At 44.6% G+C, this 71862-nt stretch overlaps 3 protein-coding genes across 4 annotated transcripts in view; 2 read left to right on the top strand and 1 right to left on the bottom strand.

The window, feature by feature from the left end:
• Positions 1-92, bottom strand: part of LOC102405134 (serpin B11) — a 10318-nt gene extending 10226 nt beyond the window's left edge. The window contains 1 exon segment of the mRNA XM_006080868.4: positions 1-92. This exon segment is cut by the window's left edge and continues 76 nt beyond it. Within this exon segment, the coding sequence (XP_006080930.2) occupies positions 1-92 (92 nt within the window).
• A 26100-nt stretch (positions 93-26192) lies between these two features.
• On the top strand, positions 26193-50129 carry LOC102405462 (serpin B3). Of its 2 annotated transcripts, none has more exons than XM_045164008.1 (8): positions 26193-26297; positions 27388-27577; positions 28165-28221; positions 29600-29728; positions 30044-30161; positions 48265-48407; positions 48701-48856; positions 49527-50129. In XM_045164008.1, exons 2-8 carry the CDS (start codon positions 27413-27415, stop codon positions 49929-49931), a joined length of 1173 nt encoding a protein of 390 aa, XP_045019943.1. In that variant the 5' UTR covers positions 26193-26297; positions 27388-27412; the 3' UTR covers positions 49932-50129. The 2 variants fall into 2 exon arrangements, with proteins under 2 accessions (XP_045019943.1, XP_025128925.3); XM_025273140.3 differs by lacking the exons at positions 26193-26297; positions 27388-27577; positions 28165-28221; positions 29600-29728; positions 30044-30161 and adding exons at positions 42119-42272; positions 44420-44609; positions 45195-45251; positions 46529-46657; positions 46977-47094.
• A 15733-nt stretch (positions 50130-65862) lies between these two features.
• Positions 65863-71862, top strand: part of LOC112581362 (serpin B3) — a gene marked incomplete at its 3' end in the record, with an annotated part of 6291 nt that continues 291 nt past the window's right edge. The window contains 8 exon segments of the mRNA XM_025273134.3: positions 65863-65928; positions 66088-66176; positions 66944-67133; positions 67719-67775; positions 69063-69191; positions 69505-69622; positions 70798-70940; positions 71233-71388. Coding sequence (XP_025128919.2) covers positions 66969-67133; positions 67719-67775; positions 69063-69191; positions 69505-69622; positions 70798-70940; positions 71233-71388 — 768 coding nt within the window.

Genomic DNA, 71862 nt, shown 5'->3' on the forward strand with positions numbered 1-71862 from the left:
GAGAAGAAGACGTTGTCTCCTGCGTGGTTATAGTTCAGCTCCTTGAACACATCCAGACAAAATTCAACGTTTGCTGTGCTGAGGGAATCCATTTTCAGCAAAGCCCTACCTGAGAATGAAAGGGAAAAAAAATATCTCAGACTTACCTGGAGGCAAAGATAATATCGAGCATTCAGTTGTGACCTTCCGTGAACGGAAGCGTCTGAGCCCACTGCTTCATGAGGAGTTACAGCCTGCTGTCACACTCTCTGAGGAGCTAATAAACGCTAGGGTGGGGGAGGGCCTTCACAGTAGTTCTTTATTCTCCTGAAGAGAAGATTTACTGTTCTCTTCAACCAGTACTTCAAAGCTCTCTCGCTATCGTCTGTGTACATTTAAAAGTGACGGCTAATTTTTCTGGAGCAAAAGCACAGAAGAAACTGGATCCCTTGGCTCTTATTTTCCACACTTTAGGGACTCTCCTCATCTGGAATTTGTACAAAGTCCTTGAGCTACACAGCCCAGCCAAAAGAGATCCTTAGATCCTTCCCAGCCAGCTCCCGTCTTCACAGTCTCCATCCTGTCACCCTGCACAAGCAAGCTGAGAGACAGTGGGGCAAACTCGGATGATGTTCTCTGCACAGTTCATCTCCTTGGTGAACCTTATTTCTTGTCTCCTCCACAAAAGTAAGGGGATCCTAGCAAATAGGTCATGCCATCTGAAGGTGGCCAAAGCCCTCAGCCCCGCATGACATCAGGAAAAATGGAGGAAAGGAGGAGGAAAAATTGAGAGGAAGGAAAAGATGCTGGAAATGAGTGTTCTCTAAGGACAGTGGCACATCAGGAAGGAAGAATGTATTTACTGGACCTACAAACATCTGCTGAACACCTCCAGGTGCAGAAACAATCGAGCATCATTCCTGCCCTCAGGAACGTCTCACTTTCTAGGGCCCTCCACTGCCAGCAAACACTTCCTTCCTTTAACTTCCTGGCCATCCTTCTCTCTTGCCCCATCACCAGCTCCTCCAGCCACGCCCTTGAGGCCACCTCAGTCTCTTTTTAAGGATTTTTCTCACATTCTCAACCTCTGGACACAGTAACACATCGGGATGCAAATCTTTGCCTTCCATATTGCTCTAGTTTAGTTGCTCAGTCACATCTGACTTTTTGCAACTCCATGAACTGCAGCCCGCCAGGCTCTTCTGTCCATGGGGTTCTCCAGGCAGCAATACTGGAGTGGGTTGCCATTTTCTTCTCCAGGGGATCTTCCCAAACCAAGGATCTAACCAGCATGTCCTGCATTGCAGGCAGATTCTTTACCACTGAGTCACCAGGGAAGCACTCCCGTCTCAGCCTTGTATTGCATGTTTTAATATATTTACCACATATATTATAAATGTGTGTGTTTTATGCATTATATATACATGACTTTATGTAAATATAAGCAATGTTTATGTTTGTTTATATAAATAAAACACATATATGTACTATATATATATATATATATCTATTGCCTGACCTTCTCGCTAGAGTACAATCTCCATTAAAGCAAGGAGTTTGCTTTTTATGCTTTATTCCAGCACCAGTCCTGACAAATTCACTAAATATCTATGATACACAGATGTACACAGAATACTGAGGAAGCTCAAGGGGGACAGAACTAACCCAAGAGTCACAGGAAGACTTCCTGGAGGACATGATGTCCTACTCCCCCTTGAAGAATGAAACAAGTCACCCAGGTATACATATAAAGGAAGATCATTACTGACAGAAGGCAAAATACGAGCAGGGACTCAAAATCCTGAAAGAGAAATTTGCAACAAAGGAAGCCAAAGGTGGTGGCTGGTAGGGCCGGAGAACAGCAGGAATGGCCCGGAGGCCTTGCACACTCCACTGAGGAGAGATCGGAGGGAGCCCGAGGGCTCACGGAGTCAGGGCTCCAGGCTGCCTGCTCGGAGCTCACGTCGGCTTTGGAAGCTCTTGCTCTCGGTCTCCTGACTTCGATTCTCTTCTCAGGGGTCTCCTGCCCTCCCTTTTCCAAGCTGCTCTAACAGCCACCAATGAAACTCTCACCCACAATCACTCCAGCAAGCATGTCTCCCCTCTTTTGGACACCTTCAAATTCTCCCCACATAGCACATTTTTAAAAAATGTTAATTGCCTGCTGTTCGATCCTTCCCTTCTGTTCCCCTATTCTGTGCTGAGAGATGGATTTCAAGGTGCAGTTTTCATGTAGAATGTCCTTCAGAAAAGGCTTCCCACTTCTCAAGAATAAGCTGTGATTGGTTTAAGCCAACTGAGGCTTCTGTATCCCACATCAGTGAAAAAAAAACCTGAAGGTGTAAGTCGCTCAGTCGTGTCCGACTCTTTGCAACCCCAAGGACTAGCTCCTCCATCCACGGGATTCTCCAGGCAACAATACTGGAGTGAGTTGCCATTTTCTTCTCCAGGGCATCTTCCCTATCCAGGGATCAAACCCACATCTCCTGTATTGCAGGCAGATTCTTTACCATCTGAGCCACCAGGGAATCCCTAACTGGTAAAAACTTTTGCTTCTAAGAATAAGATCTAATGTACAGCATGGTGGGAATGGTGGATAGCATTGTACTGTGGCTCAAAAGTTACTGAGAATAGACCTTAAGCTTGTTCATCATACACCAAAGAAAGGTTTAACTCTGTGAGGTGCAAGCATGCATGCGTGTGTGCTAAGTCACTTCAGTCGTGCCTGACTCTGCAGTGCTATGGACTGTAGCCCACCAGGCTCCTCTGTCCATGGATTCTCCAGGCAAGAATACCGAGTAGGTTGCCATTCCCTTCTCCAGGGCATCTTCCTGACCCAGGGATCGAACTCACATCTCCTGCCTCTCCTGCACTGGCAGGCAGGTTCTTTACCGCTAGCACCACCGGGGAAGACCCATCACTATATGTTAAATATATAGTTATTCTTGTCAATCATCCCTCAATAGAGTTGGGGGGGGCAGAAATAAATGAATAAAATCTTAAAAATCGGAAGGTGTGGCAAACCTTGCCAGTAAAACAGCAGACTTTGCTGCAAGACTTCTGGAAAATTCCTTCTGATAAAAGAGATTCTCAGAAGGAAACCAATCCTCTTCTTCGTTTCAGGGCTGTTTTGCCTTCATGTGGCCGCTGATGCTGCAGCTATTTTGTAACCAGGCCAGGGTGTAGAGAACGTGACGGAAAGAATCCGAGTCTCTGATGATTCACCTTTGAGCAGATGCACTAACCCACCTGGATCTGCCCTACCTTGGGACTTTTTTTGTCCTGTAAGACGATAACTTTGTTCAAGCCATCTTAGTTGAGTCTTCTGTTTCTTGCAGCTAGAGGCATCTCAACTCTCTTTAGGAATTGCTTTACACGCCCTTGTCCACCTGGACCAGTTAGACCACTGGCCTCACGTGCATGCTTTTCTGCAGCTTTTCTCATTAGCCCCACAGGGAGCTGGAGCGATATCATTCTCCTTTGTCTCATCTTCTAGATCAGTGGTTCCCAACCTTTTTGGCAGCTGGCATTCTGACTAATGCCAGGGACTGATTTCATGGAGGACAATTTTTCCACAGACCAGGGTGGGGGGCGGTTTCAGGATGATTCAAGCACATTTATTGTGCACTTTATTTTGATTATTATTACATCAGCTCCACCTCAGATCACCAGGCATTAGGTGTGGAGGTTGGGAACCCCTATTCTAGATTATAGCTGTCCCCTCTTTTAGAATCCTAGTCTAGGCTTATATTCTCTAGGCTATTGAGACAGGTGACCGAGCTGCATCTGCACCTGTGTGTATTTATTTTAGTTACTAACTTACCTTATTTCCCACCCATACCCACCTGAGCTGAGCTCTCTGGAAGCGCATTCTCTGGTTGCTGATTTAGGCGTCGTATAGAGCTTCTCACTAACACAGCACTTCACGCACTGGGAGCCAAACAGAGCCAAGGGCCAAAGCCTCAGAACTGGGACAGGGAGGAGAGTGCATGGCTTAGCATTAATCAGGCAGAGAGAAGCTGAAGGCAAGTGTGTCACTCGTGGACTTTCAAAATAATGGCCCATGACATTTATGTGGTTAAAAAGATGACCACACATCCCTGTCATCGAAACTCATTGTCCTAAAATAATCACTAAGGAATAGAAGCTGCGTGTTCCAATCATCAGACCACCCAGCTTGGTTTCATGGAGTCTGGCAGTTATGTTACACCGAGCCTGGACCGTACCCTTCTCTGCTCTTCCCAGTTTTTTAAAGCTGTAACTCAAAGGTTTGGCTGATTTTACCTAATGAAAATACTGGTACGTGCCTTTAACAAGATGCTGTTCCACAAGTTAATTTCAGTACAGCTCTCTGTAACATGCCTGATAATAACAGTATCTCTGGAAGCTCTTTGCTTAGTTACTTTAATAGCATTTCAATAACGAAAGCACATTCCATAATGAAGCATGTCCAAGCCAGACACGCTTCATAAGGCATTCTGGCTAACGCCAGGTTCTGGGATGCAATTTTTGATTTATCAGCAAATATGAGTTTATGCTTCTTAAATCTTTGTCTTATTTTCATTAGTAAACAAGCTGCCTGCATAGCATAGTTGCTGTAGCCAGCAGTTGCTGGGACGCCTAGGAAGAGCTTGGATACACTATCAGTACTCACTGCGGTGCTTTTGCTGTTGTTCGGTTGCTAAGTTGTGTCCGACCGTTTGTAACTCCGTGGACTGCAGCCCACCAGGCTCCTCCCTCCGTGGGGCTTCCCAGGCAAGAATACTGGAGTGGGTTACCATTTTCTGCTCCAGGGAACTTTCCTAGACCAGGGGTTGGACCCGCGCCTCCTACATTGGTAGGCCATTTCTTTACCACTGAGCCCCCAGGGAAGCCCTTATCGTGTACAGGCACCTTCCTTTCATTAAACGCTTTGTGTGTTTGTGTCTGCTTTTTTATTCATAAGCATAAAAAATTGAGGTAATCACATCTCTCCGTCCTTAGTATGAGCCATCATTGGACTACAGAAGTCATCCTCTCCTTGGCTTATTACCTTCAACCCAACAGATCCCCTTTCTCCTCCATTCCTATAGAAGACAAAGTTTGTTTAAAAGCATGTTCTTCTATTTACGCATTCATGTATAATATTGATTTCTTTATATATGCATTTTTTTATTTTCATAAATGAGCTTATGTTGATTTTTTACTCAGTGTTATGTTTTTTTAGATTCATCTGTGGGGATTTCCTTGGTATTCTAGTGGCTAAGACTCCAAGCTCCCAGTGCAGTCAGCAGGCAAGTTTGAAATATGGTCAGGGAACTAGACCCCTTATGCCTCAACTAAGAGCTTGCCTGTAGCAAATGAAAGATCCCACGTGCTGGAACTAAGACCTGTGCAGCCAGATAAATGAATATTTTTTAAAAAGATTCATCCATGTTACTCTGAAAATATAATCTGTTACTTCTGGGTAACTGTGCTTTTATGTTTTCACCGCATTTGGTGTATCCACTCCTCAGAGACAGACACCCAATGGCCTCCTAGTCTACACCATCACAAACACTGCTGGGGGCATCGCCTCCTGCACACTCCCTTACCCACCTGGGTGGGAACTTCTTTGTAAAGGAAACAGCTGCATCACAGGGCTCAGGTATGTGTCAATGACCACAGACACATTACTCAGACACTGTCTTGCAGAATGGGTCATGTTACCCTGGTGTTGCAGATGAGACAGTAAGGACTTGGGAATTCACATACTACCACCATGTAAATATGGGTCCACCTCTTCTGAAGCCTACACTTTTCCCACATGCTGTCATATACTATTCATATTTCTCTGTGTGTGTGTGTGCGCGCGCACATGCATGCTAGGTCGCTTCAGTTGTGTCTGACTCTTTGCGACCCCATGGACTGTAGTCCGCCAGGTTCCTCTGTCCATGAGGATTCTCCAGGCAAGAATACTGGAGTGGGTTGCCATGCCCTCCTCCAGGGGATCTTCCTGACCCAGGAATCGAACCTGCGTCTCTTACGTATCCTGCATTAGCAGGCGGGTTCCTTACCACTATAGCCATCTGGGAGGCCCCCATTCGAACTTTTACTTGAGATGAGATGATCTTAAATTTATTGCACTATGATTATTATAAAATAGGATGATTATTATCCCTATTTTATAATGATAGCATTCTACCAGAAAAATTATGAAATTTGTCCAAGATGTAAAGCATTAATAGGCTTAATCTGATAGTTAATGAAACAGTATTATTTATCTTACTTCCCAGTTAGATTTTATCGTTTTTCAAACATTAAGAGCACAGAACCAAGAAGGAAAACTTCAGGCTCAAGTTTTGCTTCTTGGTTCTGTGCTCTAAAAATTATTAGGAATATTTAATTAAAATTAATTAATGAGCCATGGTATTTGTTTATTTGCAAGACTGAGTTTTAACTATTGTTAACCCAGCACTTGAGAATTCTACTTCCTCCATTTATTTTCCAAAATTCCGCCTTTCTAGCTGTTCGAAGAGTTCTTTCACAACAGAGTCCCTGTGTTAATCTTACATTCAGCCGATTCTATGCGGCTCCCTCAGCGGAACAATCCCCACACCTGGTGACGGTGCGCACGCAGCATCGTAGACGAGCCTGCAGGTTCCTGTTCATTGCACAGGCTAGTCTGCATCACTACACCTAACATTTATTGAGAGCAGGGAAAATTTACCTGGAAATTATCAGTGTCTTGCACAGTCACCCAGGAATCAATATGTATTAGCAACAGGGACACTCCATACATTTTACAATTTCTGGTCTCATTAATATTATCCAGTCAGTTTCAGGATAGAGGAACCCATGAACACAGAAGCTCCAAGGCACACGGATCCCACCAAAGATATAAGCTACAGTCCATGGAGTCACAAAGAGTCATACACAACTGAGACACACACACACAGACACACACACACACAGGGAAGATGCCACCCAGGCAGCGAGGGCAAGTTGGAAGTGTCCTTAGTGGTAGAAGGATTTCAAATTAAACCTCAAAGACAAAGAATTGCAGACATTTTCTTTTAGTGCACCTCTCTATCTGCTTTTAGGATAAAAAAAAAAAAAAATCCCTCCCAAGCAGTAGAGATATGTCATCTGGAAGCTGTCATGGAGAAAAAGAAAAGACAGAAAAATAAAAGTATGTGCAAGGCTGCAGCCCTTCTAGGTTGAGAAAGGGAGGCTTTTGTTCAGGAAACAGGAGGAGAGAACGTGCCTTAAAAGGGGAGCATTACTGCTGTTGAGTCGCCAACTCATGTCCGACTCTGTGACCTCATGACTGTGGCCCACCAGGCTCCTCTGTCCACAGGATTCTCCCAAACAAGAACACTGGAGTGGGCTGCCGTTTCCTCCTCCAGGGGATCTTCCAGACCCAGGGATGGAACCTGCGTTTCCTGCATTGGCAGACGGATTATTTACCACTGAGCCACCAGGGAAGCCCCTTAGAAGGGGATATTGACAACTAAGAGACTGTGAGAAGACTCAGGGTCGGGGTTTGTCCCTCTGGGGGACACACATCTCCCAGGGTGGCTAAGATAGCAAGTGCTTCAAACCTGGCGCAGAGCCCGGCTAAATTCTTAACCGTTTCACACAACAGCTTTTCTTGTGCCTCCTCTCCTTCCCTAAATCAGGGCTAATCTTTGCCTCTCAGGCTCTGTCCTTCAAACTTTGTAAATTTCACAATGTGCTTGTTGATCCTAGAAGTAGTAGGAACTTTAGAATGGCCACCCCATCAAACATAAACCATGAGATTTTACAATTGTTTACAGAATGCACTGTTACCTTAAGAGACTAATGTTAAAGCCCTAAGAAGAAATTTAGACCCAGAAAACTAAAAGAATTCTTCCCCACACAGAAAGTTTTTACTAAGGCATTTCCCATGAAGCTAAGACCCTCTGAGGAACTAAGAAGTGCTTCATTACATGGAGCTGACAGCCACGTGTGACCAGCTGTGCTCTGAATAAAAGTTATTAGGGAGTTTATAAAAAATATCCACGGAGTTCTGTTTCGTTAAACAAATCGGAAATCTGAAATCAGTTTCGCCTGCCTCAGAGACTTAAAAATGCACACCATCAGTGACATTCAGACCGGTTAAGGTATGCATGAACAAAAAAACCACCCTCACTAAGAGTAAGTTCCCCCTCATTTTGGTTCACGGCAACTCTGTTCAAATGCCATCGTTTATTGCCTTTATCTGTTCCCCTTTGACAAGAAGCACAGCTGAAATGATAAAGCACAAAGCTACTTCTCTTTACTTTCGTTGTTTTTCGGTGGTGAAGTGGACAGTCCGGCCGGAGATACGCAAGCTGCGTCTCTGAAGAGGAAATACAAGCCTTTACGTTCTGCCCCTCCCTTTCCCTGGGTGCTCTTAGCGATTCAACTCCGAGACCGGCAGGGCGGAAAGGACGGCTCTAAGGGGGAAATCCTTCTGAAAGACCCCAGAGCCCTCAGGATGGCCACCAGCCCGAGGTGTGGCCCCCGAAGCTGGAGAGACACGCATGTCAACCTCCCTCCGCTTTGCTAATGGGGAAGCATTGTCGAGCCTAACTTCTGTTCAAGAAGATAAGCTGTCTTTCTCAAAAGAATAACTTGAACCCATTCAAGCCCATGGCGCCATATTCAGCATGCGAAGGGTAGTTGGAGTCACGAGCATGCACAGAGCTCCTCCAGGGAAGGCTCTCCAGCCGTGAACAAAGCTGCCTGACCTGAGGCACGTTCATCCTGAGATCTCCTGAGCTCTCTTGAAGAAGCAATCTGCTGGCAGGTAATTCCTGTCCCATAAAAAGAATACAAGAATAGCTCGAGCAAAGAGTTATTCTGTGGTTTTCATTTAAAAGCTTGCTAGCAGCTGCAAGCCACCCCACCTAAGGTGAGTTAGGAGGTGTGATCCAGTGCCGTGTGAGAGAGACTAGAGATGACGGATGAAAACTGGAGACAAAAAAACAATGTTTGGGACGCACAGTCACCAGGGTCACTTCCCCCAGGCTCCCGGGCGGGTGACTTCCAGGTTGGCACTGACGCCACTGCCCGGAGTGGAGCAGGAGAGCTGAGCTCCACCGCGTGCCACGCCCGAACGCTCTTCCTGCAGCTTTTCCCTTCATCCTCGGTGCGCAACACGCCCTCTCTCAGCCAAAATTACACCCTCTACAGACACAGAACCAGAAAAGTTAGGCTTGAAATTATGCCCCTACTCTCCACTGTCCCCATGAGATCCTCTGAAAAATACTTGTACACAACCATCTGCACAGAATTAAACAGTCCCAAACCTGCCCCATCCTTCTCTGCTCAGAGAAAGTGCTTCCTGATGGGAGCCCCTTCCAGTGCGGAGTTTCTGTCATTTGGAATCGTCATATCCAACGTTAAGGCTGATTCTCCACCTTTTCATCTTGCTCTATTTTTCTTGTTGTTGAAATTTAGTTGATTTACTATGTTGTGGTAGTTTGAGGGCTACAGTGAAGTGACTCAGGTTTTATACATGTACATATATATATTCTTTCTTCAGATTCTTTTTCATTATAGGTTATTATGAGAAGGAAATGGCAACTCACTCCAGTATTCTTGCCTGAAAAATTCCACTGAGAGAGGAGCCTGGCGGGTTACAGGCCACAGGGTCGCAAAGAGTCAGACATGACTGAATACACACAATGATAGGTTATTATAAAATACTGAATAAAGTTCCCTGTGCCTATCACCTGAACTTTTTACATAGCTCAAGGAAGAACCTGGAGGCAACCAGAAAGGCCCAAGTGATCTTAGCGAAGTTGCTTGAACAGTGTTCTAAGTGCGGAATCTAGGATGCAACATGTGGCAGAGAATATCAGAGAAGAGCCCTCGTTTCGGGCGGAGTTGTGATGTAAGACAATGCTGGAGGAAGCAGAGCTGACGAGGTCTTATGTCTGCAACTGCAGCCTATTCAGATGGGGGAAAGACAGGGAGTGGTGTGTATCACAACCTTCCTCCCTGCCTCCCTTGCCAGAGGAAGGAGGTCAGGAGAGCAGCTACATGGGCCGGGACCCCTCCTGTGGCTTCGGCGGGACAATTGGGGAAGGGTGAGTGTGGGCACAGAACCGAGAAGCCGAAGAGCTGCCGTCGAGCTGAGAGCCTCTGGAGGGACGAAACCACACCAGGAAGGGAAATGGGCAAACGGGAGCCAGTTTAGACTGAGTTAGCTGCTCTTAGCCCCCAGCAGGCACCTCGGGGAGCGGGGCCCAGCCACCTCCACAGGGCCCTGTTTGCCTCCCTGACCCACAATCACAGACGAATAAAATGGTTCTTTTAAGGCACTCAATTCTGTCATCATCTGCTGTGTGTGTGTTAGTCGCTCAGTCGTGTCCGACTCGTTGCAGCCCCATGGACTGTGCCCGCCAGGCTCTTCTGTCCATGGAATTCTCCAAGCAAGAATAGGGTTGCTAAGAGTGGGTTGCCATTTCCTCCTCCAGGGGATCTTCCTGATCCAGGGATAGAAGGTACATCTTCTGCGTCTCCTGCATCAGCAAGCAGGTTCTTTACTACTGAGCCACTGGGGAAGCCCTGCATCATTTGCTACTTGGCAACAGAGAAGTAAAAGGACCAAACAAATCAAAAGCTACCAGAGGAAAGCGGATGCTCTCTCCTGCTTCTCTTCCGCACTGCGCTGGCTCGTGCAGCTGGCGGACGTTATATAATCGATTCATGAAACACCAGACCCTGTGAGGGCAGGCGATCTCAGGTTCTGGCCGTTCTGGCCTTTCTGCCAGGATCTCGGCTGCAGTCCTCAGGGGAGATGCACCCAGTTCGATTATCGCCATAAAACCCTTTCACCTGTAGCTTTATGAGCAAGTCCAGGATTAGCTGGTTTCCTTCTGTGAAATGAACATGTTCAACTGGCAACATATACAACAAAGGAGGAGGAGAGATGTGGCTCCCAGCCTTCCTTTCTAACTCTTCTTCCTTAGAAATTTGTCAAAAACCTTACTTGACTATTCAACTAATATTTATGGGATCCTATGGACAGAGGAGCCTGGTGGGCAACAGTCCACGGGGTCACACGAGAGTTGGACACAACTTAGTGATGCGACAGCAACGGCTGGGCACCAGCACTGTTCTGGGAGGCTGAGGGGAGGAACCCCTCTCCCCCCAGATCCCCTGCATTTTCAGGGATCTTTTCTGGACCACGTTGATCTTCTTGAGACTTCCAGGTTTTGCTTCTGTCCCTCTGCCCTTGTTCCAGGTAGGTCCTGACGTTCTTGTTACAAAAATAAATAAACAGTAACAGAGGCACCCTTACTGCTTATTAACTATCAGAAATTCTGGGTTTGCAACTGTACTTCAAATTTTCAATGCACCCTCTTCCTCAACTGTAGAGATGAGGGGTTTCCCCCCACTTGCCTAATCTCTGCTACGAGTTATCCTTTGTCCTAAAGAACAACTCTCTTTCCACGTACAGGCCCCACAGCTTCTGTTTGGATCTGTGTCTTTCAATCAGTTGTCTCTCACTGGAGTAGAACACTGCGTCTGAAATGAGATGGAACATCTGCGTGTGTAGTCAGTCAGTCATGTCCGACTCTTTGGGACCCCATGGGCTGTAGCCCACCAGGCTCCTCTGTCCTTGGGATTTCCGAGGCAAGAATACTGGAGCAGGTTGCATTTCCTCCTCCAGGGGATCTTCCCAACCCAGGTATTGAACCCATGTCTCCTAGGTCTCCTGCATTGCAGGCAGATGCTTTACCGCTGAGCCATCAGGGAAGCCCAGAGATGGGAAGGGACCAGAGGAACAGAGGAAAGAAACACAGACACTGCAGGCTGGCGGGGAGGGAGTGGGAGGGGTTGCAGAAGAAGAGACCATGGCCCTCGTGGCCCGCTGACTGAGGTCATGCAACTAGTTCCATTTCCTGGGCCATCTTAGAAAATGTTCTTGGCCTCATCTTCCCGGGTGTTAAGTCAGGCAGGTGGAGCAGTTTTCTGGAGTTCCTTCTCTGTGCTGACCTCGCCCGTCTCTGAGGCCTGAAGCTGGCTCCGTGCGGAGGCTCTAACACAGCAGCCCTACTGAAAACTTGGACTGCTGTTCATTTTGCTGAATGTTTAATCTGCTTGTAGATTTTTAGCCCTTTAAGTATAGTCTGTAATTTATTGTATGCTTCTATGATTACTTGCTTCACTGAGATTTTGGTACCAGCTATTATTAATGCTGTGAACCAGGCAAGAAGGTCTATATAGTGTTGAGCCCCAAGATTCCATAACCATTCTAGGCAGGAATGTCGGAAGACTGCTCTGTTGCCTACCTGGTTGCTCCTCAGAGAAGAGGAAAACTAGGGTTTCTTCTTCCAGTTACACAGCACAATGAACAGTGACAAGGCGGCCACGCTTGTTCATGTTTGCGCAACTTATTAGAGAACAAAAGCTTGCAGAATCACTGGAGCTTGTTCATGGGAACCAAACAGTGCAGAGCGCTAAGGCTCTGAGACTTACTGTGCTTAAACAATGCTCCCAGACTCCCTAGATGGCCTCACAGAAAATCAGTGACACCCTCTGGAATGTTAAGTCTAACCACAGGCTATGTCTTCGTCCCGAAAGTTACTTATTCACATCATTGAATGTGTGCTTATTGGAAGAAATTTCCAAATAAGTGGTTGAGTAACATGGGTGGGAGAATCTGTCTCTCCTTTTTACATTTTATCTTGTACGGGACCTCAGACAAAACTGGTACTGAGGGAGCATACAGAACATACTTGTTTAATTAGTGATGCTGAGTCAAATGAACCAATAAATAATTAATATACAAATGATTGAGGTTTGCTTGTGATGCCAGCAGAGATACCAGAACGGCTCTTTATGTCCAGTCATCCCTGAATCCAACTGCCTCAACAGTTGGGAGAAATTTGTGGAGGAAACTTGGCATCATTCTAATTTAACGAAGTGTGAATAGGATGGATTTCAGCTTGTACATATGAGCGTTGGACGACACCTCAAAGTTCACTGAGGACAAACTGCTCCTCTTACACAAGACAAACCAGGGAAGCTTAGATCTTGTGTGTTTGGTTAAGGTCTCACTAGATCCGGCTTGTGGTCAGTCTCCACCTGGACCCTTAGAACTCTTTACCTTGTTGATATCTGAATCGTCCTTTCTTTTAGCTGTTGCCTGTGCCAAGCAAGTAAGTCCTGTACGAAATCCTGGGGGATGTTCTTCTGCCTTTCTCAATGAACTATATCAACATATTCCAAAACTTACAGCCTCTCCTTCTGGGGAAGAACCACCAAAGGCATACTCTAAAAGTTGCCCAGACAACTTCCCTGGGGGTCCAGTGGCTAAGGCTCCGCTCTCCCAGTGCAGGGGGCCGGGGTTCAACGTGTGGTCAGGGAACTGGATCCCGCATGCCACAGCTAACGGTTCATATTCCACAACTAAGACCCAGTGCAGCCAAATAAAAAAATAATTTTAAAAGAGATACTGCCTAACCAGGCAGCATCAGCAAGGAGGATCCACCGTAACATGGGACCAGTCCTGTGAAGTAACCTCCATCCCCGTCGGTCAGAGACGCTTCAGAAATTTCTTTCTTCCATCTAGTGGAACCAAGAGACCCTGCCTCAGAAAACTCCCCTCACCCTCTGCAGCGGCACCAGTCATGACGAGTCACGACCGGCGGGATCCACAGCTTTATCAAGCATCACACAGACCAAAACAGCACAGCAAACGCTCTGACAATGAAACTTTCATTGGAGCCACAACCCACAAACATCTGATGCTATTATAAATGGATATGTTTTCGTAATCTCCTTTTCAGATTTTTCTCCTTTAGGGCATGCAAATACAAACCATTTTTGTGTGTTGATTTCATATTGCAGAAACGTCCTGCAATTATTAAATTATTTGTTGGAGCTAAAAGATTTTTTGTGGCCTCCTTAGGGTTTTCTACATATAAGATCATGCCATTTGTGTATAGAGACTATTTTATTAATACTTCTTTCTTTCCAATCTGAATGCCTTTTATATCTTTTTCTTCCCTGACTACCCTAGCTAGAACTTCGAAAACTATGTGAGTAGAAGAGGGAAAAGAAAGTGCCTGTTCTTAAGGTAGCCGCTTTAAGTTTTCACTCTGCAGTGTGAAGCAAGCTGTGGGTATTTCATAAATATCTTTTATCATGTTGAGGAAATATCCTTCTATTTCAAATGTGCTAAATGCTTTTATCAAGAAAATGTATTGAATTTGTCTGATGATTTTCTACGTAAATTGAGATGATCACATAGTGGTTTTTCCTCTTCATTCTTTGCTTCTGTGCTGTTGGTGGTGGTAGTTTAGTTGCTAAGTCATGTCTGACTCTTTGTGACCCCATGGACTGAAGCCCACCAGGTTCCTCTGTCCATGGGATTTCCCAGGCGAGAACCCTGAAGTGGGTTGCCATTTTCTCCTCCAGGGGATTTTCCTGACCCAGTGATCGAACCTGGGTCTCCTGATTGACAGGCTGATTTTTTACTACTGAGCCACCTGGGAAGCCCTAATGTGCTATAGAAGCTGATTATTTCAATGTGTTGATGTATCCTTGCATTCTAGAAATAAATCATACTTGGTTATGATACATAGTTCTTTTAATATGCTGCTGAATTCAGTTTGCTATTATTTTATAAGGACTTTTGTATTAGTATTTATGGGAGATACTGGTATGCAGCTTTCTTTTTTAGTGTCTATTTAGCTTTAGTATCAGGGTAATGCTGCCTCTCTGGGATAAGTTAGGAAGTACTGTCTCCTCTTTGATTTGTTTGAAGTGTTTGAGAAGGATTGGTGCTGTTTTCAAATATCTGGTAGAATTCACCAGTGAAAGCCATTTAGCACGGGACTTTTCTTTTGGGGGAGAAACAATGAATTTTAGTGAACACAGAAGACTATATCCTTTACATGATCAGATGAAGTATAATCCATCCACCATCCTGTCAGTTAAAACATCATTCTCTCTCCCTGGATTCTCACTCTCCTAATAACTTTAAGTAGCCCAGGGTGATCCCAAGTTGAGATATACAGGAGGATCATCAACCTTACACTTGCTTTAAAGAGAAAATACCAGAAGTCTGTGTTGTCCCAGGAAGTCTTGTACTGCCGAGTTGCTGTTGCGGTCACTGCCACACGGTGTCGCTAGTGGTCTGGCCAGAAAGAGACCGCACTTGGAAACACACAGCAACACGGTGGCCCGAACCTGGCCCCTGCAACGGGGACGTCCAAACCTTTTGTTCAAGAACAGCTCAGGACTGCTGCTCCAACTCTCCTGTAGTCTTTAGTTGCCATCTAAAATCTGCCCGTACTGTAAGTAGTTATAAAGGATAATTTGTGACCTACTCTATTTTGTAGTGTTGCTATTTTATAATAGAACTATCACATTTTAAAATGCATCCAGAGTCGGACACGACTGAGCGACTTCACTTTCACTTTTCACTTTCATGCATTGGAGAAGGAAATGGCAGCGCACTCCAGTGTTCTTGCCTGGAGAATCCCAGGGACGGGGGAGCCTGGTGGGCTGCCGTCTCTGGGGTCGCACAGAGTCGGACGCGACTGAAGCGACTTAGCAGCAGCAGCCGCGGCAGTGGAATCAACCCTAAGATGCTCACTATCATCCATTTTCAAAATACATGACAAGCCCCGTAGCTTTCTAATGTGTTACAGTGTTCCTCCTTACAAGGAGACTGTATTTCCTACTCCACTTTCTCCAAAAAATTTTACCCTAATTTTATACTTTAAAGTCTTTTATTGATAACTTTGTCATCTTTGCTTTCAAATGAAAATATTTATAAATTTAAAATATGAAACATTCTAATTTTCTATGATCATATTTCTCTAAATTTCATAGGTCTCTTTTGGACTGAATTATCACTACACTTACCATTACCATACAACTGAAAAAAGAATACATTAAAAATTTGATAAATGATTACTAAAACAAAAGCTAATTTTTTATTGGAACAGCATTCTCGTTCTTAATGAGAGACAGAGCAAAATTATCCATATTTTAACTTAAGGTAAAAATGTCAACTACTAATTGACATTGTTAGTCAATTATTAATTATTTAGTCAACAATTAATTCATTGGTTCTGCATCTCGCATAACAACCAGCCAGTGGAGCCTTTAACACTTAGAGATAAAGTGGAATGAGAAGTCCTTTCACAGGAGAAATAGTCATGATGAGATCTGATGAGTTAGATTTTATATATTGATTGAATGATGCACACCATATCTGAAAAAACATTTCATACATTTTATCCAAGGAGACTTAAAAGTATATCATCCAGTAGAGCATTCCAGTTGGTTTGGCATTTTATTGTCACTGACACTAAGTATCAGGAACAGCAGGAAAGAATTTTCTACACATAAACTCACTGGTAGAAAAATCGTATTTAATTTCGGTAGATACCCTCTGCTCTGGTCTCCAGAGGAGCTCAATCTTGACCATAGTCAAAGCCTCGAAGAGGCTAATATTATTGAACATATATCATTACTCCCACCATTCCCCATCTTAATTTACGTATATTCTTAATTCAGAACAAGTCAATATAAACTAAAATACCCACCCATCCTCCCCCCTTTTGGCCATTCCACATGACCTATGAAAACTTAGTTCCTTGACCAGAGATTGAACCTTTGTGCTCTGCAGAGGAAGTGCTGAGTCTTAATAATCACTAGACAGGCAGGAAAATCCCCAAATACTGCCTTTCTAACCCCCCATACTTCACATGTTACAGGAAGCTGTATGAAAAGGAGGAAGGCAAAAGCCCATGAGTGGGCCTGCATGTCTTGATTAATCAGCAGAAGAGTTTAGTCTTTGTTGCTCCCAGGCGTTTCTCATCAGGAAGATCTGAGCGAGGTGACAAGGTCACTGTTCTTTTGTGAAATGTTGGCAGGTTAGGAAACCTGCCCCTGTGAACATAGGAGATTCTCAGGTAGCTAAGTTTGGAGACAGAACACAGGCCCTTGAGATGTTTAAAAGCTAGAACAACAGAACCATCCCTGTAGGCACCTCGAGACTTACTCAAATGGAAAGACCACTGTTTTAGAAGATGTGTGGGCAAGGGGAAGGGCCCCACCATCAAATTCCTGTCTCATAGTTATGGGAAATAGACGGGTGGTTTCCCCTCAAACTGTTAAAGTGATTCATCTTGACTAATGAGATCGTTATTTGTAGTGGGTTGAATCAATTCAGTTCAGTTCAGTTGCTCAGTCGGTGTCTGACTCTTTGTGACCCCATGAGTCACAGCATGCCAGGCCTCCCTGTCCATCACCAACTCTCAGAGTTCACTCAAACTCATGTCCATCGAGTCGGTGATGCCATCCAACCATCTCATCCTCTGTCATCCCCTTCTCCTCCTGTCCCCAATCCCTCCCAGCATCAGAGTCTTTTCAAATGAGTCAACTCTTCGCATGAGGCGGCCAAAGTATTGGAGCTTCAGCTTTAGCATCAGTCCTTCCAATGACCACCCAGGACTGATCTCCTTCAGAATGGACTGGTTGGATTTCCTTGCAGTCCAAGGGACTCTCAAGAATCTTCTCCAGCACCACAGTTCAAAAGCATCAATTTCTCAGCATTAAGCTTTCTTCACAGTCCAACATTCACAACCATACATGACCGCTGGAAAAACCATAGCATTGACTAGACAGACCTTTGTTGGCAAAGTAATATCTCTGCTTTTCAATTTGCTATCTAGATTGGTCATAACTTTCCTTCCAAGGAGTAAGCATCTTTTAATTTCATGGCTGCAATCACCATCTGCTGTGATTTTGGAGCCCCCAAAAATAAAGTCTAACACTGTTTCCACTGTTTCCCCATCTATCTGCCATGAAGTGATGGGACTGGACGCCATGATCTTCATTTTCTGAATGTTGAGCTTTAAGCCAACTTTTTCACTCTCCTCTTTCACTTTTATCAAGAGGCTCTTTAGTTCCTCTTCACTTTCTGCCATAAGGGTGGTGTCATCTGCATATCTGAGGTTATTGATATTTCTCCCGGCAATCTTGATTCCAGCTTGTGCTTCTTCCAGCCCAGCGTTTCTCATGATGTACTCTGCATATAAGTTAAATAAGCAGGGTGACGATATACAGCCTTGACATACTCTTTTGCCTATTTGGAACCAGTCTGTTGTTCCATATAGGTTGAATAGTATCCCTCAAAAATGTATGTCCTTGGAGAAGTGCAGAGTGTAAACTTATTTAGAAATAGGTGATTTATTAACTGGGCTTCCAGGGGGCACTAGTGTGAAAGAATCTGCCTGCCGAGGAGGAGACACAATAGATGTGGGCTCAATTCCTGGGCTGAGAAGATCCCATGAAGAAGGAAATGGCAACCCACTACGGTACTCTTGCCTGGGAAATCCCATGGACAGAGGAGCCTGGTGGGCTACAGTTCATGGGGTCGCAAGAGTGAGACACGACTGAGCACAGCTGCAGCAGCATGGGTGGAGCTAGTTAAAAGATGGTCAAATGAGCTCAGGGTGGGTCTTAATCCAATGACTGGGGTCCTTATAAGAGGAGACACACAGAAAAGAAGGTCATGGAAAGACAGGCACAAGCCCAGGAACTCCAGGAACCACCAGAAGCTGAAAGAGGCCAAGAAGCATTCTCCCCTAGAGCCTTCAGAGGAATATGGTCCTGAGAACACGTTGACTTTAGACTTCAAGCCTTCAGAAGCGGGAGAGAATGAACAGTGGGAGGCGCTCCATCGTGTCTGCCTCTCGGCCACCCCATGGACTGAATGCCTGTCATTTTTAGCCTCAGTTTGGGGTCCATCACAATAGCAATTCTAGGAATCGAACACACTGCTTGAGAGCAGAGGAAGCGTGCCCTCTCACCCTCTCAGCCTGCATTGCTAAATGACCTTAATTTACTGGAGCAAAACTCAAGGATTTTAGCTGTTAAAACAATACTTCCAGAGGAGGATGTTCATATCATTGGAAAAATACTGTAAATCAAAACAAATATAGACCAAATAAATAATTGAATGTACTGAGTTTCAGGGAAAATTCTTTTACATAGAGTTATGTCATCATGTACTTTGTCAAGAGATCCTTGTACTTAGGGAGATGCCTCTGGGATCACTTCAAGGTCAGAAGCTTCTTGTGCAGTAATAGACAATTACTGGTACCTTGAGGAATGGACGCTCTCATGCTTGGGCAACTGGGAAGCTGAAGGACGTGATAATAACTATTCCTGACAGTGCTGGGAGATGACTCCCAGAATCACTCCCAGAAATGCAGAGGCTAGTTTCAGAGACAGTGAGATGGGAAGTGCATGCTGATGGAGTGGAGTCTGGCTCAGGAGATGAGGTTTAGCAAGTCACTTGTACCCCAAAGTAAAGGATCCTTGGCAAACCTCTCTTGTGAATAAGTCCCTGCTTCTAACATGGATGGACCTAGAGATGATCACAGTAAGTGAAGTCAGACTTGGGAGGGAGGAAGGGAAGCTCAAGGGGGAGGGACGATATATATAGTTATGGGCGCTCTGCATGGCTGGACGGCAGAGGCCAGCACAACGTTCAAAAGCAATTATCCTCCAATGTAAAAAAGTGAGGTCAGACAGAGAAAGGCACATGACACCACATGGTGTCACTCATATGTAGGATCCAATTTTAAAAGATGATACAAATGGACTTACTTACAAAACAGAAAAAGGCTCACAGATATTGAAAATAAACTTAAGGTCACCAAAGGGGAGACATGGGGGAGAGGGATAAAATATGAGCTACTCATCCTTTTCCAATGGGTGTTTCTCCACTGGATATTATGTCTGAGGATCTGTCCTATCTGATACATGAATATCCGGCTCATTTATATTCACTGCTGGAGGACATTCCATTATATAAACCTAGAGTATTTATTTCCTTTATTAGCCTATTAATAAATGTCTAAATTGTTTCTACGTCTTGCTACTGTTGACAGTACTGCAATTAACCCACAACATGTGGCGCTTTGAGCGCAGCGTGTGAGAAAACAGAAGGTATACGGTTAGACAGAGAACTGCTGAATTTCAACCACATGCCACCAAGTATTACCAAGTTACTTATATTAGCGAACATTTTCATCAGCAATTTATCAGTCATTCTCTTCTTCCACATCACACCAATCCTTAATTTTTAAGAACTGATAAAAATTAAAAACAAAAATAAAATATGAAAGCAACAAGGGAAACATGACAAATAACATACAAGGAAACTCCAATCAGATTATCAGCTGACTTCTCAACAGAAACCCTAGAAGTCAGAACGGAACGACAGGATGCACATAAGCGATGAAAGGGAAGAAACTACAACCAGGAATACTCTACCCAGCAAGATTCTCATTCAGATTTAATGGTGAAATCAAAAGCTTTCCAGACAAGCAGGAAATGCTAAAGGAACTTCTCTGGGCAGGGAACACAAGACAAGGAAAAGACCTACAGAAAACAAACCCAAAACAATTAAGAAAATGGTACTGGGATCATATATATCTATATATACCTTAAATGATAAAGGATTAAATGCACCAACTAAAAGGCAGGCTGGCTGAGCTGATGAAAGCATGTGCACGCAACACTTGCGCTTAAACGCCCCACTCTGCTGGACGCCCCCCAGGCCATTTCATATTGTTAGGTTAACCATGTTCCCACTAAGACTTGTGATTATAATTATCTTTTATTTTTTGCCTGGCTATTGATCGTGAAAACTGATAAACATCTTTTACTATTGTGATTACGTAACTGTTACTCATTAATACCATTATATCATGATTGAGCAACAGAAAAATAATAAAATTATAAAGCACCAAAACTACCATTTAATATAAAAACTTGTAATCACTTTTTAAATCCAGATGCATATTGGAATTATCTTGGAATTTTTTGAAAAATACAAATGCCTGGTAATGCTTTTTTTCTCCAAAGCTCCTGATGTGTTTCTAATGAGCAGCCATGTTTAAAAACTACTGGACTACATGATCGTCTTTTACTTTTATCTGGCATGTTTCATTTTTTCTATTTCATGTTCAGGGCTCCCATTTCATTTAGTTTATGTTTTCTAATTTCTCCATCTCTTCTTTTTTTTTAATGTTATTTCTCAAACTTCTATCAAGCATAGTTGAAAAGCTTTTGTATGCATGCATGCATGCTCAGTCGCTTAGTCGTGTCCAACTCTTTGTGACCCCGTGGACTGTAGCCCACCAAGCTCCTCTGTCCATGGGATTCTTCAGGCAAGAATACTGGACTGGGTTGTCATTCCCTTCTCCAGGGGATCTTCCCAACCCAGGGATTGAACCTGCATCTCCTGCATTGCAGGCAGATTCTTTGCCACTGAGCCACTAGGGAAACCCCAAGCTTTTGCATATGTATATATAAATAGTATGTACAAAATGCATATTTTAGAAAATTATGAACTTTTGCCTAACTAAAAGATTTATGACATTTTTGATTCCTTTTGTTTGATTTAGTATGAATAGAAAGCTAGATTTCTAATTTTAAAAAAATCAATATGCAACAGTCAACAAAGGTTTACTGTATAGCACAGGAAACTATAGTTAATATCTTGTAATACCCAATGATGGAAAATAACCTGAAGAATAGCATATGTGTATATGTATAACTGAATCACCTTGCTGTGCCCCTGAAACATCATAAGGCAAATATACGTCAATAAAATATATGTTAATAAAAAAACTGGAGAAGCAAAAGAAAGTCCTGAGCATACCCATATCCCATGTAATCAATTTTTTATCCCTCCAGAAGGTTCCATCTATATTGGTACTCTAGTGACAAGCATTAACAACAATTAATATTGTTTTATTAAAGAAAATATTCAAATAGGTATTAAACATCATGGATCCAATTTTTAAGGGTCAAGAAAAGCTTTTGGAGGAAATTCATTTAGAATAGAGATGTAAAATGAAACAAGAATCAACTCAACTATTGCAACAAAATGAAAATTTTGCAGTTGCCCAGCACTGGAAGGAGCTGGGATGAAGTGGAGCCCAAAGGGCGCGGAGGCCACAGATCACTCAGTGAATATTAAGGAGTAACATACAAGACGGCAGGTAGGCACATCCTGAACTACCCGGAGGGCCAGAAACTTAAAATAGGACACAGGGACAGAGAAAGAACAATGGCAGTAGGAATGAAAGAAAGAGAAGACCATGTTTCCTGGAGTCATGGTGTGAAAAGGTTGGTAAGGAGTTGCCCTTGAGAAAAGATCAAGATCATGGGAAAATTCATACTTCACATAAAGAAAGGAGAAAGAGGGACAGTCATACTAAAAGGGAGTGCCTGCATTGATTTCTCTGGGTGGCAAAACAGGAATGCCAGGGTGAACCAGGAAGGGAATTATAAGAGATCAACAGGGAACAGCTTTGGATTTGATTGAAAGCATAGATTAGGATGACTGTCTAGGGTGGGAATGGAAATGTGGGAATGAGTGGAAGGCTAGCGTCTTTGTCTTACTTGATAAGCCTACATAGGAGACTAATTCCCCAGCTAATATCTTTCTATATCTTACTGCAGTTGGTTCTCCTCTGAGAAAATTAAAGCAAAGCTTATTAACCCTATTATGATGTCATTCAATGTGTGCACATGTGTATCAGTACCTGTAGGGAAATTGCAATTGGCGGGTATCCTACTGACGGATGTTTGAATGGTCTTCCCTCCTAACCAGTTTCCCTACGACAGGCACAACCACATACTTGGTAAGAAGGAGACGTAACATGCTCCCCAGGATGTGCAACTCAGTAACACCGACAAACCTTCACGCCCTTCACAGGGAGGTAAGGTTTAGGGAGACAGAGGAGCTGCTTCTTAACCAACCAACAATGGTATTAGAAAGACAGTTCTTGGAGGTGTGATTGCCTCTTGAGTTTTATTGGGTTCCTTGATTCCCAAAGACATAAATTAGAAATTACAGGCTTGCAAAATCCTCTGAGAATTACTGAGTCTTCTGTAACACTTTTGTAACATCAGGGTGTCATAACCTTGCCTATGAAATGCCAGGAGCACTTTTCAAAGACAGAAGGAGGGGTTTGGGTGGGGAGAATGACACAGTTTCTATTCAAACTAGCCTGAGATCTCTGCAAATTTAGTGAAACTCCTAGTCTTTACCAGTGAGTGCCTTTTCCTCAAAGCCATAAGCTGCATGACAAATCTTGAAAGTTTATTCTCAGATGAGAAAGTTTATTCAACAGTGTGGATGAACCTTGAGAATACTATGCTGAGTGAAAGAAGCCTGATTTTAAAAAGCCACATACTGGGCAATTCCATTTATACAAAATACTCAAAATAAACAAATCCATGGAGACAAGAAGCAGATCAGTGGCTTCCAAGGAGGGGAAGGAAGAATTGTGTAGGGAGCTTCTTGGGGAGTAATGAAATTATTCTGGAACAGATCATGGTCATGGTTACATAACCCTATCTGTGGGCCAAAAGCCAATGACTTTTACAGTTTTAAAAGATGAAATCTACACTGCAGACATTTCCTGAGATCTACAGGGGATTGATTCAAGGATACCTCAAGGATATAGAAATACTCAAATACCTTCTATGAAATGACATATAACCTACATACATTCTCCTTTATACTTTAAATCACCTCTTAATGTCTTATAATACCTAATACAGTGTAAAAGCTATTTGAAGAGTAGTAAATACAGTGGAAAGTAGTTCCTGGTGTGGGGCAAATTCAAGGACTGTTTCTTGGAACTTTTTGGAATTTTTTCCAAATATTTTCAATCTGCTTGATTGAGTCCATAGGTGCAGAACCCTTGGGTTTGGAGGGCTGACTGTATGTGAGTTGTGACTCGGTTGGAAAGTCGGTCCACAGTACAAACACTCCACATCCTTTCAAAGGGGAAATATTGGACCAAATGCCATGGAAATGCAACCCTTCCACAGACAGCCATGCCTCAGGGAACAGTACTCTGGAGAAAAACACATTCTTTTGTCCACCTTTAGTCCCGTCCCACAGTGACTCATTTCTGGTAAATCCCAGCTGGATAGAGCAATCTGGGAGAATGCTGAGTGAGCACGGTTTGACCATTCTCTGAAAGCCACATCTCCAGAGGAAACCACTCCAAGCCCATTCCCCACTCACTGTGCCTGGGGTCTCTGGGTGGAGCCCGGCCTTCCCTCCAAGTGACTGTGGGTCCCACGGACAAGAACATGGAGACGCATTCCCCCCCTTCAGATTTTGTGGGATGACGTGATATCCCTTGAGAGGGCAGAAAAACAGGTTCTTTTCATCTTATCACAAGGAGATAGGTCAGTAAAATCCCAGAGTCTGTCTACACACTTCCCTGTGCGAGTGAGAACACACGCAACCTGCTTGAACCAGCTGCTTGCCTGGAGAAGTCACCTGAGAAACTCGCCACCTTATACACCTGGGCTTCTCTTCTGCTGCTCTGCGCCTTGCTTCTGTCACTTGTGAAATGGGGAACATGGAGGCACCATCCTGAAAAAGGCGCTAAATGGGTCAATACATACTCCCTCAATAAAAATCATATTTCTCCAAAATCACTGCAGACGGTGACTGCAGCCAGGAAATTAAAAGACGCTTGCTTCCTGAAAGAAAGCTATGGCAAACGTAGACAGTGTGTTAAAAAGCAGAGAAACGACTTTGCCAACTAGTGATAAAAGTCCATCTAGTCAAAGCTATGGCTTTTCCAGTAGTCATGTATGGATGTGAGAGTTGGATGTAAAGAAAGCTGAGCGCAGAAGAATTGATGCTTTCAAAATATGGCACTTGAAGAAGACTCTTGAGAGTCCCTTGGACAGCAAGGGACAGTCAATCCTAAAGGAAATCAACCCTGTATATTCACTGGAAGGACTGATGCTGAAGCTGAAGCTCCAATACTTTGGCCACCTGATACGAAGAGCTGACTCACTGGAAAAGACCCAGATGCTAGGAAAGATTGAGGGCAAAAGGAGAAGAGAATGGCAGAGGATGAGATGGTTAGATAGCATCGTCAACTCAATGGACATGAATTTGAGCAAACTCTGGGAGTTAGTGAAGGACAAAGAAGCCTGATGTGCTGCAGTCCATAGGGTCACAAAGAGTCGGACATGGCTGAGCCACTGAACAACACCAACAGTAAAAGTCAGCAGTTTTTAATATTATTCTGTTATGAGAATGGAACACCCTTGAGTAGAATACAGCGCCAGTGACAAGATCGAACCATAGTGTTCAAAGAACAATTTTTATCTTTTTTAAACCGGCATTTGATTCTATTGTCCTGACCATGGATTGGAAGCTGGTTTGCTACAATGCAAGCTGACTGAGAAATGTCGTGATTCTGGAGCTCAATTTATTTTTCTGATACATCTTTGTGTAAAAATCAGAAAACTGCTCCCTAGCTGGCCCCTATTTGTCCATTTTTCTCCTCATTGAGAGCAGGTGACTGCAGGGAGACAAGCTGCCCTCTGACCTTCGAATGCGAGGACCCTCGGGACGGGCTGCCAGGCAGGTGGTGGGGCGGGGGTGGAGATCGAGGCCGTGGCCCTGCCTTTAGGGGAGGGCGGGGGACACCTGTTCTCCTTTTCCCAGGTGGCACTAGAGTGAAGAACCCGCCTGCCAGGGCAGGTAGAAGAATGCTGGGTTCGATCCCTGGGTCAGGAAGGTCCCTGGGAGGACGACATGGCAGCCCACCCCAGTACTCTTGCCTGGAGAATCCCATGGACAGAGGAGCCTGGTGGGCTACAGTCCCTGGCATCGCAGAGAGTCAGACACGACTGAAGTGACTCAGCACGCACCCATTCTCCACCGCCTGCTGCTAAGACACCTCGCCAGCCTCTCTTAAGCTGAGAGTCTGAAACATTTTCCTGGTGATACAGGATAATTGTTAAGGAAATGGTGATCAGGCTGGACAAACTCTTTCCGAATATAGCTTAGAAAATGTAATTTTCTAATTGTACTTTTTTATTAATTACTAGAATTGTACTAGAAGTGGCCTTGAAGACAATTCAACGTGTAAGAGAAGAAAGACTTTTTAAGGGCTCTCATTGGGAACAGTAGCTTAGGGCACATGAAGAAGTTGGAATTTAACTTTATTCTCGCTGGTCTTAGAAAGACACGTACATGCATTTCATATGAGCCAATGATTGCAGGTCACAGTTTCTTCCACAGAAGAAAAGGACATACAGGGAAAGAACAATAACTTTGTCTTTACTCATAGAGACTTCATGCTCATGAAAGTGATGGATAGCCTGGTGAAGAAACCAAACGTTGATTTACTTGAAATACCAGCTTCTGTGAAGAAGGGGAGGAATCGAGAGAGGCATATATTGAGGAGCTGAGCACCCACAGCACAGGCTTACAGGCTGCCTGCCCACCTCTGCTCACTCCAGGAGCACAGGTAAGCGCTTCCAGCAGCTCTGCTGAGCTACATGAACCCTTTCTGAAAGTAACAACGATGTGTTATTTGTCTATACAATTGTACATCATTTATCTGTTTCATTTTGTCTGATTATATTTTATTATTTAGCCAGGGCAAAAGTAAAACAACTTTTCATCTGCTTTAATCTTTAGGTAATTTATTAATTTCCAAAACACAAACGCTTCCTTAGGAGGAAGTGTGATGAGGGGTAGGAGGTGCAGCACCCACAAATCCTTCAAGAAAAATGCAGGGCTTCCCTGGTGGTCCAGGGGATGGGAATCCACCTGCCAATGCAGGGGACCCAGGTTCCATCCCTGCTCCGGGAATATCCCACATGCTGCGGGGCAACTAAGCTCAGGCACCACAGCTAAGGAGCCAGAACTCTGGAGCTGTGCTCCACAACAGGAGACACGCCGCAGGCAGAAGCCGGGCGTCTCACCTAGAGAAGAGCCCCCGTTCTCCAAAAATCAAGAGAAAGCCTGCTCACTGTAACAAAGACCCAGTTAGTTTTTTAAAATGAAAAAATGGCAAGAGAGGTGCCTCATGGTAGTTGGCTGGACGTTATCACATCAATCTTTGCTTTGGTATCTGTTATAAGGTCTTCTCTACCCAGTCTTAGTACAGCAGTTAAGGAAGAAAAGATAAAGATAGTCTATTAGTTTTTAGAAAAGTTTTTTTTGTAGTCTTCTAAGTATTAAGTATATACATTGAAAACAACTTTAAAAGTAAAAGGAAAGAAGCTATAGTTCCAGATGGCGCAGTGGTAAAGAATGCACCTGCCAATGCAAGGGACATGAATTTGGTCCCTGGGTCTGGAAGATCCCCTGGGGAAGGAAATGGCAGCCCACTCCAGTATTCTTGCCTGGAAAACCCCATGTGCAGAGGAGCCTCCCAGGCTCCAGTCCATGGGGTTGCAGAGTGGACACGACTGAGTGACTGAGTATGTACACACACAGCTGGCAGAGTCCCACAACCACATACAAGATGTTTCTTTTAAGAAAATTTTATTGTAGACTAACAAACTTCCCTTCACTTGAGTGATTATAAAATGCATCTGATGCTCTTCCAGGACTTCCAGACCACATCCAGCCACCATGAGTTCCCTCAGTGAAGCAATCATCCACCTTGCAATCGATCTGTTCCACCAGATCAGAAAATCAGAGAAGGAAAACATCTTCCTGTCGCCTTTCAGTATCTCGTCAGCCTTAGCCATGACTTACTTAGGGGCCCGAGAAAACACCGCATCACAAATGCAGAAGGTAGGTGGCAGCTGCCTTTCCCTCACAGGTTTGCATGGGTTGTCTGCTGGCTGGTGTGCGGATGACCACAGGTCTGGCTGTCCCCGGGTTCCACGGCAAGCTCAAGCAGCCCCACGACTGGGTGGGCACAGAGTTATGGGGGCAGGGCTCCCCACCTGCCTCCTGTGCCTGGACTTCCTCTGGGGGCTGGGATGAATCCCCACAACTGCCCAACAACCAGAGGTGAGGCTTTAATGGAAGACTTCAGTAGAAGTGAGGCATTGACTAAAATCCATGTTTTGAGAGTTTTTTAACACATTTCCTCAACAACGGTTACAAGCAGCCAGGACCCCTTGCGGTGGCTCCTTATAAGCTAGTTCTGTGCTTTGCACACACAGTTTGTGTTTCCTAAGGAGCAAATGCTCGTATTGAATGTTTCTTTGATTCTCTTTGGGTTTTCCCTTGTTTTTTTGGTTTTGTTGTTGTTGTTTAGCAATTTGTTTTGCTTGTCTGGATTTGTCCTTTCCTGCCTTCTTTATTTCTTTTTTTATTTACCCTGATGTACATAGGTTTCTAAAGTCTCCTTGTCCCACTCCCGTCTCCTCCAGGTCCTTCACTTCAGTGAAATCGCAGCCAATACAAAAGGAGGAGCCACAAAAGACACCGTGAGTCACACAGCACTGGATCTAGAAGGAGGTCATATATTCAAGAGGGTTGTTGGTTAAACTGGGAATTTCAGATAGACTGGGACAAGTCCATTTTTAGAGCACATCCTAGGCAAAAATGCTCTCCTGTTGGCTCAGCAGGCAAAGAGCCCACCTGCCAGTGAAGGAGACACGAGTTTGGGTCAGGAAGGTCCCCTGGAGAAGGAAATGTCAACCCTCTCCAGTGTACTTGCCTGGGAAGCCCCATGGACAGAGGAGCCTGGTGGGCACAGTCCATGGGGTCGCAAGAGTCAGACACGCCAGAGCACACAGGCACAGGGCACTAGGCAAGACAGATGAGCAGAGTTGTCTCTGATACCATGTCACATGCTGATCTCAGACATCTGTTTTCTGAAGAGAAGCGTGTGTTTCAGAGAAGAGGGTCTAAGGAGCTTCATGTTGAAGGGCTCCTTTCGTGTGCTGACCGAGCCGTCTGCACGATTTTAGTTCCCCAACCAGGGACTGAGACAAGCACTGCTGAAAACCTGGCTCTGTCTCCTTAGAGAAGTCGCTTAGTTCTCTGAACGCTCTTGTTTTCACGTGAACTGAGCTAAAGACTTAGAGATGCTGCTGTACAGCTGCTCGCAGTGTCCCAGGCACACACTCTTCCTACACCGGGAAGTGTGACCACTATGTGTGATCACAGTGAACAGCCACAGAGCACAGTCAACCGGTGTTAGAAGATAATCTCACCAAGGAGTATAACAGGACTTCATGTCATAATCTAGGACAGTATACAAATTGCATGTTCTCACACAGTTGATGACTCTTAGAGATGCAATACAATGCATTAGGCCTCAAGAGGCTCAAGTTTAACTGATCCCTAAACATTCAAGGGATTCAACTGGTGGCTCAGATGGTAAAGAATCTGCCCACAGCGCGAGAGACCTGGGTTCGATCCTGGGTCGGAAAGATCTTCTGGAGAAGGGAATGGCTACCCACTCCAGTATTCTTGCCTGGGAAATCCCATGGACAGAAGAGCTTGGCAAGCTGCAGTCCACGGGGTCACAAAATGTCAGAAGTGACTGGGTGACTAACACGCGCACACACACACACACACACGTTTAAGACAGTGAGGACACACCCAAGAGCGGAACGGTGCTGCACGTGCACTTCAAAGAGGAAAAGTCGCAGTCTACTAGAGAAGGGAGAAAGAATTACCTGGAAGACTGAATGTGAGTTTATGAAGCTTATTTCCAGTAAAATACACCAAATACGAGGAAAGAACAACAGTCATCCACAGAAATACCAAAATCTAGGTACTGATCAAACAGACTTATGTGGGTGCAGTATTTATATTGTTAGAGAATCCAGTGAGCTCACTTTTTGGTGTTTGAAGGTTGAAAAGCCAAGAAATGTTCATCATCACTTCCAAAAGCTTTTGACGGAATTAAAGAAATCCACTGATGCCTATGAGCTGAGTGTTGCCAACAAGCTCTATGGAAGAAAAGATTTTCCGTTTCTCCAGGTGAGTTTCCTGGTCTGTCACACCTTTGGTCTGCATCCCGGGTCCTTGGGCCCCATCTCCTAATGGGGGCGGGGGGTGCAGAGGAGCCTGGGGACCCACACGGGGGCATTTCTCCCAGGGGCACCGGGCTCCCCGACCACAACTGCACCCGATGGAGTGTCCAGAGGCTGATAGCACACCAGTGAGGGGGGGCGAGGGATTGGCTTGTGAACTCTGCTTGATCAGGATTTAACACATTTAATTTAATTTGGGAATACCTACATAGTTACTGATAAATTACTCTTCATTCTTCCTTTCTTCCTGCTCATGTCATAGGAATACATGGATAATGTTCAGAAATACTACCTGGCCAGTGTGGAATCTGCCGATTTTATCAGCGCTGCAGAGGAAAGTCGAAAGATGATTAATTCCTGGGTGGAGAGCCAAACCAATGGTAGGTTATGAGAGACTCACTCATTAAAAGTCACTGCTGAATCCCCGCTGTGTGTGAACACAGTGCTGGACCCTGACTGGGCTGTGAGGAGCAGGGGTGAGACGAGATTGCAGAGGGTGGGGAGGCCCTGCAGGGGGTGGACGGTCCTCGTCAGTGGGGAGAGAAACGGTCGGGGGTGCTCCCAGGACCAGCCCCCTGCAGGCACAGCTGAGCCTGGAAGACAGTGTCTTGTGGATCCCAAGTCTCTGCTCAGACTTCAGGTTGATTCATAAGTTGTTCTTTAAATTAAAGGCTTAACTTCCGGATTATAATCCCTAAGAGAGAATATGAAGAGTCCACTTTTGCTTTCTTAACTGGGAAACACGCCGCTCTCCGTTAAACCATCCTTCTTGCAGAAATGACCACCTGCAGGAGAAGGTTCCGGGCCCACGTCCCCCTCCCACAGGATTGTCACAGTGTCCTCCCCACCCAGGGAGGGGCTGGACAACGTCTCCATCCCATGAACCGTATCCTACCTCCCTTCCGAAACATAGGCTTAACCTACAGCCACTCAATGTGCAGAATGAAGAAGAAGACAGGGAACGGAAACAAGAGACAGAGCTATTGAGGGAACAGGAAGGGAGGAAAGGGAAGGAAGAAAACGGACCAGTAAAGGTCAGCTGAAATCAGTTCTTCAGAATTGATGACCTGTTCATCAGTTCTGATGAACAAGGTATTGTCAGAATTGATGACCCAGAATTCTTGGGTCAGGAAGAGCCCCTGGAGGAGAGCACGGCAACCCACTCCAGTATTCTTGCCTACAAAGTCCGATGGACAGAGGAGCCTGGTGCGCTGCAGTCCGTGGGCTCACAGACTGAAGAGGCTTAGCACAGCATGGCATCTTAAATATCATAGAAATATCATGGCATCTTAAATATCAGAAATCAGTTCATCAGGATTCCTTGTGAAATGACTGATGTCCCCACACACACAGACTCAGGAGCAGGGGCGTCTGCATGAGGGCGACTCCATCAGGCTGGGGCCGTGAGCAAAGCCTCACCTGGTGAACCGCTGGGCATGGAGTCCCTCACGGGCTGACTTGTGTGAATATTTAACCATCACTTGTAACTTTCAAAGCATCTGACAGATAAACCACTCGTGCCATTCATGACAGACCTTTGATTTTCTGTCTTTGCAGAAAGAATCAAGGACCTATTTCCCGAAGACTCTCTCGACAGCTCTACTGTTCTGGTTCTGGTGAATGCCGTCTACTTCAAAGGGCAGTGGAACCAGAAATTTAAGGAAGAACATACTGCAGAGGAAAAATTTTGGCTGAATAAGGTATCGTCTGTAATTTATGTAAATAACAAAGTGTAGCTACACATGCACTGTGAAATTTAAATACATAGTAATTAATACATAACTGCATATAGAAGATAGAATTTGTCAAGGCTTATTTTCTTGTCCTTTTTTTAAACTTTATTTACTTGGGATTCCTTGAAGAAACTCTCATCTCTAAGACACAAATTTCCCAGATCATCTCTTAGGAGGCTGAGTTTGGTATCTCAATATTATCTTTTTTCCTGGACTAATGCTCACTTGGCATTCTTTTGCACATGAATTTATTGCAGGATACAAGCAAACCTGTGCAGATGATGAAACAAACCAATAGTTTCCAGTTCGTGTCACTGGAGGACGTGCAAGCCAAGATCCTGGAAATCCCGTACAAAGGCGAAGAGCTAAGCATGATGGTGCTGCTGCCCAATGAAGTAGACGGTCTGCAGGAGGTAAAACCTGGCGCCTGTGGCGCTTCATGCTGCTGCTCACGTTGCCGGCAACACAGCGCCTGTGCGGGCGGCTCACAGAACGCTGGTGCTGTGCCAGGAGAGCAAGAGACTGCAGTGTGTCCTTTCCTCTCTGTTGAGTCTAATGGAAGATCATGAAGGCGAACTTGCCATCCTGTCACTTTCCAAAAAAATAGACCTTATAGTGTGATATGGAAGAACATGTAGAAAATCTCAACTTCCCAGGCCCCAGTAATACTCTGAGAAAACCAGAATGTCACTTCAAAAAATAATATGCTTGGCTCACATGTTAATATTTTGCAACCATCAAAACTTCACCTATTCCAGTCTATTCATTTGAAGACAGGGAAACTAAGACTCAAATGTAGATGGCTCATGGAAAATATACGAAAATTCACTCATGAACAAAATCAAACAAAGTAAAACAATGCTGAGCTCCATTCTGCAGGCTGAGTCACATGCTTCATAGACAGGAGACAAACCAACCTATCTTGATGCTCACTTTCTATTTAGACGTACTCTCTCAGAGTTATTTGGAGCCTCATTGCTGGGAATTTGAAAAAAAAAGTGAATCTTCCTTTTAGCATGGTTATATTGGTTCAAGATAATTTGTAAAGAAACCAATAACAATATCCGGCATATAAAAGTCATTCCATAACTGGCCATCTGCGATTACTATAATAGCCAATGATGCTGAATTTGCAGTGAACTTGCCACATATAAAATATATATACGGTAGCTTAGGGACTAACACATGATGCCTAAAAATATTAATTAAGTAAACACATACACTGAATCTCTACTTAATGGTGGCATTATGTAACAGTTTAAACTGGATCAGAGAAACATATCTATACAGGAAACGTTTTCAAAGAGGTCAAGCAAGTAAAAGGAATAATAATGGGTTGTACACTATATCATGCAAAAACTATGCACAAAAAGACATTAACAAGACAAGACTATTTGAAATAAAACATGTAGTGATCTGGCAACTTAAGAAGTGAAGATATATAGTTTATCTTTTACAAAATAAATTTATTTAATGCTTCTGCTGTTATGTATGGATATATATACACATATATATACAGAAGGCTCATTTTATCATATAAATATTACAAAATATTCAGCTTATAATACACGAGATTACATGCAATATATAAATATATGTATATAGTATAGTGAGTTTATATGTATAATATAACTGAACCTCCTGTATTCATGTTTACTGTGAAGATAATTGTTTTCCAGACAATTCAATCCAAAGTTAGGTGGGCTCCATGACCGCTGAGAATCCTGACAGTTGTTCCTTTTCCACTGTTACAGCTTGAAGACCAGCTCACTGCTGAGAAGTTAATAGCATGGACGAGCCCACAGAATATGGGGAAGAGACAAGTGGACTTATACCTGCCTCGGTTTAAAGTGGAAGAGAGCTACGACCTCGTGCCCACGCTGCAAGCCCTGGGGATGGTGGATGCCTTCTGTGATGGGGTGGCCGACTTCTCGGGCATGACCAAGGTACCCGGTCTGGTGGTGTCGACGGTCGTCCACAAGTGCTTTGTGGAGGTGACCGAGGAGGGCACGGAGGCCTCAGCTTCTACTGGTGTAGCAATTACTAAAAAAGCAGGAATAAATTCTGAGAGTTTCCGCTGCGATCGCCCTTTCCTGTTCCTCATCAAGCACATCAAGACCAACAGCATCCTCTTCTGCGGCCGAGTCTCTTCCCCTTAGACGTCCTTGGCCAGCGGCCACACTCGGGGACATTCAGAGAGCTGTTCCCGGAGCTTGAATGCTGGTGCACAGGTGCCCTTGGATTCGTTTTCCTTTCCAACCTCACAGTCACCACTGACAATGTATTGGATAAAATATGTTTGTCTGTCTCTCTCTTTCTACAAACGCATGTAACCTACTCTGTTCCCCATGAAAACGCCTCCTTGGACAACGTGTTCACTATAGTTTAAAAAGTTATCTCCATACTCTATCTTCTACTAAGTTTGAAATATCATAGCTCCTATTTCAAAAGTTATTTTTACTTTTCAAACCTAGACATTCATATTTACTTGAGTTCAGGTGGTATGTGGGACCCTTACATGTCTAAATTTTTTAATTTTCTGAAATGCATTATCAATAAAACCATGGCTTGTTCATATCATTTGTTGCTCATCTTTTTTTTTTTCAACAAACTGCAAGTGACCCCCCACACATGGAAAAGATCATATAGAAAGATATTATCCTACATAGAAGTCAAAATAGTGCAGCATGATGAGGTTAAAAAGGCAGACTGCTGTCAGAACATGGAAGGCTCTGTAACCCATGTGTGAGCCTAGATATAAGCATCTAGAACTCAGACTTGGGATGTGAACTGAGTCTCTAAGTAGAAAGACAGATGATACATATGTTAGAGCTACCGAGAGAAATATGGTAATTGTGGCTGAAGGCAGAGATGGGATAAGACTGGGAGAGCATCCAGTGAGAAGCAGGGCTGACATATGACCCTGAAGTCCACCAACCCATAAAGCAAAGAACTGACAAATTTTATTTCCCAAAACATAACTTTTCTCAGGGCAAGAGGAATCATTTGGAGGTGATATGTTTACTACATAGATTAGCATGATGGTTTCACAGATATATACTCACCTCAAAACTCCTGACATCATACATTAAATAGGTACAGCTCTTCATACACCGTTCACCATTCACGCACCATTCACACCCTCATCACAGTGTATTCACACCCTCATCACAGTGTATTCACACCCTCATCACAGTGTATTCATACCCTCATCACATGTTCTCGCTTCTCCGTCGGGACGTGTGTTGGTCAAGAACAGCTGCCACACTGCTGATCTCTAAGGGAGAGGGGAGCTGGGGTCTCCTATGCTGCCACCTGGGTGATGTCTCCAGAAAACCACATATCTCCTTGGCTGACCAATGCACGTCTAGAGAAAGTCTTTCTCAAGTATACAAAGTGGCACATATCAGTACTTTCTTACAGGGTTAAAAGCATGACCAGACTATTATCAGACCAGTAATTCCACATCCTGATTTTACCCAAGAGATATGAATACATCCACCACAAAAGGACTAACACACAAATGTTCACTGGAGCCTTATTCGTAATGGCCAAAAAGCTGGCAAAACCTCAAATGTCTAACAGCTGAACAAAACAGGTAAACGAAAATACAAACCCAAGAAGAGTACTTAGAGATGAAAAGGAAAAAACTACTGAAGCAACATGGATTAAACTCCTACACGCTGTGCTGTACAAACAAGAAACTGAAAAGAATGAGTGCGGGTTATGTAATCCCCCTCAAATGACAATTTTTTACACTATGGATTAATGTAGCTGGGCTTCCCCAGTGGCTCAGTGGTAAAGAACCCTCCTGACAATTCAGGAGACATGGACTTGATCCCTGGGTTGGAAAGGTCCCCTGGAGAGGGGAATGGCTGCCCTCTCCAGTGTTCTTGCCTGGAGAATCCCATGGGCAGAGAAGCCTGGTGGGCTACAGTCAGTCCATGGGGTCGCAAAGAGTCAGACACGACGGAGAGACTAATTGACAACAAATGTAGTTACCTCTCAATACAAGAGACCTTGAAACACTTAGAACAATGCGATCATAGGAAATGATAGTAAAAAATACAAAAAAGTGATAGCCAATTATTAAATATGAAAGCTAGTATTTTATTGAATGAGATGGATTTCCCTGTGCTATTTCACTTAAGATGAAGATGTATACCGCTAAACACTCATTGGTTGTGTGACTAACGTAGAGTCTTCAGCTTTGCTATTGGCAGGGTGAATCACTAAACATTTCCAGAGATGAAATAAATGAGGAATCACCTTCATAAGAGAAGAAGTTTTGATCGGATTAGTAACACAAAGGTGGTATATTAATTAAATACTACACACTGTACTGGCAAGAAATTTTATAAGTTTCATTCATGGGTTTAACCCAACGTATCTTAAAACTATATAACCATTAAACACTCCAGAGTTTTGGTATCTCCTTGTGTTTGAATAAGTATCAGGAATAACATAAAAATGTGTCCAGTGTAAACTCATAGGTAGAAATATCACATTTAGTTTTAGTAGATTGCCAGATGCTCCTCTGGGTGGGTCTCCAAAAGATCCCAATCTGAAAATAGTGAAAGATTTGAGAAGTTATGTTATTAGTGAAAAGTTGTCATTACTCCTTCTATCACCTTGCCTTATCTTATCTTCAGAACAAGTCGTTCTGAGCTGAACTCCTGCCCTTCGGACGCTGCACTCTTCACAGCTTACAGGAATCTCTATGAGCCAGGGAAGCAGAAGCCCTGTGAGTGGGCCTGTGCAGTCTTGATCCATCAGTAAAGGAGTTTTGTCTTTGTTGCTCCCAGGCGTTTCTCATCAGGAAGATCTGAGGGAGGCGACAAGCTCACTGTGCTTTTGTGACATGTTGGCAGGTTGGGAAACCTGCCCCTGTGAACGCAGGAGATTCTCAGGTAGCTAAGTTTGGAGACAGAACACAGGCCCTTGAGATGTTGACGCTTCGTACAGTGATAATGCCTCCATAGGCACCTGGAAGCTTGGTCCAAGGTGTGTGCTGGGGGCAGCCTTCCAGCCTCAAGCACTCAGCTGTCACGGTTCCAGGACCCCCGTCCGCCGCAGGGCTCAGTCTCTCTGCCTCCCTCTGCACCGCCCTCCCTTCCACCTCTCTCTCTCTTTCCCCCTCTTTTCCTCTCCCTGCCTCCCTACACGTTCTCTCCCTCTGTCTCTCTCTCCCCAAACACGCACAGCATCTAAACGAGGGAGCTGGGTCAGCAGGGCTCCACCAGTAAATACACCTCGGCTTTGGAGCTAACCCTCCAGGAAGGCCTCAGGAAAAGCCCCTGCCGGCGCAGCCAGTTTCCGTGCTGCCCTCCCTTCTACACCCTTGAAACGAGGACTTCACCTCCTGGGGCTCTGAACTGCTGCCACGAGAAGTGGCCCTGAAACCGGAACAAGCCCGAGTGCATCTCTCCCTCACCCTTCTGGGTTCTGGGAGGAGAAGCACCGCCGGAGCCACGACAGAGCCGCCCACACCCTCGGGCCGGCCCTGCGGGGCCGCTGAGCCGCCTCCAGCGCCGCCGCCCAGCGCCGCGTCCTCCAGCGCCGCCGCCGGCCCCGCTGCTCCAGGGCCTCGTGTCCTGACCGCTCAGAGTCCGCGCTGCGCGGGCTTGCTCAGGATCGCATGGATACAGATAAATGCCTCGTGGGTATGGAAAAATACTGCCATGGCTTCTCTTCAAACTCTTACGAGTGTTTAGTTTGGCTGCTAGGATCGCTGGTTGTACCGCACTGAAGAGAACTTCCTCTGCCCCCCACTCCACCCCCAATTTATTTCTAATCACAGAGTGTGACCTTATGTGTAAATAGATCATAGACATAGCTAGTTAACATAAGATCGTACTGACTCAATCTGTGTCCTCATCCAATGACTGGACCCATATGAAGAGAAGAGACACAGAGAAGACAGTCATGTCGAGACAGAGGCACAGGCCCGGAAACTCGAGGAACCACCAGGGGGTAGAAAAGGTAAAGAGAATTCTCCCCGAGAGCCTCACCAGGAAGTGTGGTCCTGAGAACACACTGATTTTAGACCTCAAGCCTCCAGAAGTGGGCGAGAATGAATACCGATGGTTTCAAACCTCAGTGTGGGCAGCTCACGACAGAGGTCTAGGAACCTAACACAGTGCCTCGAGAGCAGAGAAGTCCCCTCTCACGCTCCCGTGCCTAAACTGTTAAGTTACAGTAGTTTACTAGAGCAAAAAATCAACCATTTCAGCAATTAAAAATGCATTCAAAGAAGGACATGAACCTCATCAAAACAACATTGTAAATCAACATTCAATGAAATGCCCTGAATTTCAGAAGCAAATCTTTTACTTGAAGTACAGGTAATTAGGATGTTTTGTCAGGTGGTCATCAGATGCAGGGAGGAAATCACTGCAACGAGTTAGAGCCAGGCGTTCCTTGTGCAATAATAGACATTTACTGGAGTCTATGGAGTTGACGTTATCTTGCTTGGATCACTGAGGAACTGAAGGTGCTGATGACCGCTGTCCCTGGCAGTCCTGGTGAGATGTGTGCTAAAGCCAGAGTCACGTGGGGGAACGCAGAGGCTGGTTGCAGAAGTCATGGGGTGGGGAATGGATGTGCTATCATGGTCTCAGAGATTGTCTCAGAGGATGAGGCTTAGGAAGTCAGTGGCCACCAAATGTAAAGGAGCCTTGGCAAACCTCCCTTGTCATTAAGTCCCTGCTTCTAGCACTGTGGTAGAGACCCTTCAGTAAGCTCAGTACTAAGTCAAAGAACATAATTAAGGACTCAATGAATGGAGAGTGAATCATTAGGAAATTATAAAAATAGATAATCAAACACAGTATGTGATCACCCCTACATTCACATGGAATCAAGAAGCCTTCATTCAAATGTAAGAGACCAAGAGGCAGTGATTCCTAGTTCCTGCACAAAGCACAGTCTCTCTCTTCCTGCATTCTACCAAAAAATTAAGAGACCCATAAAAGCGAATCCTGGAGGCAGTGCGATTTTTCTGATATGATAAGAAGTGATAGAATAAAATTTTGACTAAGGACTTCCTCAGTCCTTCCTTAATATATAATATTAATCAATTCAAGGGGCTTCCCGGTTGGCACTGGTGGTAAAGAACCAGTTTGCCAACACGGGAGACATAAGAGACCCAGGTTCAATCCCTGGACTGGGAAGATCCTGGAGGAGGGCATGGCAACCCACTCCAGTATTCTTGCCTGGAGACTCCCCATGGACAGAGGAGCCTGGTGGGCTACAGCCCGTAGGGTCACAAAGAGTGGGAAACGACTGAAGTGACTTAGCAAACACACACGAAATCTATTGCAATGTTAAATGTCAGTCAAAAACTGCTGAAAGGAAGGGTTGTAGAAATGGTTCTAGAGACAGGAGATGTGAGAGAGGGCTGGATGGTGCTAAGCACAGAGTAGGATGACTGTCCCGAGGGAACTGGAGGCATGGGAACGGGAGACGGGTGGTGAGAATGAACTGTCTCAGTCTGCCATGACACACCTACAGACAAGACCATTCCCCAGCTAAAGGACATTAAGGTAAATCTGATTCATCCTGTTCAGATGCTATTCACATTGTACGGATCTGTATCTGTATGGGAATATTCAAAGAGTAATTGATCATATATGAAACGAGTCGGCAGTCCAGGTTCGATGCACGATGCTGGATGCTTGGGGCTGGTGCACTGGGACGACCCAGAGGGATGGTGTGTTCAGGATGGGGAACATATGTATACCTGTGGCAGATTCATTTTGATATATGGCAAAACCAATACAATATTGTAAAGTTAAATAAAATAAAATTTAAAAAAAATAAAATGGTAATTGGCAGATATCCTGTTATTGAAAGCTTGAAGGGTTTTCTCAAGTAACCAATTTACCTGCAGATGGGTATGACCATGTGGGTAATAAGAAGAAAGAGATAAAATGCCCCCTAGGATGTGCACCTCAAAAAAGCTGGTGCACCTTCACGCCCTTCACAAGGAAGGAGGAAAACAGGAGGAGAGCAGAGGAACTATTTTTGAAGCAACCTACACAGGTATTAGAAATATGTGGGATGGTTCCTGGACATGTCATTTCCTCCTCAGTTTTATTGGATTCCGGGATTCATGATGCCAATGATGTTGGTATATTTAGAAAATACCCAAAGACAGGTGGCAAGTACTGACTTGCAAAATCGTCTGAGAAGTGCTGAGTGTCCTGGGACACTGTGTGAGTTCGTGGTGTCTTCACCTTGTCTAATACATGCCAGGAGCACTTTTGAAAAGGAGGGGGAGAAGGATGTGATATGGATTCTTATTTGAACTAACCAAAGTTCCCTCTAAGTTTAAGTAAAATCCTTTGCTTTGCATACGTGCTCAGTCGTGTCCCACTCTTTGCCACCCTATGGACTGACTGTTGCCCGACAGACTCCTCTGTCCATGGGATTTCCCAGGCAAGAATACTGGAGTGGGTTGCCATTTCCTCCTCCAGAACAAAATCTTGATCTTCATCAGTTACTTGCTTTTCCTCAAAGCCAGCCTCTGCACCACAAACCTTGGTAACTTACTCACAGGAGGAATCAGCTCAGTCAGTGGTTCCCTTGAGTCCTCGACTCCTGCTCTGTCCCTGGGCTTCCTCCAGGCCCAGCCGGGGATCCTTGCTTCTGTCTCTGGGCTCAGAGCCCTTTCTCTTTGAACCCAAAGACGTCCACCCTGCTCTGGCTGCGGGCTTCCCTGCTCTCTGACAGTGCCCATAACGAAGCCTTGACTGGGAGCTCTTATTCCTCATGTTTGTTGTTTTCCATCCTGGGTCTTTTCTCCTGCTATTTCCTTCTTCTCTACACTCAGCTCCCCATCAGACTCCAGCAGAACCCATCCTCCCTCAGCCCACCCATCTCAGCTCAGGGGTCTTTGACCTCCAGTGTCATTCGGGACTCAGGACACATAACCAGGAGGAGCCCTAAGAGCAGCAGGGCTGAGCTCAGGAATCATCTTTCCGGTTTAGGCACACAGGTCTCCCCTTCCTCCAGCTCGTGTCTCCATCCCTGTGCTTCTGGGACTCTGTGTGGGTGAGTCTTCCTGTGAGTGGGTGCTGTGCTGGGACTGCAGACTTGGACCAAGGGCAGTACTGAGTGCCAGGGTGAGGAGAGGATTGGCAGCCCACACACACGTACTTTCTCCTAAGCTGCTGGAAGTAAAATGGTGCAGCTGCTGGGGAAGGCAGTCTGGTAGTTCTTCTAAATCAATCATAGTGAAATTCAACCAATCAATCGGTCAAGTGTAAACTTACCGTTGACCCACAGATTTCATTCTTAAGTATATGCCTAAGAAATTAAAACATACGTCCACACTGAAATTGCTAAATTTTACACAACCCTAAAAGAGTATCTGAAACCCTGCCTTCCTCCCTAATGACTGTGGGGTCCTTGGAGGAGAAATTAGGGACCCATTCCCATGCCTTCGGATTTTGTGGGAGAACATGATCTCTACTGAGAGGGCAGAAGACGCAGCTTCTTTTCATCTAAACACAAGCAGATGTGTCAGTAAAGGCCTGGAGTCTGTCTCCACCTCCCTGTGGGGAGTTGGATACACACGCAGCCTCCTGGAACCAGCTACCAGCCTGGAGAGCTCACCTGGGCAATTCACCACCTGGGCTTCTGTTCAGTCACTCTGGCTCATTTCTGTTATCTGTGAAATGGGGAAAACAAACTCGCCGACCTAAACAAGGTACCAAAGAGGAAAATGGGTGAATAGAAAACCCCCTCAGTGAATAGTCAGCAGTGGTTAATATTATTCTATTACAGGAGCACCAGATGCTTGAAGAGATGAGACTCCAGTGATGAGACTCAGCCATGCCATTCAAAGAACACATGTTTTCCTCTTTTTTTCTTACAGACATTTGACTCTGTTGTTCTGGACATGAATCGGAAGTGGGTATGCTGCAGATCAGGATGATGGAGAAATGTTGTAGTTCTGGAGCTCAAGCTATTTACTTTTCTGAGAAATCTTCGTACAAAAACATTAGAAAACTGCCCTTAAAATGGGTCCTGTTTGTATCTGTTCTTCTTCTCATTGAGAGCAAGTGAGTCTGCTGGAACATGAGCTGCCCTCTGAGCTTAGCAACCAGGGCACAGCTGGGATTAACCACGAGGACAATGGGGTCACGGGGAGGACCGCGCCAGGGCCCAGCCTGAGGGGAGGCACATCGCGCCTGGTCTCCACCTGCAGCTGACACAGTTGGCCAATCTCTCTTCAGCTGAGACATTGAGCTGTTTTCCAGGGTATACAAAATATTTTTAAAGAAACAAGCCTTTTCAGAACTTAAAAAATGTCAGCGTTTCGATTGTTTGTGTTAGAAGTGGTCTTAAACACGAGTCAACATGTATTAACAAGAGAAGAAAGATTTTTAAGGCTTATTTCTGGCTGGGCCTAGTTCCTCAGGGCACGTGAAGAAGCTGCCACACAAGTGTACTCTCATAGGTGTCGGAGAGGCACGTGCATGCGTTTCCCATGAGCCACGGGTGGTAGGGCACAATTTCTTCTGCAGAAGGAAAGGACCTACAGGAGTTGGTCAATAATCTTGTCTTGACTCATAAAGACTTCTTCCTCATGAAGCTGAAGATAACTGGTGAAGAAATCAGAAGTTGATCTTGAAATACCAGCTGCCTTGAGGCACGGGCGGCGGCTGGTAGAGGTATATATTCAGGGCTGAGCACGCCCGGCACACAGGCTTGCAGGCTGCCTGCCCACCTCTGCTTCCTCCAGGAACACAGGTAAGTGCTTCCAGCAGCTCTGCCCTAACTCAGGAGTCCTTTCTGAAAATACTAATGAATGTGATGTTTTATCGTGCGTGTGTAAATGTTTCATGTGGGTATGATGGTATTTTACGTATTCTGCCACAGAAGAACTTTTTCTCCTGATTTAGTCCATAGGTAATTTACTTATTTCTAAAAGAAAATGCACGATCCTTCGGGAGTACGTGTATCAGGGGTAGGCTGTCCAGCATCCACAGATCCTTCAAGTAAGGCACGGAGGTACCTGATGGGAGATGGCTGGATGTTACCACATCAGTTTTGCCTTTGAATCTGTTATAAATTCACTGGGAAAGACCTGGAGGCTGGGAAAAATTGAAAGGAAAAAGAAAAGGGGGCAGCAGTGGATGGGATGCTTATACAGCATCACGGACTCAATGAATATGAATTTGAACAACCTCTGGGAGGTAGTGGAGGACAGAGGAGATTGTCCATGGAGTGCAAAGAGTGGAACACGACTTAGCAACTGAACAATAACAACAAAACCTCTGCTCAGTTCAGTTCAGTCGCTCAGTCGTGTCCGACTCTTTGCGACCTCATGAATCGCAGCACGCCAGGCCTCCCTGTCCATCACCAATTTCCGGAGTTCACTCAGACTCAAGTCCATCAAGTCAGTGATGCCATCCAGCCATCTCATCCTCTGTCATCCCCTTCTCTTCCTGCCCCCAATCCCTCCCAACATCAAGGTCTTTTCCAATGAGTCAACTCTTCGCATGAGGTGGCCAAAGTACTGGAGTTTCAGCTTTAGCATCATTCTTTCCAAAGAAATCCCAGGGCTGATCTCCTTCAGAATGGACTGCTTGCATCTCCTTGCAGTCCAAGGGACTCTCAAGAGTCCTCTCCAACACCACAGTTCAAAAGCATCAATTCTTCAGCACTCAGCCTTCTTCACAGTCCAACTCTCACATCCATACATGACCACAGGAAAACCATAGCCTTGACTAGATGGACCTTTATTGGCAAAGTAATGTCTATGCTTTTGAATATGCTATCTAGGTTGGTCATAACTTTCCTTCCAAGGAGTAAGCATCTTTTAATTTCATGGCTGCAGTCGCCATCTGCAGTGATTTTGTAGCCCCCAAAAATAAAGTCTGACACTGTTTCCACTGTTTCCCCATCTATTTCCCATGAAGTGATGGGACCGGACGCCATGATCTTCATTTTCTGAATGTTGAGCTTTAAGCCAACTTTTTCACTCTCCACTTTCACTTTCATCAAGAGGCCTTTGAGTTCCTCTTCACTTTCTGCCATAAGGGTGGTGTCATCTGCCTATCTGAAGTTATTGATATATCTCCCGGCAATCTTGATTCCAGCTTGTGCTTCTTCCAGCCCAGCATTTCTCATGATGTACTCTGCATAGAAGTTAAATAAGCAGGGTGACAATATACAGCCTTGACATACTCCTTTTCCTATTTGGAACCAGTCTGTTTTCCATGTCCAGTTCCAACTGTTGCTTCCTGACCTGCATACAAATTTCTCAAGAGGCAGGTCTGGTGGTCTGGTATTCCCATCTCTTTCAGAATTTTCCACAGTTTGTGGTGATCCACACAGTCAAAGGCTTTGGCATAGTCAATCAAGCAGAAATAGATGTTTTTCTGGAACTCTCTTGCTTTTTACCTCTATTATAAAGCACTTTTTACCCACACTTGTACAGTCAGTAAGGAAGAAACAGTAAAGATACTCTATTACTTTTTCAAAAAACGTTCTTTAAATACTAATTTCAATAGTCGTCTAATTATGAGATGGATACAGGTACATCTCTCAATCATGAAATGTGTAACATAAAGTTTCTATTATATTTAAGAAGCGTTTTCTATAAATAAGGCTTCCCAGGTGGCCCTAGTGGTAAAGAACAAGTCTACCAATCCAGGAGCTGTAAGAGATGTGGGTTCAGTCCCTGGGTGGGGAAGATCCCCTGGAGGAAGGCATAGCAACCCACTCCAGTATTCCTAATTTCAAGTCTTCTAATTACTAAATGTATACAAAGGAAAAATCGTACTTGCCAGAAATCCACAACCCACACATAAGGCATTTCTTTTAGAAATTCTCATGACAGACTAGCCTTCCTTCACTAGAGTGATTATAAACTGCATCTGATGCTCTTCCAGGACTTCCAGACCACATCCGGCCACCATGAGTTCCCTCGGTGAAGCAATCATCCATCTTGCAATCGATCTGTTCCACCAGATCAGAAAATCAGAGAAGGAAAACATCTTCCTGTCGCCTTTCAGTATCTCGTCAGCCTTAGCCATGACTTACTTAGGGGCCCGAGAAAACACCGCATCACAAATGCAGAAGGTAGGTGGCAGCTGCCTTTCCCTCACAGGTTTGCATGGGTTGTCTGCTGGCTGGTGTGCGGATGACCACAGGTCTGGCTGTCCCCGGGTCCCACGGCAAGCTCAAGCAGCCCCACGACTGGGTGGGCACAGAGTTATGGGGGCAAGGCTCCCCACCTGCCTCCTGTGCCTGGACTTCCTCTGGGGGCTGGGATGAACCCCTACAACTGCCCAACAACCAGAGGTGAGGCTTTAATGGAAGACTTCAGTAGAAGTGAGGCCCTGACCAAAAGCCACGGGGGACACCTTTACATGTTTCCTCAACGATGCATGAAAAACGAGACACAGTTCTTTAAAGAGGACAGCGCTCAAGCAGCTTTGTGTTTTCCACACACAGACTGTGTTTTTTAAGAAGCAAGTGTTTGCACTGAATATTTCTTTCTTCTTTTCTTTGTTCCTTATGCTTTGGGGTTTTTTGTCTGGTTTGGTACTTGGTTTGCATTTTCTTTCCTGTCTTCTTCCTGACTTTTTCTTTCTTTTTGGTCGGCTGTGATGCACACAGATGTATCGGGTGACACGTCTTTGCCCCGCTCTCTGTCTCCTCCAGGTCCTTCACTTCAATAAAATCGCAGAGAACACAAGAGGAGGAGCCACAAAAGATCACGTGAGTCACAGGGCACCGGATTTAGAGGATCACGTATCCAAGAGGGTCATAGTTTAAACTGGGAATTTCAGGCAAAGTGGGGAAAGTCCATTTTTAGAGGACATCTCAAGTGAAATCCAGCGGACAGAGTTGTTGCTCATGTCACGTTACATATATGTACTTCACGTCTTTGTTATCCTGAGAGGAGAGTAGCATGTGCTTCACGGGAAGGGCTCGGAAACCCAAAGGGGCTTCAAATTGCACGGTGTTGTTCAGGAATGACAAATGTGGAGAATACAACTGCTCTGAGCCACAGTGACTTCATCCCAGTTAACTGGGGATAATAAAATGTCTGCTGCAATACATGCAAATCCATGTGAAACAGAATAGCAGTGCCAGGAAAATGAAAATTCTGATGTATATTATGTATTTTATTATGGTTATTATAGCAAAATATAATTATAGTATTTATAACATGTTTCTAACATTGCATAGTATTAACTCATAATATTAATATTATTATTGGATAATGTTAAATCATGATGGTAGTTCATATTATGAAGACCAATTGGTAGGCATCAAAATATATTATGGAAAGTGATTAACAGAGAGCTATTGTTTATAGACTAGTCCAAAACTCTCAGGTAGCAAGGTTAACGTTCTGGACTGAGACAAGCCTGGGTTGAAAACCTGGCTCTGTCTCCTTGGAGAAGCTACTTAGCCCTCTGCACTCTCTTGTCATCATGTGAATCCAGCCAAAGACTTCGAGATGCTGGTGTACAGCTGCTGGCAGTGCCCCAGACACACACGGCTCCCACACTGAGACGTGCGGCCATCAGCACGAAGAGCCGTAGGGCAGAGCCAACAGGTCTTAGAAGACAATCCCACCAGGAGTATAACAGGGCTTGACGTCATAACCTAGGACAATACACAGATTTCACAGCTGATGACTGTCAGAGACGCACTGTGGGTCTGGCTCTCAAGAAGCTTATATTTAGCTGAGAAGTTTACCCTAATCATTGCAGACAGCTAAGATGCAGTGCAGTGGAGGAATGGTGCTGCATGGGTAGTTCAAAAGAGAAAAGAGTGGGATGTGTTTGAGCAGGAAGAAAGAATTGCCTAGGAGACCGACTATAAAGATCAGGAAGGCTATACCAGTAAAACACACCAATTAGGGGAAATAACAACAATCATCATCCCTGTGGATACCGCCCTCTAGACAGGTATCCACAGACCCCTGGAGGTGTAGAGTTTACATTGACAGAGTATCCAATGAGCTCACTTTTTGGTGTTTGAAGGTTGAAAAGCCAGGAAATGTTCATCATCACTTTCAAAAGCTTCTGACAGAATTAAAGAAATCCACCGATGCCTATGAGCTGAGTGTTGCCAACAGGCTCTATGGAGAAAAGGAGTTTCGGTTTCTCCAGGTGAGTTTCCTGGTCTGTCACACCTTTGGGTGCATCCCGGGTCCTCGGGCCACATCTCCTAATGGATGGCAGTGGGGAGGGTGCAGAGGAGCCTGGAGACCCACACGGGGGCATTACTCACAGGGGCACCGGCTCCCCAACCACAACCGCACCCGCTGGAGTGTCCAGAGGCTGATAGCACACCAGTGAGGGGAGGCGAGGGATTGGCTTGTGACCTCTGCTTGATCAGGATTTGACACATTTAATTTAATTTGGGAATACCCACATAGTTACTGATAAATTACTTTTCATTCCTGCTTTCTTCCTGCTCATGTCATAGGAATACATGGATAATGTTCAGAAATTTTATCTAGCCAGTGTGGAATCTGCTGATTTTAAAAATGCTGCAGAGGAAAGTCGAAAGATGATTAATTCCTGGGTGGAGAGCCAAACCAATGGTAGGTTATGAGAGATTCACTCATTAAATGTCACTACTGAGTCCCCGCTGTGTGTGAACACAGTGCTGGACCTGACTGGGCTGTTAGGAACAGGGTGAGACAAGATTGCAGAGGGTGGGGAGGCCTGCAGGGGGTGGACGGTCCTCGTCAGTCGGGAGAGAAAAGGGCAGGGGTGCTCCCAGGACCAGCCCCCTGCAGGCACAGCTGAGCCTGGAAGACAGTGTCTTGTGGATCCCAAGTCTCTGCTCAGGCTTCAGGTTGATTCATAAGTTGTTCTTTAAATTAAAGGCTTAACTTCCGGATTATAATCCCTAAGAGAGAATATGAAGAGTCCACTTTTGCTTTCTTAACTGGGAAACAAGCCGCTCTCCGTTAAACCATCCTTCTTGCAGAAATGACCACCTGCAGGAGAAGGTTCCGGGCCCACGTCCCCCTCCCACAGGATTGTCACAGTGTCCTCCCCACCCAGGGAGGGGCTGGACAACGTCTCCATCCCATGAACCGTATCCTACCTCCCTTCCGAAACATAGGCTTAACCTACAGCAGCTCAGTGTACAGAATGAAGAAGAAGACAGGGAATGGAAACAAGAGACAGAGCTATTGAGGGAACAGGAAGGGAGGAAAGGGAAGGAAGAAAACGGACCAGTAAAGGTCAGCTGAAATCAGTTCTTCAGAACTGATGACCTGTTCATCAGTTCTGATGAACAAGGTATTGTCAGAATTGATGACCCAGAATTCTTGGGTAAGGAAGAGCCCCTGGAGGAGGGCACGGCACCCCACTCCAGTATTCTTGCCTAGAGAGTCCCATGGACAGAGGAGCCTGGTGGGCTGCAGCCGTGGACTCACAGACTGAAGAGGCTTAGCACAGCATGGCATCTTAAATATCATAGAAATATCATGGCATCTTAAATATCAGAAATCAGTTCATCAGGATTCCTTGTGAAATGACTGATGTCCCCACACACACAGACTGAGCAGGGGCGTCTGCATGAGGGCGACTCCATCAGGCTGGGGCCGTGAGCAAAGCCTCACCTGGTGAACCGCTGGGCATGGAGTCCCTCATGGGCTGACTTGTGTGACTATTTAACCATCACTTGTAACTTTCAAAGCATCTGACAGATAAACCACTTGTGCCTTTCATGACAGACCTTCGATTTTCTGTCTTTGCAGAAAGAATCAAGGACCTATTTCCCAAAGACTCTCTCGACAGCTCTACTGTTCTGGTTCTGGTGAACGCCGTCTACTTCAAAGGGCAGTGGAACCAGAAATTTAAGGAAGAACATACTGCAGAGGAAAAATTTTGGCTGAACAAGGTATTGTCTGTAATTTATGTATATAACAAAGTGTAGCTACACATGCACTGTGAAATTTAAATGCATAGTAATTAATACATAACTGCATATAGAAGATAGAATTTGTCAAGGATTGTTTTCTTGTCCTTTTTTTAAACTTTATTTACTTGGGATTCCTTGAAGAAACTCTCATCTCTAAGACACAAATTTCCCAGATCATCTCTTAGGAGGCCGAGTTTGATATCTCAATAATACTATCTTTTTTCCTGGACTAATGCTCACTTGGCATTCTTTTGCACATGAATTCATTGCAGGATACAAGCAAACCTGTGCAGATGATGAAACAAACCAATAATTTCAAGTTCGTGTCACTGGAGGACGTGCAAGCCAAGATCCTGGAAATCCCGTACAAAGGCGAAGAGCTAAGCATGATGGTGCTGCTGCCCAATGAAGTAGACGGTCTGCAGGAGGTAAAACCTGGTATTCACAGTGCTCCATGCCATTGCTCACATTTCTAGTGATGTAGTGCTTGTGTGGGCTGCTCATAGATTGGTGATACTGGCTGGCAGCATAGAACAAAAAAAAATAATAACAATAATAATATCAATATCTTAAATGTCAGTGGCTCAATGGTAAAGAATCCACCTGCAGTGTGTGAGCCACAGGAGACATGGGTTCAATCTCTGGGTCAGGAAGATCCCCTGGAGGAGGAAATGACAACCCACTCCAGTACTTCTGCCTGGGAAATCCCATGGACAGAGGAGCCTGGAGGGATGCAGAACATGGGGTCACAAAGAGTCAGACATGACTTTCACATGAAACACATGTTGTTTCATTTTTGTGTGCATATTTATATAACACACATCTACACATGTGTATAGACATTCCTATATATGTGTATATATGTGTACATACATACATAAAAAGAGCAAAGTTATAAATGTATAAAAACATTTATTTGATCATATGATATATATTCAGGACTGTTATTGTTTCCTCCTCAGAGAAAATCTAATAAACTGAATCTCCTGTATTCATGTTTACTGTTAAAATAAAGGTTTTCCAGACATTTCAATCCGAGGTTAGGTGGGCTCCATGACCATGAGAATCCTGACAGTTGTTCCTTTTCCACTGTTACAGCTTGAAGACCAGCTCACTGCTGAGAAGTTAATAGCATGGACGAGCCCACAGAATATGGGGAAGCAAGAAGTGGACTTATACCTGCCTCGGTTTAAAGTGGAAGAGAGCTACGACCTCGTGCCCACACTGCAAGCCCTGGGGATGGTGGACGCCTTCAATGACAGGGTCGCCAACTTCTCGGGCATGACCGGGAGACGTGATCTGGCGGTGTCGACGGTCGTCCACAAGTCCTTTGTGGAGGTGACCGAGGAGGGCACAGAGGCCGCGGCTGCTACCGGTGTGGGTATTAGTGTCACATCATTACCGTTTCGAGAGAGTTTCCGCTGCGATCACCCTTTCCTGTTCCTCATCAAGCACATCAAGACCCACAGCATCCTCTTCTGCGGCCGAGTCTCTTCCCCTTAGACGTCCTTGGGCAGCGGCCACACTCGGGGACATTCAGAGAGCTGTTCCCGGAGCTTGAATGCTGGTGCACAGGTGCCCTTGGATTCGTTTTCCTTTCCAATCTCACAGTCACCACTGCGCATGTACTGGTGGAAGTCTGAATAGGACGTCTGTCTATCGCTCTCCTTCTACAAACATGTAAACTGACTGTATCTCTCTGTGATACTCCTCTTTGCACAAAATGTTCAATATATTTTAAAAGATTAGCTGATTCATGTCAATGTATGGCAAAAATCACCACAATATTGTAAACTAATTAGCCTCCACTTAAAATACATTAATAAAAAAAGATTATTATTATACTCTATCTTCTACTAAGCCTCAAATATCATCGCTCTTATTAAAAAATTACATATACTAAAAAATATACACTGTAAATCATATATACTCTTCACCTAGGCACTCACATTTCTTTGAATTTAGGTGGTATGTGGGACACTTACATGTCTAAAGTTTTTGATTTTGTGAAATACATTATCAATAAAACAATGATTTATTCATGTCGTTCATTGCTTTCCTTTTTTCTTATCAACAAAGTATAAGTGAACCACCACACATAGAAAAGGTAATTTAGAAAGATTTTATCATATATAAAATTCAAAATAGTAGAGCATGATGAGGTTGAAGAGGTGGACTGTTACCAGAGTGTGAAAGGCTTTATAACTCATGTTAAGAACTTAAATATAAGAGTCCAGAACTCAGAGATGGAATACGAACTGAATCTCTACTTAGATGAGGAAGACAATACCAGGAATAGACAGATAATAGAGTTACTGAGAGAACTGTGGTAATCATAGCGGAAGGCAAGAATGGGCTCAGACTGGGGGAGTAAATAGTGAGAAGAAGGGCAGGCCTGCACCCGACTCTGAAATAGTCAAATACTTAAATGTCAAGCATTAGCAGTTTCTATTTCCTAAACATAGCTCTCCTTAGGCCAGGAGGAGTCTTTGGAGGTGACAGACATGTTTATTACACAGACTGGGTGATGGTTTCACAGATGTATTCTCATCTCAAAACTCACGAAGTTGTATACGTTAAACATGTACAGCGCTTTCTACATCAGTCATACATCAATAAGGTTATTTTTGAATGGAACATAGTGAAAATATTTTATGTGGTTTAAAAAATAAAAATAAGATGATAGAAGTTAATAAAGAATCTCATGTTCATACAAAATACCTCTCCCCAGGATACCACCTGGTCCCCATTGGGTTGGCCAAAGCTAAAAAGGCTGTTCAAACCCCATGTGGAGAGAACGTGGATCAGTCAGAACTCTCCTATACATCAGGTAGGGATACAAAAACCGCAACCACTTTGGAAAACAGTCTTGTAATTTTAATTTTTCCATCTTATTAAGATATAATTGACCTGTAGCACTAAGCAAGAAGAAGGTGGACAACGTGTGGATCTGACCCACACTTATTTTCTGCAAAGTGATCACCATCCCAGCCACTCTGATACCTCGGCTGCGTCACATCATCACCATTTCTTCTTTCTGAGCTGTTTTTATTCAAGAAGAGTTGTCTCCTTCTTGATCTCTGTAGGGGACAGGAGGCTAGGGTGTCCTAACACTGCTATCTGGGTGATGTTCCTCCAGAAAACTAAAAAATCTCCATGGTTGAGCAATGTCCTTCTAGAGAAAGTTTTTCTCAAGTGTGCAAGGTACCCATATTGATACTTTCTTGTAAAGTCAAATGTATACTGACCAGACAATCTAGTAATTCCATGACTTGATTTTACCCAAGAGATGTGAATACCAGCATCACAAAAGGACTAGCATACAAATGTTCATTGAAATTTTATTCATAATGGCTGAAAAGCGGGCAAAGCCTCAAACTTTTATCGGAACTTTCTTTTTTATTTTTTTCCGGAACTTTTAATAGAAACAAAAGAACAGAAATCCTCTGATTCCTACAGCGACATAGACAAAACTCCTACACATACGCTGTGCAAAAAAGCAGCTGAACAGAAAAAGTGCGTGTTAAGACATTTTTCTATGTGACAATCTTTAAAGAGTAAATTTACTTACATCTCAATACAAAAGAGACCTTTGAAACACGTAGAGCAATATGATCATGGAAATAAAAAACAAAAAACACCTAAAAAAGATAAACAATTACTAAACATGAAAGCTAATATTTTACTCCAATATCATCTGTTAGTCAGATGAATCCGAGCTTAATTAGGGCTTCCCTGGAGGTTCAGACGGTGAAGAATCTGCCCGCAATGCGGGAGCCTCGGGATCGATCCCTGGATGGAGAAGAGCCCCTGGAGAAGGGAATGGTACCCACTCCAGTCTTCCTGCCTGAGAAATGCCATGGACAGAGGAGCCTGGCGACCTACAGTCCACGGGGTTGCAAGAGTCAGACACGACAGAGCACCTAACACTTTCAAGTATAATTTTCTGTGCTTTTTCATTTAAGATAAAGATGTAGACTCTTAAAACACTTACTTGTTCTGCATCTAACATAGAATATTGAACTTTGTTAATAGCAGTTTTTAAATTAAAATAACATTTTTTAAAACTTTTTATTTTGTATTGTGGTATAACCAGTAACAACGTTTTGATAGATTCAGGAGAACGGTGAAGGGACTCAGCCACACGTACACATGTTTCCATTCTCCCCCAAACCGCCCCCATCCAGGCGCCAGGTAACAGTGAGCAGAGGTTCTGTGCTACCAAGCAATAGTCAGCTGTTTATCCATTTTAGATGTGGTAGTGCGTACCTCTCTCCCACTCTCTGACTATCCCTTCCCACACCTTCCCGCCTGGGGCCCTAAGTTCCTTATCCAAGTCCCTGAGTCTGTTTCTGTTTTGTAAATAAGTTTATTTGTGTTGTCTCTTTTAGGTTCTGCATATGAGCTGTTGTACAATATTTCTCCTCCTTTGTCTGACTTACTTCACCCAATGCGATAATCTCTAGCTCCATTCATGTTGCTGCTAATGGCATAATTTCATTCTTTTTAAGAATCATTAAACATTTCTAGAGATAAACTAAATGAAGAGTTGGAGAAGGAAATGGCAGCCCACTCCAGTATTCTTACCTGGAAAATCCCATGGACAGAAGAGCCTGGCAGGCTACAGTGCATGGGGTCACCAGAGTCAGAACTTAGTGACCCTAAACCACCACTACCAGATGAAGAGTCTATCTACCACAGGAAAAAATGTTTATGACCAGGCTGTTAAAAATACATTTTATGCATTAATCGAATAATACACACCAAAATTACTTCCATGACTTCTCTCCAAACTCATAAAACTTTTTAGTTTGGCTTATAGGATGGCTGATTGTACTGGATGAAGAAACGTTCCCCTTCCACATAAGACAATTCATGCCTAATCATAGGGTTGTGACCTTATTGGGAAATAAGTCACAGACATAACTACTTAACACAAGATCATACTGACTCAGGGTGGACCCTAACTCAATGACTAGGATCCTCAGAACAAGAGAAGAGACATTCAGAGAAGAGTCACGTAAAGACAGACGCTCAAGCCCAGGAACTCTAGGGACCACCGAGCCTGCAAGAGGCAAAGCTCTCTCCTCTGGAGCCTTCAGAGGAAGTGTGTGCTGAGAACACATTGATTTTAGGCCCCAGGCATTCAGAAGAGAGGGAGAATGAGTGCCAGTGGTTTTAAGCCTCAGTTTCAGGTACACCGCCGCATGCATCCTAGGAATCCGACATGCTGCTTGAGAGCAGAAGGGAGCCCCTCACACTCCCCTGCCCAAACTGCTGGATGCCTTAATTAGCTAGAGCTATCTTTACGGTTTTATATGTATAGTATCATCTCATCTGCAAACAGTGAGAGCTTTACTTCTTCTTTTCCAACCTGGATTCCTTTTATTTCTTTGTCTTCTCTGATTGATGGAGCTAAGAATTCCAAAACGATGTTGAATAATAGTGGTGAAAGTGGACACCCTTGTCTTGTTCCTGATCTTAGGGAGAATGCTTTCAGGTTTTCATCAGTGAGAATAAAGTTTGCTGTAGGCTTATCATATATGGCCTTTACTATGTTGACATAGGTTCCTTCTATGCCCATATTTTTAAGAATTTTAATCATAAATGGTGCTGAATTTGTCAAAGGTTTTTCCTGCATCTTTTGTGATTATCATACGGTTTTGTCTTTCAATGTGTTAATTGAAGTATCACATTGATTGATTTGTATATATTGAAGAATCCTTGCATCCCTGGAATAAACCCAACTTGATCATGGTGTACAAGCTTTTTGATGTGTTGCTGAATTCTGTTTGCTAAAATTTTGCTGAGGAGTTTTGCATCTACGTTTATCAGTGATATTGGTCTGTGGTTTTCTTTTTGTGTGTGTCTTTGTCTAGGTTTTGGTATCAGGGTCATGGTGGCCCTCGTAGAATGAGTTTGCAAGTGTTCCTTCCTCCACAATTTTTTGAAAGAGTTTTAAAAGGAAAGGCATTAGCTCTTCTCTAAATGTTTGATAGAAGTCTCCTGTGAAGCCATCTGGTCCTGGGCTTTTGTTTTCAGGGAGTTTTTTGGAAGATTTTGAATCAATTTTGTGAATTGATCACAGCTTCAATTTCAGTGTCTTCTCATTGGGTTGTTCATAATTTCTATTTCTTCCTGGTTCAGTCTTGGAAGGTTGAACTTTTCTAAGAATCTGTCCATTTCTTCCAGGTTATCCATTTTATGGCCATATAGTTGTTCATAATAGTCTCTTCTAATCCTTTGTGTTTCTGCCTCATCTGTTGTAAACTCCTTTTTCATTTCTAATTTTGTTGATTTGATTCTTCTCTCGTTTTTGATGCGTCTGGCTAAAGGCTTGTCAATTTGGGTTATCTTCTCAAAGAACCAGCTTTTAGTTTTATTCATCTTCACAATTCTTTCATTTCTTTTTCATTTATTTCTGCTCGGATCTTTATGATTTTTTCCTTTTACTAATTTTGGGGGGTTTTGTTCTTCTTTTTCAGTTGTTCTAGGTGTGAAGTTAGGTTGTCCTTTCGATGTTTTTCTTGTTTCTTGAGGTAGGGTTGTATCGCTATCAGCTTCCCTCTGAGCACTGCTTTTGCTGCATCACATAGGTTTTGAGTTGTTGTGTTTTCACTGTCATTTCTTTCTAGAAACTTTTTGATTTCCCTTTTGATTTCTTCAGTAACCTGTTGGTTATTTAGAAATGTGTTGTTTAATCTCCATGTGTTTGTGTTTCTTACAGTTTTTTTCTTGTAATAGATATCTAGACTCATAGCATTGTGGTTGGAGAAGATGCTTGATATGATTTCAATTTTCTTAAATTTACTGAGGTTTGATTTGAGACCCTAGATGTGGTCTATCCTGGAGAATGTTCCATGTGCACTTGAGAAGAAGGTGTATTCTTCTGCATTGGTATGGAATGTCCTGACGATATCAATGAGATCCATTTCATCTAATGTTATCACTTAAAACTTGTGTTTCCTTATTAATTTCTGTTTTGATGATCTGTCCATTAGAGTGAGTGGGGTGTTAAAGTCTCCTACTATTATTGTGTTCCTGTCAATTTCTCCTTTTATGTCTGTTAGTGTTTGTCTTATGTATTGAGGTGCTCCTTTGTTGCATGCATAGAGATTTACAATTGTTATGTCTTCCTCTTGGACTGATCCCTTGATCATTACTTAATGTCCTTCCTTATCTCTTGTAATCTTCTTTATTTTAAGGTCTGTTTTATCTGATGTAGGATTGTTACTCCAGCTTTCTTTTGCTTCCCATTTGCATGGAATATATTTTTCTATCCTCTCACTTGCAGTCTGTATGTGTGTTTAAGTCTGAAGTGGGTTTCTGGTATACAGCATATATATGGGTCTTGTTTTTGTATCCATTCAGCCAGTCTGTGTCTTTTGGTTAGAGCATTTAATCCATTGAAAGTAATGATTGATATATATGCTTCTTTTGCCATTTTCTTAATTGTTTGGGGTTGATTTTGTAGATCTTCTTTCTTCTCTTGTATTTCGTGACTATATAAGTCCCTTTAACATTTGTTGTAAAGTTGGTTGTGTGGTACTGAAGTCTCTTAACTTTTTCTTGTCTGAAAAGCTTTTTAGTTCTCCATCAATTTTGAATGAGATCCTTGCTGGGTACAGTAATCTTGGTTGTAGATTTTTCCCTTTCACTACTTTAAATATATCCTGCCATTCCCTTCCACCCTGTAGAGTTTCTGCTGAAAGATCAGCTGTTCAATGTGTGGGGTTTCCCTTGTATGTTACTTGTTGCTTTTCCCTTGCTGCCTTTAATATTCTCTCTTAGTGTTTAATCTTTGTTAGTTTGATTACAATGTGTCTTGGCATGTTTCTCCTTGGGTTTATCCTGTATGGGACTCTTTGTGCCTCTTGGACTTGATTGTCTTGATTTCCTTTTCCATGTTGGGGAAATTTTCAACTATAATCTCTTCAAAAATTTTCTCATATGCTTTCATTTTCTCTTCTTCTGGGACCCCTATTATTTGAATGTTGGTGTGTTTGATATTGTCCCAGAGGTCTCTGAGACTATCCTCAGTTCTTTTCATTCTTTTACTTTATTCTGCTCTTCAGAAGTTATTTCCATCATTTTATCTTCCAGCTTACTGATTCGTTCTTCTGCTTCAGCTATTGATTCTTTCCAGAGAATTTTTAATTTCAGTAATTGTATCGTTTGTCTCTGTATGTCTATTCTTTTATTCTTCTAGGTCTTTGTTAATTGATTCTTGCATTTTCACCATTTTGTTTTCTAGGTTTTTGATCATCTTTACTATTATTATTCTAAAATCTTTTTTAAGGTAGTTCGCCTATTTCCTCTTCATTTATTTGGACATCTGTGTTTCTGGTTTGTGCCTTAATTTGTGTGGTATTTCTCTACCTTTTCATTAATTTTTTTACGTTATTGTGTCTGAGGTCTCCTTTTTCCCAGGCTTCAAGGTTGAATTCTTTCTCCCTTTTGGTTTTCTGCCCTCCTATGACTGGTCCAGTGGTTTGTGTAAGCTTCATATAGGGTGAGATTGGTGCTGAGCTTTTTGTTTGCTTGTTTCCTCTGATGGGCAAGGCTGAGTGAGGTGGTAATCCTGCCTGCTGATGATTGGGTTTGTATTTTTGTTTTGTTTGTTGATTAGATGAGGTATCCTGCACAGGATGCTGCTGGTGGTTGGGTGATGCTGGGTCTCATTTTCAAGTGGTTTCCTTTGTGTGAGTTCTCGCTATCTGGTACTCCCTGGGGTTAGTTCTCTGACAGTCTATAGTCTTGGAGTCAGTGCTCCCATTCAGAAGGTTCAGGGTTTGATCTCTAGTCAGGAACAAAGATTCCACAAGTCGTTTGTTATGGCATTACGTGAGATTAAAACAAATACCCCAAAAACAGAAAGCAAAGATGAACCCCAGACAAATGGCAGTTACAAAATCAGGCAAATAATAATTAAAATGATGGACTATGCACAATACATATACACCCATAAGCAAAGTCAAACAAGTCCAACAAATATAAAGTACAGTAAATTGACCTGGTGAACAAAGGAAACCAAAAATTATATTTACAAGTTAAGAATAAAACTAACTAAATCACAAACTGGAAAATAAAACTAAAGCAAGGTGCCAAATGAGGAATAAAGCAATGAAAACAAAATTAACAATATGTTGAAAGGAAAGGAAAGAAAGAAAAATAGATATGCAAAGTTAAATAGAGGTAGATAAGATTATATACAATAACTGCAAGGGGGAAAGAACAGTAGGAAAAGCAAACAAAGGAATAAATGTATAAAAATAAGAATAGTAATAATAATTTTTAAAAAAAAAGGAGGAAAAAAAAAAAAAAAACGGGGGTGGGGGGAACCTCCACAGAACTGCAAAATCCCAATGTAGAGGCAGAGGTTTATAACAACAATAAAAATGTGACTGAGGAACAAAAAAACTCAGAAGCTTAATTAGATTTCATGGTGCCAATAAAATCAACAAACAGAGGGTGAAAAAAAGAAAAAGAATCCAACAGAATCTACAGAAACAAGTCAAAACAGAAGAATGACATAAACATAATAATAAACTCTTGGGTCACCGCTGTCAGCGTCCTTCCCCTCGCTGGGAGTCAGAGTCCACCTCACCTCCCTGGGATGCCCTCCAACACTGTTACTGATCTCCAGACCTGCTGTGGGGGCAGCTCAGATTCTAATCTGGTCCTACTCCTGTGTGTTCTTGCCTCCAGTGTCCACACCTATCAGATATAGTACATTTTCTTTCATGGGAGCTCTCAAAAATCCTTTATATATTCCATAGACACAGAGTCTGCCTAGTTGATCGTGTGGATTTAATCTGCAGCTTGTACAGCTGGTGGGAGGTTTTGGGGTCTTCTTCCTTAGTCACACTGCCCCTGTGGTCTTCAAATGTGGGGTTTGCCCCGAGGCTTCCCTAGAGGCTTGGGTTTGCCCCTGTGAGGACCCGTGTGGAGGTGGTGCAGCTGCTTGGTTGCAGGGTTTCTGGCAGCACCAGGTACTCAGGGGAGTTGCGGCTAGGGCAGCAGGAAATATAGTACTCGAGAAGGGTATGGCAACCAGTATTGGCCAACACACTCCAGTATTCTTGCCTGGAGAACCCTCCTGACAGAGGAGCCTGGCAGGCCAGGTCTACAGGGTCGCAAAGAGTTGACACGATGCAACCCTGCATGCATAGATGCAAGATTTTTTTGCCTGTGTCAGCTCTGCTGAGAGTTGAGTGTGAAGGTGGCGTGGCTGCTTGGCTTTCAGAGGCCCTGGCAGCGCCAAGTGTTCAGGGACACGGACACAGACTGCCTCAGCCGCAGGAGTTATGGCCCTGAAAGTGAAAGTGAAGTTGCCCAGTCATATCCGACTCTTTGCAACTCCATGAACTATAGCGCCCATAGAATTCTCCAGGCCAGAATACTGGAGTGGGTAGCCTTTCCCTTCTCCAGGGGATCTTCCCAACCCAGGGAATCTTCCCAACCCAGGCATCAAACCCAGGTCTCCTGCATTGCAGGCGGATTCTTTACCAACTGAGCTATCAGGGAAGCCCTAACAGAGTCCTTCCAAGTCTTTTTGTGAGCCTCTTGTAGCTGGAGATCAGAAGGCCTCTTTGGCCAGTCTTTTCTTCATAGCTCCACCCTTCAGGCACTTAGACAGCTCCCTGGCTGGGGTCCTTCTCTGTAGTTCAGCGCATCAGGCACTTAAAGGGGCACCCTGGGTGGGGTCCTACTCTGTGGTTCAGTGAGTCAGGCATTTGATGGGCCAGCCTCTCTATTGCTCAGGCGCCGAGTGTGGCGGGAGAGACGCTATGGAGGTGGCTCCACCCACACGAGTGACTCAGGAGTATCGCCTGCTTCCATGGCTGCCTGGCTTTCCTCCACAGGCCTTTTCCACCACGATCTCCTCCCTCACATCCCCTCGATCCGTCTCTCCACAGTCAACAGCAGCCCTCGCTCCCGGATTGCCCACAATCCCTAAACTCCAGCTCCCAGCTGCTGCGCCTTCCAGGGGATCTGCAGCCCTGTCTGGGGTGTGTATGGCCGTGGCAAGGACTGTCTGATTCTCCTTCCATTCAGGCTGTCCCAGATCCGCTGTTTCACTCTAGCCTTAAATGTGTCTCCTCTGACTCAGACAGTCGCCCCGATGTGGGGATCGGATCCCTGCTTCAGTCCCCCCACCCGCCGAGATTCAGGCGGGTGCAGTCCTGCTAACACTCGGTTTTTCCCCCTGGTTTCGGTCCTCCTGCCGAGTTCTGCGTGGTTCTATATATTCTCTTCCCCGGCCAGGTCCTCCCGTCCGCTCTCAGCTGGTGTTCTGCATGCACTTCTGTCTGAAGGTGTATGTGTCCATGGAGAGAGACGTAGTCCACAATTCACCCACGTCCTCCACCACCTTGTTCTCCCTCCAACAATCACGTATCATGAAATATTCCCAAGTTACTTGTGCCATCTAGCATTTTTATCAGCACTGTATCAGGAACTCTCCTCTACATCACACTGCTTCCTACATGATACCAACACTTAGAATTCTTTTCATGTCAGTTTTATTGCTATTAATCTCACTGTCATAGTTAAGTGCATTTTGCTGACCTAGAAAGATTAAGAATCTTACTGCTGTAAACATATCTATGTCTTTTTAGGATTTCCTGGCCAAGATCCATGAAAAATGCCTTTCAGATTTCTGTTGGGTGGCCTTCCTCTCCCGTCATAAGAAAGCAGCGGAGCCCACACATGGTCACAGCGGCAACTACCCCCACCGTGGCTGAGGCCCCACACCTGTCCTCCACTTGCACTCCATGCCCCGCCTCCACCGCTGATAGCTTGATGCTACGTGTGCCCCACTCCTGTGCCCTAGGGCCTCTCGGCACGTGCCTCTCAGTATGGGGCAGCTGTTGCTGCTGCTCTGTCGACAAGTCGTCTCTGACTCCTTGTGACCCCATGGACTGCAGCACTCCAGGCTTCCCTGTCCCTCAATATCTCAGAGAGTTTGCTCAAACTCATGTCCATTGAGTCGGTGATGCCATCCAACCATCTCACCCTCTGTCATCCTCTTCCCCTCCTGCCCTCAATCTCTCCCAGCATCAGGGGCTTTTCCAGTGAGTCAGCTGTGTCCTGACTCAATATGGGACAGATCCAATCCCCAAATCCCTGTCAAAGATGTTTCTTCTAAAGCCATTTGCTCACTGTACTAGTCAAGTGTCTAGCAGAAAACAAATGACTCCAGTCAAAGTAGGTGAGTAAGGAAACTTGAATAAGGGGACTATACAAAGTATGCTCAGGGCTTCCCAGGTGACGCTATTGGTCAAGAACCAGTCTGCTAATGCAGGAGCTGTAAGAGACTTGGGTTCAATCCCAGGGCCAGGAAGATTCCCTGGAGGAGAGCATGGCAACCCACCTCAGTATTCTTGCCTGGACAACCCTGTAGACAGAGGAGCCTGGCGAGCTACAGTCCAAGAAGTCACAAAGAATCAGACATGGCCAAAGCAACTTAGCATGCATGCACACATGCACAAAGAATGCCAGGGCTAAAAGAAACCAAGGAAGAGTGGGGACGCATGCAGGGACAGCAACCGTGAGGAGACCTTGCCACGCCCAGACCCACATCAAGGGCGGGAATGGTGGCAGAATCAGGAGAAGGTAGCTGTGGCTGCAGAAAAGCTGCCCAATAAGGTCCCCGGGCTTTGGTGAAGAAACGCAGCCATCTCTTGACAGCCAGGCTGAGAGGAGCAGGGAGACTGAGCAGCCCGACCTCACCCAGCTGCAGGTCTGCTCTTGGTGCCTCCCACAGACCAGATGCAACACTCCCCAGAGGACCAGAACCCTGATTATGTCTCCCTGCATCTCTGCCTCCTGGGGACACAGGAGGTTGAGACAGTGAAAGATGAAACTGGAGAAGCAAAATAAAATCCCGTGCACACACATGATTTCCCATGTAATCAAATGTATTCTTCCCTCTGGAACTTTACCACTGCATTAATTCTGCAGTGACAGGAATTAGCAATAATTAACCTTGCTTTAAATAAAGCGCATATTTAAATAGATAAGGAAGACCGTGGATCCAAATAGCAAAAGAACAAAAGACATGACTAGATTTTCACAAACGAGGAGATTGAACTGGAACAGAGCTGGAACATTGAATAAGCATGGATTCCATCCATTATCTGTGGACTACAAGGTTGGAAGACACTGAAAAAGCTGAACGCATTGAGGATAAAGAGCAAAATCATAAACGAGGGAGAGGCAATCAATTAGTGAATATTAAGGAGTAATATACAAGATGACAGGTGGGCACATGGTAAGATAGCTGCATGTCAGAAACTTGACAAGGGACATCAAGACAAAGAACAATGGCTGGAAGTGAGTGGAAACAGGAGAAAGAGACGACCATGTTTTCTGGCTTCACAATATGAAGTAGGAGAATGAGGACATGTGTCTAAGAAAAGATCAGGGGACATGCAATCCTGGGGAAAATCCACATTTCAGATAAAGCAAGGAGGAAGAGGGACAGTTCCTAGGAAAACGGAGAACCTAGCAGATTTCCTGGAAGCAGAACAGGAAAGCCAAGATGAAGCAAAGCGGGACTTGTAAGAGATCCGCAAGTGACCAGGGGAATGGTGATAAGTAGAGAGTAGAATGACTGTCTTGGGTGGAATTGGATCCATGGGAGTGGGGGGAACAGTGGTGATGAATGAATTGTCTCAATCTTCCATGGCACACCTACAAACGAGAGCATTCCCTGACTAGGGGAAAGCTGCAATCGGTAGATACACTGTTATTGGATGCTTGGAGGATCTCCTCAAGTAACCAACTTACCTGCAGTTGGGCCAGCCGTACCCTTGCCCCCCAGGATGTGCAGCTCAGTGATGCTGGCAAGTCACTGCACACCTCACAAGGAAGGAGAAATGATGGGAAACAGGAGCTATTCCTACCATCCCACTAGAAATAATGGGATGGATCCCTAGCGTCACTTCCTCCTCAGCTTTATTGGGTTCCTGGGCTCATGATGCCAGTCAGCTTTATTGGGTTCCTGGACTCATGATGCCAGTGACGTTAGCGTATTTAGAAAATACCCAAAGAGAGGTTGGCAAGTACTGACTTGCAAAATCCTCTGAGAATTGCTGAGTCTCCTGTGACACTGTATGATATCACAGTGTCAACCTTGTCTATTACACACCGGGAGCACTTTTCAAAAGGAGAGAGAGAAAGGTATCACACGGCTTCTTATTTGAACTAACCCAGGTTCACTCTAAAATTTTAGCAAAACCCTGGTCCTTATCAGTTAGTGCCTCTTCCTCAAAGCCAACCTCTGCACCATAAGCTTTGGTAATTTACTCACAGGAGGGATCAGCTCAGTCAGCGGTTCCCTTGAGTCCACGTCTCCTGCTCTGTCCCCTGGGCTTCCTCCAGGCCAAGCCAGGGCTCCTTGCTTCTGTCTCTGGGCTCAGAGCCCTTTCTCTTTGAACCCAAAGACGTCCACCCTGCTCCGGCCCCGGGGCTTCCCTGCTCTCTGACAGCGCCCGTGACGAAGCCTTGACTGGGACCTCTTATTCCTCGTATGCTGTTTTTCATCCTGGGTCTTTTCTCCTGCTATTTGCTTCTTCTTTAGACTCAGCTCCCCATCAGACTCCAGCAGACTCCATCCTCACTCAGCCCACCAGTCTCAGCTCAAGGGTCTCTGACCTCCAGTGTCATTCGGGGCTCAGGACACACATAACCAGGAGGAGCCCTAAGAGCAGCAGGCCTGAGCTCAGGAATCATCTTTCCAGTTTAGACGCACAGGTCTCCCCTTCCTTCAGTTCGTGTCTCCATCCCTATGCTTCTGGGACTCTGTGGTGGGTGAGTCGTCCTGTGAGTGAGTGATGTGAGTGAGTGAGTGACAGCAGACTCTGCTGGTGGCAGAGCTTAAAAAAGGAGCAAGGACAGTAACAAACCTGGAGGCGAGCAGAGAATCAGTACCACACACACGTGCTTCCGTCACAGGCTGGTGGGACAGTAAATGGAGCAGCTGCTGGGGAGGGCAGTCGGCAGCTCTGAATCGACTTCCATGTGACCCAGATGTTTCACTGTTGGGTAAATGCCTGAGATATTAAAACAAATGTCCACAGTGAAGTTTCTAAATTTTACGCAGCCCCAAGACAGCATCTGAAACCCAGCCTTCACTCCTAGTGACTGTGAGACTCACGGAGGAGAATCTGAGGACCCACTTCCACCCCTCCAGGTTTTTGGAAGGACATGATCTCTCTTGAGAGGGCAGAAGATGCAGGTTCTTTTCATCTGAACACAAGGAGGTTTGTCAGTAAAGGCCCAGAGTCTGTCTCCACACCTCCCTCTGGGGAGTGGACACACACGTAGTCTCCTGAGCCAGGTACCTGCCTGGAGAGCTCACCTGGGCAATTCACTGCCTTAGACACCTGGGCTTCTTCTCCCCACCATTCTGTGCCTTGTTTCTGTCTTTGAGAAATGGGGGAAACAACGGATCTGCCTGAACATGGCGTTAAAGGGGGAAATGGGTGAATACATAACCCCCCCTTAGTAAAAGTCAACAATTTATGACATCGTTCTGTTATTGGAACCCTGAACGCATGAAGAGAACATGGCTCCAGCAGTAAGAGCCTTAACCGTGACATTCAAAGAACACAATTCCCTATCTCTTTTCTCTTACACGCATTTGACTCTGTCCTCCCCAGCATGAATCAGAAGTTGGTGTGCTACAGGGCATGATGACCGAGAAATGTCTTCATCAGTTCAGTTCAGTTCACCAACTCCCATCACCAACTCCCGGAGTTCACTCAGACTCACATCCATTGAGTCAGTGATGCCATCCAGCCATCTCATCCTCTGTCGTCCACTTCTCCTCCTGCCCACAATCCCTCCCAGCATCAGAGTCTTTTCCAATGAGTCAACTCTTCGCATGAGATGGCCACAGTACTGGAGTTTCAGCTTTAGCATCATTCCTTCCAATGAACACGCAGGACTTATACCTTTTAGAATGGACTGGTTGGATCTCCTTGCAGGCCAAGGGACTCTCAAGAGTCTTCTCCAACACCACAGTTTAAAAGCATCAATTCTTTGGCACTCAGCTTTCTTCACAGTCCAACGCTCACATCCATACATGACTACTGGAAAAACCATACCCTTGACTAGACAGACCTTTGTTGGCAAAGTAATGTCTCTGCTTTTGAATATGCTGTCTAGGTTGGTCATAACTTTCCTTCCAAGGAGTAAGCGTCTTTTAATTTCATGGCTGCAATCACCATCTGCAGTGATTTTGGAGCCCAAAAAAAAGTCTGACACTGTTTCCACTGTTTCCCCATCTATCGGCCATGAAGTGATGGGACCAGATGCCATGATATTCGTTTCTGAATGTTGAGCTTTAAGCCAACTTTTTCACTCTCCTCTTTCACTTTCATCAAGAGGCTTTTTAGTTCTTCTCCACTTTCTGCCACATGGGTGGCGTCCTCTGCATATCTGAAGTTATTTATATTTCTCCCGGCAATCTTGATTCCAGCTTGTGCTTCTTCCAGCCCAGAGTTTCTCATGATGTACTCTGCATAGAAGTTAAATAAGCAGGGTGACAATATACAGCCTTGACATACTCCTTTTCCTATTTGGAACCAGTCTGTTGTTCCATGTCCAGTTCTAACTGCTGCTTCCTGACCTGCATATAGGTTTCTCAAGAGGCAGGTCAGGTGGTCTGATATTCCCATCTCTTCATAATGGACCTCAAATTATTTTTATGATACATCTTTGTGTAAGAATGAGAAAACTGCCCCCCAAATGGCCCATTTATTTACATCTTATTCCTCCTGAGAGCAGGCGACTCTGCAGGAAAAAGAGCTTCCCTTTGATATTAGAACTCGGGGACCAGCTGGATGGCTGTCAGGAGGATAGGGTCACAGGGAGGACCGCAGCCAAGGTCCCGCTTTTTGGGGAAGGCAACTGATACCTATTCTCCACACATGGCTGAGACACTTTGCCAGAATCTCTTAAACTGAGAATTTGAAATATTTTCCTATTTATGCGAATAATTCTCAAGGACATTGTCAGATTGGACCAGCTCTCAGAACATAAAATAGAAAATGTAAGCTATTTAATCATTTTTGTTAGAAGTGGTCTTAAGGACAATTCAACATGTAAGAAAAGACAGGTTTTTATGGGTTATGTCTGTTTGGAAATGGCAGCTCAAGGCATGTAAAGAGAGTCGGAGCTTGCCTGTACTCTCAGTGGTCCTAGGCCCCTACAGGTGGTTCACAGGAGCTAGTGACCGCAGTTCTCAGTTTCTTCTTCCGGATGAGAAGGAAGTACAGGAACTGGACAAGCATCTAATCTTCACTCACACAGACTTTGTGCTTATGAAGTGTGACAGTACCTGGTGAAGAATCAGAAGCTGACCTACCTGAAATACCAGCTGCCTTGAGGCACGGGCGGCGGCTGGTAGAGGTATATATTCAGGGCTGAGCACGCCCGGCACACAGGCTTGCAGGCTGCCTGCCCACCTCTGCTTCCTCCAGGAACACAGGTAAGTGCTTCCAGCAGCTCTGCCCTAACTCAGGAGTCCTTTCTGAAAATACTAATGAATGTGATGTCTTATCGTGCGTGTGTTAAATGTTTCATGTGGGTATGATGGTATTTTACATATTCTGCCACAGAAGAACTTTTTCTCCTGATTTATCCATAGGTAATTTGCTTATTTCTAAAAGAAAACCCACGTTCCTTCGGGAGCACGTGTATCAGGGGTAGGCTGTCCAGCATCCACAGATCCTTCAAGTAAGGCACGGAGGTACCTGATGGGAGATGGCTGGATGTTACCACATCAGTTTTGCCTTTGAATCTGTTATAAATTCACTGGGAAAGACCTGGAGGCTGGGAAAAATTGAAAGGAAAAAGAAAAGGGGGCAGCAGTGGATGGGATGCTTATACAGCATCACGGACTCAATGAATATGAATTTGAACAACCTCTGGGAGGTAGTGGAGGACAGAGGAGCTTGTCCATGGAGTGCAAAGAGTTGAACACGACTTAGCAACTGAACAACAACAACAAAACCTCTGTTATAAAGCACTTTTTACCCACTCTTGTACAGTCAGTAAGGAAGAAACAGTAAAGATACTCTATTACTTCTTCGAAAAACATTCTTTAAATACTAATTTCAATAGTCATCTAATTATGAGATGGATACAGGTACATCTCTCAATCATGAAATGTGTAACATAAAGTTTCTATTTTATTTAAGAAACGTTTTCTATAAATAAGGCTTCCCAGGTGGCCCTAGTGGTAAAGAACAAGTCTACCAATCCAGGAGCTGTAAGAGATGTGGGTTCAGTCCCTGGGTGGGGAAGATCCCCTGGAGGAAGGCATAGCAACCCACTCCAGTATTCCTAATTTCAAGTCTTCTAATTACTAAATGTATACAAAGGAAAAATCATACTTGCCAGAAATCCACAACCCACACATAAGGCATTTCTTTTAGAAATTCTCACTACAGACTACCTTCCTTCACTAGAGTGATTATAAACTGCATCTGATGCTCTTCCAGGACTTCCAGACCACATCCGGCCACCATGAGTTCCCTCGGTGAAGCAATCATCCACCTTGCAATCGATCTGTTCCACCAGATCAGAAAATCAGAGAAGGAAAACATCTTCCTGTCGCCTTTCAGTATCTCGTCAGCCTTAGCCATGACTTACTTAGGGGCCCGAGAAAACACCGCATCACAAATGCAGAAGGTAGGTGGCAGCTGCCTTTCCGTCACAGGTTTGCATGGGTTGTCTGCTGGCTGGTGTGCGGATGACCACAGGTCTGGCTGTCCCCGGGTCCCACGGCAAGCTCAAGCAGCCCCACGACTGGGTGGGCACAGAGTTATGGGGGCAGGGCTCCCCACCTGCCTCCTGTGCCTGGACTTCCTCTGGGGGCTGGGATGAAGCCCTACAACTGCCCAACAACCAGAGGTGAGGCTTTAATGGAAGACTTCAGTAGAAGTGAGGCCCTGACCAAAAGCCACGGGGGACACCTTTACATGTTTCCTCAACGATGAATGAAAAACGAGACACAGTTCTTTAAAGAGGACAGCGCTCAACCAGCTTTGTGTTTTCCACACACAGACTGTGTTTTTTAAGAAGCAAGTGTTTGCACTGAATATTTCTTTCTTCTTTTCTTTGTTCCTTATGCTTCGGGGGTTTTTGTCTGGTTTGGTACTTGGTTTGCATTTTCTTTCCTTTCTTCTTCCTGACTTTTTCTTTCTTTTTGGTCGGCTGTGATGCACACAGATGTATCGGGTGACACGTCTTTGCCCCGCTATCTGTCTCCTCCAGGTCCTTCACTTCAATAAAATCGCAGAGAACACAAGAGGAGGAGCCGCAAAAGATCACGTGAGTCACAGGGCACCAGATTTAGAGGATCACGTACCCTAGAGGGTCATAGTTTAAACTGGGAATTTCAGGCAAAGTGGGGAGTCCATTTCTAGGGGACATCTCAAGTGAAATCCAGCGGACAGAGTTGTTACTCATGTCACGTTACATATATGTACTTCACGTCTTTGTTATCCTGAGAGGAGAGTAGCATGTGCTTCACGGGAAGGGCTCGGAAACCCAAAGGGGCTTCAAATCCCGCTCTGTTGTTCAGGAATGACAAATGTGGAGAATACAACTGCTCTGAGCCACAGTGACTTCATCCCAGTTAACTGGGGATAATAAAATGTCTGCTACAATACATGCACATCCATGTGAAAGAGAATAGTAGTGCCAGGAAAATGAAAACTCTGATGTATATTACGTATTTTATTATGGTTATTATAGCAAAATAATAATTATACTATTTATAACATGTTTCTAACATTACATTGTATTAACTCATAATATTAATATTATTATTGGATAATGTTAAATCATGATGGTAGTTCATATTATGAAGCCAATTGGTAGGCATCAAAATATATTATGGAAAGTGATTAACAGAGAGCTATTGTTTATAGACTAGTCCAAAACTCTCAGGTAGCAAGGTTAAGGTTCTGGACTGAGACAAGCCTGGGTTGAAAACCTGGCTGTGTCTCCTTGGAGAAGCTACTTAGCCCTCTGCACTCTCTTGTCATCATGTGAATCCAGCCAAAGACTTCGAGATGCTGGTGTACAGCTGCTGGCAGTGTCCCAGACACACACGGCTCCCACACTGAGACGTGCGGCCATCAGCACGAAGAGCCGTAGGGCAGAGCCAACAGGTCTTAGAAGACAATCCCACCAGGAGTATAACAGGGCTTGACGTCATAACCTAGGACAATACACAGGTTTCACTTTCTCACACAGCTGATGACTGTCAGAGACCCACTGGGGGTCTGGCCCTCAAGAAGCTTAACTTTAGCTGAGAAGTTTACCCTAACCATTGCAGACAGCTAAGATGCAGTGCAGTGGAGGAATGGTGCTGCATGGGTAGTTCAAAAGAGAAAAGAGTGGGATGTGTTTGAGCAGGAAGAAAGAATTGCCTAGGAGACCGACTATAAAGATCAGGAAGGCTATATCCGGTAAAACACACCAATTAGGGGAAATAACCACAAGCATCATCCCTGGGGATACCCTCCTCCAGACAGGGATCCAACAGACCCCTGGGGGTGTAGAGTTTACATTGACAGAGAATCCAATGCGCTCACTTTTTGGTGTTTGAAGGTTGAAAAGCCAGGAAATGCTCATCATCACTTTCAAAAGCTTCTGACAGAATTAAAGAAATCCACAGATGCCTATGAGCTGAGTGTCGCCAACAGGCTCTACGGAGAAAAGGAGTTTCGGTTTCTCCAGGTGAGTTTCCTGGTCTGTCACACCTTTGGTCTGCATCCCAGGTCCTTGGGCCCAAACTCCTAATGGGGGGAGGGAGCAGAGGAGCCTGGGGACCCACACGGGGGCATTTCTTCCTGGGGCGCCGGGCTCCCCGACCACAACTGCACCCACTGGAGTGTCCAGAGGCTGATAGCACACCAGTGAGGGGAGGCGAGGGATTGGCTTGTGAACTCTGCTTGATCAGGATTTAACACATTTAATTTAATTTGGGGATACCTACATAGTTACTGATAAATTACTTTTCATTCCTGCTTTCTACCTGCTCATGTCATAGGAATACATGGATAATGTTCAGAAATTTTATCTAGCCAGTGTGGAATCTGCTGATTTTAAATATGCTGCAGAGGAAAGTCGAAAGATGATTAATTCCTGGGTGGAGAGCCAAACCAATGGTAGGTTATGAGAGAGTCACTCATTAAAAGTCACTGCTGAATCCCCGCTGTGTGTGAACACAGTGATGGACCCTGACTGGGCTGTCAGGAGCTGGGTGAGACGAGATTGCAGAGGGTGTGCAGGCCTGCAGGGGGTGGACGGTCCACGTCAGTGCAGAGAGAAACGGTCGGGGGTGCTCCCAGGACCAGCCCCCTGCAGGCACAGCTGAGCCTGGAAGACAGTGTCTTGTGGATCCCAAGTCTCTGCTCAGGCTTCAGGTTGATTCATAAGTTGTTCTTTAAATTAAAGGCTTAACTTCCGGATTATAATCCCTAAGAGAGAATATGAAGAGTCCACTTTTGCTTTCTTAACTGGGAAACAAGCCGCTCTCCGTTAAACCATCCTTCTTGCAGAAATGACCACCTGCAGGAGAAGGTTCCGGGCCCACGTCCCCCTCCCACAGGATTGTCACAGTGTCCTCCCCACCCAGGGAGGGGCTGGACAACGTCTCCATCCCATGAACCGTATCCTACCTCCCTTCCGAAACATAGGCTTAACCTACAGCCACTCAGTGTACAGAATGAAGAAGAAGACAGGGAACGGAAACAAGAGACAGAGCTATTGAGGGAACAGGAAGGGAGGAAAGGGAAGGAAGAAAACGGACCAGTAAAGGTCAGCTGAAATCAGTTCTTCAGAATTGATGACCTGTTCATCAGTTCTGATGAACAAGGTATTGTCAGAATTGATGACCCAGAATTCTTGGGTCAGGAAGAGCCCCTGGAGGAGAGCACGGCATCCCACTTCAGTATTCTTGCCTACAAAGTCCCATGGACAGAGGAGCCTGGTGCGCTGCAGTCCGTGGGCTCACAGACTGAAGAGGCTTAGCACAGCATGGCATCTTAAATATCATAGAAATATCATGGCATCTTAAATATCAGAAATCAGTTCATCAGGATTCCTTGTGAAATGACTGATGTCCCCACACACACAGACTCAGGAGCAGGGGCGTCTGCATGAGGGCGACTCCATCAGGCTGGGGCCGTGAGCAAAGCCTCACCTGGTGAACCGCTGGGCATGGAGTCCCTCACGGGCTGACTTGTGTGACTATTTAACCATCACTTGTAACTTTCAAAGCATCTGACAGATAAACCACTCGTGCCATTCATAACACACCTTTGATTTTCTGTCATTGCAGAAAGAATCAAGGACCTATTTCCCAAAGACTCTCTCAACAGGTGTACTGTTCTGGTTCTGGTGAACGCCGTCTATTTCAAAGGGCAGTGGAACCAGAAATTTAAGGAAGAACGTACTACAGAGGAAAAATTTTGGGTGAATAAGGTATCGTCTGTTATTTCTGTATATAACAAAGTGTAGCTACACATGCACTGTGAAATTTAAATACATAGTAATTAGTATATGACTGTGTATAGAAGATAGAATTTGTCAAGGATTGTTTTCTTGTCCTTTTTTTAAACTTTATTTACTTGGGATTCCTTGAAGAAACTCTTATCTCTAAGACACAAATTTCCCAGATCATCTCTTAGGAGGCTGAGTTTGGTATCTCAATAATAATATCTTTTTTCTGGACTAATGCTCACTTGGCATTCTTTTGCACATGAATTCATTGCAGGATACAAGCAAACCTGTGCAGATGATGAAACAAACCGATAGTTTCAAGTTCGTGTCACTGGAGGACGTGCAAGCCAAGATCCTGGAAATCCCGTACAAAGGCGAAGAGCTAAGCATGATGGTGCTGCTGCCCAATGAAGTAGACGGTCTGCAGGAGGTAAAACCTGGTATTCACAGTGCTCCATGCCATTGCTCACATTTCCCGTGATTCAGTGCTTGTGTGGGCTGCTCATAGATTGGAGATACTGGCTGGCAGCATAGAACAAAAAAAAATAATAACAATAATAATATCAATATCTTAAATGTCAGTGGCTCAATGGTAAAGAATCCGCCTGCAGTGTGTGAGCCACAGGAGACATGGGTTCAATCCCTGGGTCAGGAAGATCCCCTGGAGGAGGAAATGACAACTCACTCCAGTACTTCTGCCTGGGAAATCCCATGGACAGAGGAGCCTGGAGGGATACAGACCATGGGGTCACAAAAAGAGTCAGACATGACTTTCACATGAAACACATGTTGTTTCATTTCTGTGTGCATGATTATATAACACACATCTACACGTGTATAGACATTTCTATATACGCATATATAGTGTACATACATACATAAAAAGAGCAAAGTTATAAATGTA

This window comes from Bubalus bubalis, chromosome 22, assembly GCF_019923935.1.
Source record: "Bubalus bubalis isolate 160015118507 breed Murrah chromosome 22, NDDB_SH_1, whole genome shotgun sequence".
In the NCBI taxonomy this organism is placed as follows: domain Eukaryota; kingdom Metazoa; phylum Chordata; class Mammalia; order Artiodactyla; family Bovidae; genus Bubalus; species Bubalus bubalis.

Excerpts from the sequence above, each read along its gene's own strand:
- LOC102405462 (XM_045164008.1), top strand. The coding sequence starts at position 27,413 with ATGAGTTCCCTCAGTGAAGCAATCATCCACCTTGCAATCGATCTGTTC. Across the intron at positions 28,222-29,599 it reads GAGGAGCCACAAAAGACACC|GTTGAAAAGCCAAGAAATGT; the intron begins GTGAGTCACACA and ends TGGTGTTTGAAG. Across the intron at positions 48,408-48,700 it reads AAAAATTTTGGCTGAACAAG|GATACAAGCAAACCTGTGCA; the intron begins GTATTGTCTGTA and ends AATTCATTGCAG.